The sequence below is a fragment of the Ciona intestinalis genome, chromosome 12 (genome assembly GCF_000224145.3).
Source record: "Ciona intestinalis chromosome 12, KH, whole genome shotgun sequence".
NCBI lineage: Eukaryota > Metazoa > Chordata > Ascidiacea > Phlebobranchia > Cionidae > Ciona > Ciona intestinalis.
In genome coordinates, this window is record NC_020177.2 from 5,061,260 (window position 1) to 5,132,606 (window position 71,347).

Sequence of the window (71,347 nt, forward strand, 5' to 3'; positions counted from 1 at the left end):
GTCACTAATGGGTTGTCCAAATTATCAGCCATACATAAAAAAAAAATGAAAAAATCCAAAAAAAAAAAAAAATAATCACCCACAAAGTAATCAAATGGCAACTCGTAAGCTGGCACGAGGTGTTAAACCCGTGTTATAACGACTGTCGTTTTCCGGCCACGCGAGGATAAAGTAAGTTACATTCATTCATTCATTCATTTATTCATTCATTCAGATCTAATACTTACTTCATACACTTAACTGTTTGTTATTATTACTCATATAAGCTACATTACGTATTCGTCTATTTATAGCACAGTTGCTATACTAATGCTATTACATGGGACACATTTAGATTCCACCTTTGATACCCCTGGCACTACTTTATTAGTCATTCAAACCAAACCCTTATACACATAAACAACACTACATGTGTTCGGTGTTTTTGATCAGTATTAGATTTGTTACCATCCGTGTCACATTGTGTTGTCTTATAGCGGGGTATTGTACAAATATAAACTTCAACGGAACAAGTATTAGCTTACCCATTTTAAAAGTAGTAAATAAGACAAACATTACGTTTATAAAAACAATTATAACTACAACACGATAAATATCGAGACTGTTGTTTTCACCATGGGTTGACATAATTACCACAGAGAGGTTTGCCGAAGGTACGAAACAAGTATTGCAACAGCGACATTGCTTCTGGATGAACTCAGTTTCTGTTTCATATGGGACTTTGACCACAACAACGACACGAACTGTTTGTTTGTGTGATTAATGCCTTAAAACTACTTAAGGTGGGTCCGTACGCTGCGGCGAACCGCGTAGTTATCGTACCTTGTTTGTTCTGGTTAGTTTATTCTTTATGTTGGAATTGATTATGATGAGCTTAGCGAAATAACTGTCAACGGGTTGGCGAGAAAGTTAAACATCGACGTCCCGTTATCAGCCACCACTGTTTGTCCATTTACCGTGCTAACGAGCAAGATACATTGCATCAACACGCACTAAAAACAGGCCAAGATTTCAAGCAAGCACCACATAGTCGAATCTCTGACATCTTTTGAAAAATTGTCTGTTGCAATTCATTGTCGGTGTATTTTACGTGGGTAAGCTCCACGGCGAGGCGTGATTTAAGCTAGGATTGGCATATTACTGCAAATTCATACTGCGTTCACTTTCAATAAAAATAATCTTTTCCATAATTCTATTCTAAGTTGTCATGTTAACAACGGTAGTCAAATTTCATGACATTGGTATATTTTTACGCGGAAGAGATCCTATACAGCCAGGTACGCCATTTTAAACTGGGATTTCGGCCGGAGTTGGCCCATTGACATACTATAGGTTAAATTAAAAATAGCAACGACTTGTACTTGTCACAACAAAATGATGTCGTCGTTTTCAGTTTTTTTTAATTAGGTTACGTTAGCTATCATATATCTTCACCACAATGATCGTCACGTTCGCTTTTGCGTGCAAAGGCAAGTAACTCAATCATGATAAGTTATTCAGGGACCCGGCACGAGTAACTGAGAGTCACTACCCAGATGACGTCTTTGTTGAACACTTTAACTTGCATTTTTCAAGCTTTGTCCGCCCCCAGTTCGAAGCTGAATCTATTGTGGTAACACACGAATCGTAAAATGACCGCACCAGCTTTTGTGTTGGTGGTTTTGCCAGGCAAGCATTATTTTCGCTTTGATTGTTTACAACCGCAGCTCCCGACGAACACAAACCAATCATCAGGTCTAAGGTTCCCTTACCCTTCCCCCTCGTGCCAGATTGTAACCAAACCCGGGGCGAATTACGGAAGTGCAGCCCGGGTGTTGAAAGTCTCGGAATTTTTAAGTTTAAAGTTTGATCTCGAAAATCTGTGCTTGCGCGTCATGTAAACCCTAACTCGGGAAGTTGGGGGGAAAGATGAGACGGCTCAAAAGATTCGGAACCTTTTGTTGAAGCAAGAATCTTTACGAGGTCACGGTTGCTGGTTGCAGTTGATTTTTATGAATGGGCGGGTGCACTATAATACATATATAGTTGTTGTGATGTTAGGAATAAAATACATCTCATCTCAATATGATTGGTGTTTGACCATAAAACTGAATCTGAGAATGCAACTTATTTATTCTCGGGTGGCGGGGAAATAACAGTCCCTACAATACGGGTGTTCTATTTAATACTTTTCGTGCTTGCTTACCAGTCACCATATCTATGTAACTTTGTAGCGTCAGACATATGAGAAACTTTATACACATTTTTTCATTGTTTAGATTCTGCACATTTTAAGCCATAGCGGTATTTTTAAATTAAAAACTTTAAAATACCAAATACACATTCTAACACGGTGAGGTCATACGTCGAGTCACGCCAGCTGTAGGGGCCTGGTATTTCCCCGGAGTTGGCCCAAGATATCTCACACTGTGTCTTTAATTCATGATACCGTTGCATATATCATTTCACCAATGTATTCAGCATTTATAAGAAATGAACTTCAGTATAAAGAACGAAAATATTCAAATTTCCATGTTATTGTGTGCGTACATGTTTGCTGCTTTTTAAAGGGACGAAAATTCCCGAATCCTTCTGTTAAAGGTGGTCATATTTGGATCCTTGCCTATTTATTTCCCTTGCGAAAGTTTTTCACTTTATCTTGTAAATTGTTTTGTTTCTTGTGAGCAATTGAAACATTGTTGATGAGCAAACCAGCCACATATAATGTAACGACATCTGATGCTGTGCGTCGGATGTGGCGACATGGGAACGAAACAACTTTCCACGGCGTTTCAGGCCTTCACGCCCCGTCAAACTTTAAGTGCCGACCCGAGAAATATGAGGCAACTTTCGACTCGCAGTAATTCGATATTCAACCACATATTTCAAGCTTTGCAGGCAGCGGATGCTCCTTTAGCCGCTTGTGAAACTTGGTACCTTTACTTTGCTCTTCGCACTATGCAAACATTTTGAACCCAGAAAGGATTACTGTCAACGCCGTTAAAAGGGGTTATGCAGCCAATGTTATTGCTTATATCTGAGCAAATGGTTTGTTTTGTTTATGGGTTAAAAACGCGGTTGCTAAGCTGTTAGTCGGGCGTGGAGCGATATCTTTTTACTTGTGGTTTATAAAAACAAATAGGACAGTGCAATATTGTTAATATACTACTGTGGGTAATATGTTAGCACCTAAAACACACGTTAACAGCGCTCTTTTAGAGTCGTATAAGGATGCTTTTATATAATCTGTAATTTTTTTCCTGTTGAACATATATAGTGTAAGAAGTGGGATTTGAACCCACGTCCCCATTCGGCTTTATATATTTTCCCCTTGCAAAAAGCCTGCAGACGTATACTTATCACGGTTTGCAGCCAAAACCTGCATTACAGAGACGACCCTTAGTTGTTGATTTGCGTGTGTTGCATGCCCATTGTTGGTCACTCAGGAAATGCAATCACGCTCAATCTGACAACCACGGTTCTTGTATTGTACACAGCACAGCGGGGGGCGGCACGCGATTAAAATCTCCCATTCCAATTGCATTAATCGTCCCAGCACCCTCAGTTTAAATGCAGCCACCATATTGTAGAAGCGTGGCGACATTTCCGGAATTTCACCAATTTATTCCCGGAATAAAAATCTCGTCGAATCGAGAGTGGCAAGGCAAAAGGAAAAGATTTGTGTTTGGTTACAACCCTCCTGCTTGAGGCCGCTCACGCCTCATTGAATTCCGCTTCCCTTGTTTACTCGTTAAAACTCGGGCTATTTCTCGCCATCTTCTCACGGTCGTGACGCAGTTTTCAGCAGTGCTGTTGCCGAAACACAACATAGGTTTGATGAGACTTCACCGAATTGAATGGGGGCTGACCGGCTCATCTGATTCGGTTGAGATTGCGTGTGAAGGTGAACAACATAAACGAACATTACAGTTTCATTTAAATTCAAGTTTTCTTAATTTTTAAAGCCATTTTAACTACAATTCCGCTAACCAAAATCAATTTTAATCGGAAGTTGGCGAGAATCTGTCATCGCGTGTGAAGGGTCGTGATGTGTCGTCTTCGGGATCACTGGCGCGTAATCCGCGTGCGTCAGATGCGTCACCTGATAGTAACCACTTGTAGCTTCGATGGTTGCCGGTTTGTGAAACCGATTTCGGGGTAATAGATGCACAAAGTTCAATACAAATCAACCTTGTATTCTCAAGATCGAAAAATTGCATTACGTAGCTGGAAATAGGAACTGCTTATGTTGTAACTCAATATAAGTTACACTGCACCGTTAGAGCAGTTTGGGATAGATGGGCTGCGACAAAACCATAGTTCTATTCTATATGGGTGAGTTTCTACAGTGAAGCACGCCATGGGGACCTGGGATGTAGGCCAGGATAGGCCCATTACCCCAAAACAAAACCACGGTTAAATGTTAGTGTCATATAAGATAACACCACTAGCTCTGGGGTTGTTTGAGTTCTCTCTGTGTTAATGTATGTTAGCTGCGTGATGCTGTTTAGCTCCAATTGTTGGAATCTGTGATTTCTAGAATCTTCCGCGTCGTTTGCGTTTCATTATGACATCCCCTTTCCTATCTATGACGTATGACGTCAGTTCATCGCCCAAACAAAGGGATTGGTATCAGATTCAACGTCTCCATTGCAACGGATGCCATTTCAGCATTATGTCAGTTAGTTGTAACAAAAGAATTCGCATTCTTCGCGTGTCTTGCGGTAAGGAAACGTCGTTCAATCGCCGGAATCCAGTGACACGTTACTCTTATTGTTTCGAATGTGCAGCAGTCGAATAATACGATCTCGCCGTTTCTTTGCAGGAAAATACGATCATTTTCTACGTTTGATGGACAAGATAATACAACGAGAAATGAGTCAGACTCTGCTTTCCGCGAACTAACGTCGCCATGTTGGCAAATCTTATTCGGAGCATTTAAGCTGCAACATGTTCTGGGAATCTTAACAATACAGAGAATAAATGAACTCTTATACGGCTGATAGTTCTGTCAACGCTTATGGGTCTACAGCGAGTTAAAATTTGATCCTGGGTTAATTGGCCAGCTATACTGTTGTTGCTGATGAGTGTTTTGGACCAAAATAAGTTACGTACGTGGTAATTTATAACCGGGCACAAGGCGTTTGGAACAGAAAACCGTGTTATTACGACTGCCGTTGTCCCGCCACGCAGGATAACTATGTTGCATACGTGGTAACTTGTAAGCGAACACATATAAGTATAATATAAAATCTAACACCAAAGTTATAACGACTGCCGTTGTCCTTCATGCCAGAATAAACAAGTTACATTAAATATGTTCATCTTTGAGCTTCAATTTGCGTGAATAATAGCATGTGCATATGCTGCAAGACACCACACGGTTAGAACGCAACACCGTTCAAGTCATATTTACTTAAAAGATATTCGGGGTTTCACTGCGAGACACGAAATCAGTTGCATTTATTATTGTTAGAATAAAATCTTAATCAAGTTTCGTGTATTGTCTGCTTAGGTCAAGCACTTCTATGGCCTTGGACGAGACCAAGACACGATAACCTGTGCAAACAGTTTAGAAAACAAATGACGGTTAATCTTATCTTTCGTTAGATTAACTTTATTTAGCATTACCCCGTGCTAACAGTAGTCACAAACATTTGTTTACTGCGTGAGTTCGGCGGTTAGAAGGCCATGCGTCCCTGAAAGTCACCTGGCATCGAATACCTCAATATTTACTTGGAAGCTGGTGGATATTTTTAGCGATTTTGTTATTTGAGTAATTTGAAACTGTTTTTCTAGACCAGTTGAATAGAGTCCACGGGATACTCCTACCTAGATTTACCTTCGGTATGGCAACAATTGCTATGACGCTATGCCCAAATATGGGGTTCTGAAAGTTTGTTTATATTGTCTGTCGGTTTCGAATCGGTGAGACCTGGATTTAGATTAATATTTAGATACCACGCCAACCTTCGCTTTAAATAGATGGAGGAAGGCGGCACCCTTTCCCTTTGCAAACGCATATGGTGTATTTACATATAGGCTTTTTGCTACCTGACTTGGTTATATTGTGCAATATACTGTATACATTATAATGGGGGCAGGATGATCCATGTTTCATTCTATTGTCCTATTTGGTAATAAAAGTAAATATAATATTTACAGATTTTTATAACCGTATCCTCACAACCTAAAAGATCGTTATTATTTCTTAAAAACACGATTAAGAGGTATTGAATATTATGAACGGTGTTCGTCTTACCACATAGTGAATGTGTACAATCATTCACGCCAACGCTTTTGCTACTGAAATGTGGAGGCAAAAGGTCAAGCCATGTTTAGTAGACACATACCACCATTGCTGGAAAATGCGTAACTTATACATTTGGCATAAAAGTTACTTTAATTCAGTCTTCATTCCCGGCTTGCGTGAAATCTTACGAATACAATTTGTCTTATTATTTGAACACAACTTTTTATGTTTGTTTTAATGCCTTTGATTACAAATTTCATCCATTAGTTTTCAAACAAAGCCAGGTCTAACAGGTTGAATATAAATACCGGTGATATGTTTCCTGTATATTCTCTCCGTGTGTCTAGGTTTGTATAAGTACGCACATAGAACTTAAATGTAACATTGGAGATTACGGTGATAATGCAAACAAAGCGGAGATAAGACGTTTCCTCATTGCAGGAACCAAGCGAGCGATACAATTACCCAACAACAACTTACAATGTTGAGATAAGCGGCAAACGTCGCGTTATTTGCACTAGCAGTCGTCCCAACACTTGCGTTCAATTATTCCGCAAAGTTTTCTTAAGAATCTCACAAGAAAATCCCGGATAAGAAACTATTAAACACAAGTGGTGCTTGCTTGAAATCTTGGCCTGTTTTTAGTGCGTGTTGATGCATTGTATCTTGCTCGTTAGCACGGTAAATGGACAAACAGTGGTGGCTGATAACGGGACGTCGATGTTTAACTTTCTCGCCAATCCGTTGACAGTTATTTCGCTAAGCTCATCATAATCAATTCCAACAAAAAGAATAAACTAAGCCCTGGTTTCAGGACCGCAAACAGCGATAACCTCGCACCGTGGCACGCATGATTCGATTGGGTATTAATCATTCACTCATGGAATAACACTTTCATATGCGGAGCATTTATCTCTTCATTAATATGTCCTATGGTGACTAGCTTGCCACAATATGACCTTTGGTTAGCCAATATCAGGAAATGGCAAACAGATCAGTAGCACGAGATATTTGAGTGCCATTGGCTAACATACACAATGAACGTTACACTATATCTGAGTTTATACGAAAAATATAATGGCAAAAAGACTAATTTGTATGATATGAGAAATATATTTGGCGTAACTTGGAACGTCAGTCTATTTTTCTAAAATAACTTTCATGTATTTCTTTATATAAGAATCATCCTGCTGTATGGGCACCAGAACAGGGTTTTCGAAATTTATTACAGTTACTTTATGAGCGTTATGTTACTCAACCGTTGTGAGATTAAGCATATAAGGAAACTAATGTTGCGCAGAATGACAACTGGTAATTGAATTATATTTTCGTCTTTTACATAAGCAAGTGCCCACGCTAAGATACAGAAATAAATAATTTCTTGTAGGCTGATGTTGTTTTGGTGTAGTTTCTGTTTAGCGTCGATGTGGAATATTTAGAACTCCGGAGGCGAAGGGAAGACGTCGCTGTCTCTCGCTAAAAGAGAGAGAGAGAGAAAACAGAAAAAGGAGAAGGCTGTGCGTAATCTACAGTGAGCGGAAACAGTAGGGTAGGCGATAAGTGGCAACACGAAAAAAGAGGCAGTCGTCGATTCGAGATAATTATGCGGCAGGTATATATTTGCAGGACACCCGTTGTCTCGTCATCATCACTGCCTATGCGAGCAACAGGGAGCCTCGATCGTCAACACTTTTACAAACTTAATTATTTTCATCAGCAGAAATATAAACCGAGGCGAAAGTTTGAATCGCATCAGTTTTGCAGCAGGCAAATTCGAAGCATTAGTAAAGAATCGCATGTTAGTTGAAATGTAGTTTCATTTTATTATACAGTTAATGCAAGTAGTTTTGATGCAGAAACGAAAGTTGTAACATACTGGTTAAACCTTCAGCAAGCATATTACTTTCCACCGAAGTTGCAGAGTAAATATTTGATGTTTTCTTTGCAGCCCATTAGCTTTACCTGCTCGATTTATTATTAGCTAAAGTTGCGAAACACTCTATAAGTGCTTTGCTGTAATTAATAAACTCAACAGTTCAAAGCTTCTGTTACCAATATACGATCTCGAGTTATTTAACCTTCGAAACAACATCGAGGTAATTACGATCTTCTGCCGGTAAAAAAATGAGGAATCACCGCGAAAGTTACGAATCCGAGGCCGATGAGAACGGCAACAATATGGCGTCTGATTTCTATGAGAGAAGTGGCGTGAACGAGCCGGGAAAATTCCCAAAGGTTTGGCGGGATCAACCAAAGCCAAGAGTAAAAAAACGAATCAGTGACTTCTCGGTTAAATATCTGCTTGATCAGAATGTTACTTCACCAACCGACAGCGGTTACGGCAGCGGGAGTCCAAGTCCAGACCAGAATATGATCTCAAACTCGATGACGTCACCGGTGCTTCATAAAACCGCTAGTGGTGCTAGAGAGTCGGATAGCAAGGATGTTGGGTTTTGTGAAGAATCTGCTGCAGTGCCTGATGTGCATAAATATTACCAGAATGTTCTATTTGCAATGAACTCGCATTTCTTACACCAACATCGGGCCGCACCTGAGGTACCTGCGGGGTTTGCAAGCTCTGGTTTCCCGCCGCATTATCTTTACACGCCCGAACCGAAAGCTCACTCGCCGCAGCGACCGACCAGAATACCTTCTACCGATGAGAGACGACAAGAACAAAAGAGAAACCACCCACATCACGAGCATTCGCATAGAATGAACTTTGCTTCTTTAAAATCTCCATCCAACACAAGCTTACCGTCGAAGACACACAGCACCCAACCCCCTGTAATACCATACAACATTCCCAACCCCATACCAGGTATGCCGGCACCAACATTTCGACCCGACTACTACATGATGCAGATGGGGAAGTTATTATGGGAGAACGCGGTGCGGAAAGCGGCGATCGCTCCTTCTACCAACCAAAGTAACTTCAATTCAACTTACGCGGAAAGATTACAGAAATATATGTGCGCGGTTGCAAGTGGAAGGCCAGATCTAATCAACCCGGCCATGTTTCCAATGCAAAGTTCTCCCTGTCAAAGAACAGAAGAACCCAAAACCCATCGTTATACAGAAAATCTAAGCCCTCATTTAAATGGTAAATATTAACAACCAAACTTATATTAAAGCCGCTAAATTTCTATTTCCAACCGTATTTGTTAATAGACATCCCTCCCTCTCGACGTTCCGTGTCTCCACAGCGACACCATGCGGATACATTAACCGGGAAAGCTTTTGTTGAAATCAAAAATGAATCTTTGTCGCCTTCGAGTATTCCAAGCGTTTCACCGCATTCAACATACAGGTATACAACCTATATCATAACTTTTTCCTACGCTTAGGATATGAACAAAGGTCCACTATCGTTGATGATGCAACGCTTTACCATTAACTAAGCCTAGTCTAATAATCAACATAATATATATTGTAGTTATAAAGATAAACCGTACGTTGAAAAAAAACACTTATAACTCATCTGTTCCCGTTTCAACATTAAGCGAAATTAGAAAACAAAGTCACGTAATAAGTAAAGGGCAGACTTCAAAGTATTTTTAACGGGTTTGTATCGTATATAGATAAAAAGTAAAGTATCCTACCGCCTGCACACGTACATCTGTTGTATGTAAATGTATTAACTACCTTTTACCGTTAACGTCACAGATATTCATCAATTTAACTTATATATTTTTCTTCAATAGCGAACACCACCAGTCAACTAATGTATTGCGCTGCAAACGAGGTCCGAATTCTGGCTACAAGTCCCTGCCTTATCCCCTCCGCAAAGAAAACGGAAAGATTGTGTACGAATGCAACGTTTGCTATAAGAGGTTCGGACAGCTGTCCAATTTAAAAGTAAGTTTTACCAACAAAGTTACATATGTGGTAACTTGTAAGCGGCACAAGGTGTATGAAACAGAACAGCAGTGTAATAACGACTGTCGTTGCCCCGCCATGCAAGGATAAATAAGTGACATTTAATCATTTTGCTTTTATTATTTATCCAAACCTTGTTATCGTATTTTAATTATGGATTAATACTTTAGGTTCATCTACGAGTTCACACCGGCGAGCGTCCGTTCAAATGCGCTACTTGTTCAAAAGGCTTCACACAGTTGGCTCATCTACAGAAACACAACCTTGTACACACTGGTGAAAAACCACACGAATGTAATGTCTGTAACAAACGCTTCAGCTCGACGAGTAATCTCAAAACTCACATGAGACTCCACAACAGGTAGGAAAGCGTTCATGACATGCTGCATGTATTGATATAATTAAGCGACACTTTATAAACGATAACATTACATCCACAGTAACGAATACACATGTGCTGGGTTAAACTCAATGCTCGGTAATGTCCCATCGTCACTTCAGTCTGCACTACACTTTCATACGGGCCAATCACCGTCGCTGAGGAGATGGTATTAGCCAATCAAACTTGGTTAATTAAAAATTCAATTTTGGGAAGAATTGGACATGAGAATAAAACAACTACACCCATTGGCCTTGTTCCGTTTGTTTCAAATATGTTTTATGCGCATCTTCAAAGCATATGTTCAAATAGGTAAGCGCTCATTCTATATGTGTCATATATTTTCACCCGGCGTAAGCGGGCCCGAGGTGTATAAAATTGTGTTATAACGACTGTCGTTGCCCCGCCATGCGAGGATAAATAAGTTACATACATGGTAACTTGTAAGCGGGCATGAGGTGTATATGAAACAGAACACCCGTGTTATACCCCACCACTCAAAAAATACGCTGCTTTACATTCTCTGTATTATAGTATTTTTTATCTTACCAGTAACGCAGGCTTTTATTCAACGTTTTAAATATAGTTTTATTGTTTCAGGTATATAATGAATTGGTCACAACCGCCTGATGTGAATTAGTGGAGAAATTGGTCCGAAAAGTTTTTGTTGCTTTTTTTTGAATAATAAAAATAAAACTTCTAAACAAACTTGTATGTGTCGTTTCTTCCTTGGTATCACCTACCAAACAATGGCAGCAGTGGGTTTCGAACCCGCAACCCATGATAATCACGATAATGACTCGTTTTATATGAGTTACCTATTTCATATTATATAGTAGGGTGGGGGAAGATGGGAGACCTTTTCAATCTATTTTCTTTTCCAATTTGGTAGTAAACAAACATTTAACGATTTTTTATAAACTTTACCCTCACGGCTCCCATAGACCGTTGATAATTGTTTAAAACACGATCAGGATATTTGGATATTATGTGCTAAAGGTGTCCCATCTTCCCCCACCCTACTATACGTGTCGAACTTTAATAAATCAAACAAATACTAGCACTTTCGAGTCTCGAACTCGAAACCTATAGACCTTTTCGCGTCATTTAGGTTGTTTTTTTTTTCAATTTATGACGCAATGCTGACGTCGAATTCGTTGTATTTTGGAAAACGAAACCAAATCATGCTTTTGAATACACAATAAATATATTTCAAACATTGCTTACATACTAATAAATTACAGCGATTGTAAACATTTACACCTGATACACAGTAGGTCCTAAGACAAGCTATCTGTACTTCTATTTCAATTTGTTTCTTGGTTTTTGTTTCATTTTAGCTGGTATTATTATACTTATATAGACTATAGTTCCGTATTAGGAGTGCGTTTAAATATATGTGTGGGTTCGTCTGTACGCTCTTTGGAAATAAACATTTTTCGTATTTATTAAATACGTCTTCGGGGGAAAAGTCTTAATGAGAATCGAAGATTGTATTGCAATAGTTAAGGCGTTGTGGTGCCCTGTACTTGTTTAGTGTGGAGGTATACGGTCTTCCATTTGTGTCTACGCTACATGGAAGTTGCCGACTTGTTTATGCGTATTAATCTTTATGAAATAGGTTAAAGTTATTGTTTAAATATTGTATTGTAAAATGTAGAGGTTTGTAACTAACGAAAAATATTGCTGTGTTTTTTTCCAGCGTCAAAGCAAGAGCAATACAGCTTCGACCATTTATATGTCAGTGTTTTTTAAAGGTTTGCGGGGACTCTTGTGTTCGGTTGTGTGTGTTTTCTGAGTAGATTTCATTGAAAATAATGTTGTTGGTAAACATAATCGACTGTATATACAGTTATCTATATATGGCACTGTATCCATTGAAGGGAAGTGAATTATCCACGGTTGTTGGGCGTAGGAAGTCCGGTACGGGGTAAGATTTTTAAACATTTTCTGGTTTATGAAAACGCAGGTGCTGGTTTGATAATTTAGGTTGAAATTCTCGCAGATGCTTCCGACATTCACTCTACCAAATCAAACGATAGATTAAGAACCGCTTCACTTGCGTGCGCATGGGGCAAGGCGCTTTATTTGGCTTATAATTCAAAATACCGCAACTGTATAGTTATAAAGCATATTTGTAAACGTTTCGTTGTGTTCTGAATGTGTGCAATTTACTAGTGTTTCGTATTGCAGTTTGGGGTAATAGATAACTATATCTATTTTTCGTCTCAATTGATGTTAAAAAAGATATATTTACATAATGCAATAGCACAAGAGTTAAATATATTTGTAAACGTTTCATATAATAGGTTAGGATAAGATGGTACATGTTTTTATTCTCTATTATCGCCCTATTTGTTGGTAAATATAGAATGTTTACAGAATTGTATAGCCGTATCCCACGACTTTTTATTGTTTAAAACACGATTAGGAAATATTGAAGATTATGCGGCAATAATTTCCATCTTATCCAGAAGTACTATATTTCATTATCGTTATTGTTACAAGGTCGCTGCTTTACCGCAAATCAAATCTAAACCAAATATTAACACACCCCGCACAGCAGTAATGAACCAATATTGCGTTTAATTACGACGGGTGTGATTAATGTTGTCAACAGTTACATCACACTCTGCCACTTAAACTGCGCTTTCGCCAATATACGTATAGTTGGTGCGGTTGAAGTTTTTGTGTGTATTGTATAGTTACTATAGTAGGTTGGGGTAATATGAGGCGTGCTTTCATTCACATTTAGCGACCTTTTTAGTAGTAGTAGTAGTAGACAAGGAAATATATTATTCAACGAGCATTATATAACCGTACCCCACGCTTAAAACAGCGTTGTTAAACACTAGATTAACAAATATATAATATTGCGTACAATAAGTTTCCATTTTACGCCATATATAGTTCTACGTATCTCTTTCCGCCATCTTATTTCAATTAAACGGAAAAAGTCGTAGTTTATTTTTAACACATACATTGGAATCGTACATGTTTAAATCACATCGTTTGTTTAACGACAAACCTTAGCAATCGGGCTAGTGAAGTTAACATAATTAGTTTAGCCGTAAATAGCGGGCGCTTGCCGTAAGAACACAGGTGTCCCTACGCACGCTAGCATCGTAACTCTCCCATAAAAATCGACCACTGAATAACTTTCCTTCAATTTCCGAACCCCGTGTTCGAAATCTGTGCGTAGGCGCTTACTTTGTTTGGGTCTGGGCTTCACGGTCTTAGAAAATCCCAGCAAAACACGACGCATTTGGTTCGCCGAGTTTCCACATAGGCGTAGAAAATCCAGTGAAACCGTGACGGTGAAAAACAGAGTCATGCGGCGGTGTGTTATGTATTGGCATGCCTGCTTTATTCGCAGGTGCTAGGTGGAATCGTTAATTTTTAAACCGCACGGAATTTCGCGGGGCATAAATGATTTAATTTTAAAGTTTAAAAATAATTAAACGCAGAAAGTTTGAAAATAATTAAACTCAGGGGATACCCTTGGCACAAAATAACTACCCGCACTCAATATTTCATATTTTTGTCAACGTGTTTTAACAAATAACAAACGCGAGTCGTGGGGGTACAGTTATATATTTCTGTAAATATTCTTTGTTTACTATACCAAATGGGACGATAAAAGAAAATAAAAACATGCAAAAACTGTCGTGAACAAACGTTACTTTCATCCTAATATTTTTTTTCGAAACAACAAGTCCATATCGTGATAAATACTGAAGAATAACTTATTATTTAAAAATTGATTTATTTTCCAGCTGTTACAGCCGATATAAGTTTTTGGTGACAACCAGCTGTCAAGCAAGTTGTACTGAATGTTATTACTCCGGTTACCTACAAATGGCCTAAGTAATACGTGGCATCAAATGATTTAGAAATCTTGTTTTTAGTAAAGTATTTTATCATGCTGTTATGTGTCTATTTACTCTATACAAACCAGCAGAGCCAAAGTCTTCCCACTTTAACGGGACGACATTTTCAAAAGTAGAGACTGGAAGCAGCCGTACCCATTTTTACCAATTATATCTCTTTGTTACGGTTTGGTTAGGGAGGTAATTTTTCATGGATTAATTGTTAAAGTGTTGAATGTGCGTCTTATTGAAATACTTTGTCATCAAGGCGTAACAAAGCGCTTTAATTAGTTATAAGAGGGTTGTCTTGTTATACCATTCTGTATTTTTAAGTACAACCGGTACATAAATATATTGATCAAATTAATTCACACCTGACAAAGGCAACTATCGTATTCATATGCGCCAACCGTTCAAATATCTTTATACGACTTTTATTGTGTGAAATTACGTCACAGATTATTTGAGCGGTTAACATACGTCATTGCCATGTGCGGTGAAGCGTGTCGAAGCTGAAAGTTGTTTTTATTCGCACGTCCCGCATAAAATGTTACCACGCCCGATTCTTAATACGTGCCCATTTATACCGAGGTGTTAACATATATGGCTGTCAAATACGTAAAGCGAGGAGTTACACCTGGTGGTAAATATGTTATGGGTGCAACAGCTATGCGCTTTTTAACCGACGATCTTCCTAACACACTATATCCATATAGCCTGTTTAAACACTAGTTTTGCTGTTGATTAGTGACCACTGAGTTGGAGCAACTGTCGAGGCGGCTTGCTCAAGGATACATATTTAACTGCTTTTTTTGCATGTCGAAACAGGCAGCAGTTAAAGCTAATTGATGCGCACTGGAGTTATAATTGTTTATTGGCGAATCGAGAGTGGCAAGGCAAGAGGAAGAGATTTGTGTTTGGTTACAACCCTCCTGCTTGAGGCCGCTCACGCCTCATTGAATTCCGCTTCCCTTGTTTGCCCATCAACATATGATCGGCTTAGGTTTAAGAGATGTTCTCACGGTGGTGTATGATATTCATTCTATCTTGATTGGTTGATGTGTTGTGACCGAAGTATGATATTCACTCATGATATTTGCAACTAGCTTGGCGGAACCACACATCTTAAACTTCTCTTACTTTGCCAGACAAGAATGCGCGGCGCCTCTGCCATCGGGTTCGAGGCTCGACGTTGCTACCATTTGTGGGCGCGGTGTCCACTGCCAAAATCTGAACGCGAAATTCTCCTAGCATAGTGGTAACTATAATAAGCTGTCTAAATTGTCGACCATACGCTAAAAAAAGTAAAACAAATACTTAATAAGTTACATACGTGGTGGTAAGTCGTAAGCGAGCACGATGTGCATTAAACAAAACCGCTGTGTTATAACATAAAGCACGCGAAGAAAAAAGAGCCGCATTCATTTTTTAGAATTATTTTGTTCTCCCCTCTCTTCAGAACTTATTTTAATTTACCGTTACTGGTAAATTTTGAGCAAACAAAAAGTAAAAACATAGATATTTTGTGTTTTTACTCGAGTGTTTATGTGTTTATTCCATTCAACCGCCTTACAATATGACTATCTTCGTATTCGCCAAAAGTACCGTTGTTTAACTTAACACGTACGTATGTATGAACTCGTTAAAAATTTTGCCAGTTTAAGCATTAATTAGTTGATCGGGTGTTAATTTTGATAATTATGGTGCATTTATGTCATTTGTAATAATCAAACTTCTTTCAAGTACGCAGAAACTCTTATATAAACGTCAAGCGAGGTTATAAATCGCATTTCCGTCAAACCCACGCTTGGGTTAAATCGTAACATCCACAAAACCCGGCGTGTTGTTCAAAAACTTCAAAAATCTAAACGGCGTGAAATTCGCAGGGCGAGATGACGACATATTGTGATACGGTTTCACCATTCATTGCCTACAGAAGCAACAACGGCCTTAGTTTATTTTGTGTCATAAGCTTGAAAGCATTTGCACGTGTGTGCCTTCACTACAGCGGATATTTGCCATCTTATTTCACCTTGTCTTTATTAACGCTCCCACACATGGAAAGTAATTCGGCGGGCGGAAATTTTGCGGTGAAGATCGTTTCCGTTTTGGAACGTTTCGCTTGTCAACGTTGCAGACATACAAAGTGATTTCACCTCATATTGTGTGACGTGTCTAGCTGTATGTTATGCTGGATTTCGCAGGCGCAATTTTGCGAGGTTTTTACCTGCTTCATTTGCTATAGTTTTGTTTGTTATTTCTATTTAAACATTCTGCAATCTTTATACAAATAGGCTGTTGCTGTCATGCACGTTAGAATGAACGTTTTGACACTTTAACAGAAACGCTTTTATTTGACACATTTGGCACTTCTTTTTACGATTTGGTAACGGTGGTCATTTTTTCGATTTCAGTTTAAAATTGCTGCTCTGTAGCGCTAACTACCGGCTGGAGTAATCTGCTCTTTTATAAAATATGTGTATCCCTTATCTATCTTGTTAAATTGTTAACATTAAATTGAATAGACTGTTCAAATATCTTGACTAAATCGTAATATACAGCAAAAACCAAATTTATCCATGTGTGGTAATAAACAAACTCTGATCTAATATCCGGACGATTTTTTGTTTAAGTAACTTAGTGAATTAATATATATATATATATATATATATATAGGTGCAGTCCTGCCTTGCCGTAATACTGCACCCATATAGATTAGAATATAACAACTTTAATGGGTCAATGGGCCAACTCTGGCTTAAGCCTCAGCTTCCATAACCTGCCTGGCATTAGAACTGTACCTATACTCAATGACAACTCTAGCGACTGAATTTATTAGCGAATCTTCTACTTATTAAAATTTGTTCACATTATCAGCTTTTTACACCGGTTTGTATATTAGCTATTTATATTACAGACTTCATGACGTAGTTGATGACGTCATTATGATGTTGGGCATGACGTAGCGACGACTGCACCGTCACAGCAAGTCCTCGTTGGCGGAACATAAGGAGTGACACCACAACACATTCGCCTTCCACCTGTGTGTATTGAGGTCGGTAAGTGTTTAGTAAGTATATATGACACAGCAAGTCCTCGTATAAAGCGCGTAGGTTTCACTCTGGGTATTAATCACCGATAGACTGTTACGTAAAGTTTGTATATATACCTGTATGTATAGACTCTATATACTAGAGTGTCGGTCAGCTGGTAGCTTATTATTTGTATTTATAAAGCGTATATATTTTTGCACTACAATTTACAGAGAAAAGTAATTAGTAATATGCATATACGTCTGTCACCTGCGTAAAAATAGCGTTTATTTGGTAAATGTTTTAGTGCCTAAAGTAGGTTACGTATATGTTTCTTATGCTTTCTGTGGAGTTATAAAAAACCGACTGTTGCTTAAACTTGGTTGGTCGGTATAATTCAGTAAACAAGACACTTTGTACAGTTTGATGTTACCAAAACCTTCTTTATAAACGGTTGAACCAAATAACACCTAATATGCATTTTAAAGCTACTGGTTTGTCCAGGAGACGAGCTATACCGATAATTTATTACGGTAAAATTTTCCGAAACCTAACGCGCTTCCGTCCACGTTTAAGTTTATATCTGATTGAAATGCTGCGATCTTTGTAAATACAACGTTTCAGCGGATCGGATTTGAAATACAGGCGTGACGTTTATGGAGTCGGATCAAATCCAAATGCAATCCGATGTAAACAGGACAACTGATGCGTTGTTCGGTACAAATATGCATAGTAAGACAACTTTTACAGTGGTCGACTCCACTATAAAACGTTTTATAAACTACTGACTGCATGTTGCGTAAAGTTGTTTTCGCCAAACACGAGGAACTTTATAAATAGTTATAAGTGACATCTTGTGCTTAATGTTACTTAAACAAACGTTAATCCAAAAAATCCCGAAAAAATTGCTAAAAATTCCGAAACTGATCCAAAAACCTCCGGAACTTACCGATCCTGAGAAGGTAGGATCCACAACATGAGTGGGTTCGTGATCTGTATGGTCGTCCAGCACAGCAGGCATCTGGTATGACTTTCTCTCTGCCCGAAGCTCGGCCAGAACCATCTGATGCGCATGAGTTAAACAAGTAGTTGGGACTATATACAATCTAAACTACAGATAATCTTTTGTTGTTTATTACTCAACATTTCAGCTAGGTAATGGTTGTTTCACATTATAAACATGAGGTAAAATCGTTCTATGCGGTCATTTAATGTGAATATAAAAAACTACTTTTATTTCCAAATTAATAATAGAATGAGACGGTTTTATGCGTGATCTTATACACCATGCTTGTTTCTTACCTCGTCTTAAGCAAGCAAGAGGGACGGCTTCCTCAGTATCCCTTGGTCCAGTAGCTGGGTTCTGGCTTGATAAGATCGTACTTTCAGGCCCTTCTAAGTTATTTGTCACACATCGTGCGTGGATTGAGTAGGCGGGGTTCCATGGAGCACCGGGAAGGAATATGGTCTGTGGAATATATGGAGTGTGCATGAAAGATGGTTAAATGTAACTTATTTATCCTCGCGGTGGCGCCAATTATAGCTATTTTAACACGGGTATTCCGTTTTATACACCTCGTGCCCGTTTACGAGTTACCACATGTGTAACTTTGTAGACGTTTTTTTGGTATAACTGACAATTTGGACAACCCATTAGTGACCACCGGGTTGAAGAAATCGTAGTTAAGTGTCTTATTGACAAAACACGCTCACAACGGTCGAATCAAGTTGTTTTGAACCAAAAACAACCTTTAAAGTTCCAAAACGATAAAATTCCTGCCACCTCATCAGAAAGTAGAAAATCCAGTTGTGGCAATCTGTTATTCGTAACAGCTCATAGATAACAACGCGGCAGTATACACCATGTCTTCTACCCCCCACGAAAACCAACTCTAAATAAACGATCACATTTTCTTCAAACTAACTGCCTATACTTAGTACACACTTCTTTGAACTGTTGTATGTCAAGTTAATGCATTTTCTAGGTTGTTGTTTATTTGTAGAAGTTTCTGATCGAGTAGAGGGCTGTCGCTATTTTATCAGATTGTGCTTTTTGTAACAAATGCGATTTTGATTGATATTGACCAAACATACTGTTGGATAACTCATATTGATTGATGTTGTTATTTTATTTTATATGGGTGGCGTCCTAAAGCGAGCCGCACCAAGGGACTTGGGGTTAGATTTGATTAAGTTGAACCTTCATGTTAATAAATATCAAGTTGATTAAAAACCCGAGGTTATACAATGGTTGAATATACTCGGGAATCCGGGTCCATCTAAGAACAAGTGTAGCCGTTGGCAATGTTTTCTAAATCGTGTCTTAATCTTTCAGATTATCAGATTATACTAATGCTGTCAATATATCTTTTTGACTCATGTATGTAACACGCACGTATACGATTAAGCTAATGCCGCCAATAATCAATGTAATGAGAATGAATGAATGAATGAATACTAAGGATGTAACGGCCACGCTTTTAATCGAACAAGTTTTGTGATACTGTTTTATCCATAAGCGTGTTACAACGACTATACCGTTTTATAGTTATGAAATTTGTTTTTTTTTCTATTTTGTAACTACTCCGATTTCGTTACCGCGATCTAGGAGACAAACTAAAACCAATCTTTCATCCCTGCTTACGTCTGTAGCTTTCCCGTATGGACTTATACGATAACGCTAGTGCTGTATGAATGTAATGAATAAATAAATATAAGTAAATAATGAATCAATATGAACGGGTCAATATATGAATGAATATATACACCATCATATATACTTACGTTTGTAACTATTTAGTGTTATATAAGACATCATTATCTAATGAAAGGATAAATATATCTCATATACTTACGTCTGTAACCCTCCCATACACTGGAGTCACTAAGGATCCGTTCAATCCAGGGCTGAAGAAAACTTTAACTCTTGGGCATCTACCAGTTGGTGGTGCAGCGAACGTTAAATATAATCCCCCATCACCGTTTGTTAGAGTGCTGATGACCGGGGTTGGTGGAACTGTAATTATAAGTCGCATTAATACAAAACTGTTATGATATGAACAACTTCCAAGCCCATGCGCCATTTTCTGTAACTTTCTCCTTGCGTTATTGCAACAAAATGGTGGCAGGTTATGCTTATTAAATGTAAACCTTTAAACGGACCAACTCTGGCTTAAAATTTGGTCGCGTTTTTGTTTTCGGTAAAATGTAGACTTATAAACATTGTCATGCTGATGGGTTTCGCAGTTATATTTGGTCGCCTTCTGCAAAGTAACTTTTTTATTCACCCTGATGTTAAAACGTACATTATAGAACGTCAAAACGGTAAGCAAATAAATTCTAGAGGAACTGTTTGATAAAATCACGCATACTATTTACTTACTTGTAGCCTGTACTGTTTGAGATTGTAGAACGCCCGGTACCCCGTTTAAGATTGTAGTTATGTTGAACTTGTAAGTCACTCCTGATTCTAAGCGTTGGATCCGTACGTTAACTAGCGAGTCCGGGGATTGAACCCCCACTGTTTCGGTCAAACGTTCGCCGCTTGTTGACTGTTGAAAAGAAACAATTAACTTTTACTAAAACGCAAATTAGTATAAATGGCTCTTCTGGTAAAAACATATATTTTATTATAGCAACGTTTTCATTCCATTTTATCGCCCCATTTGGTTGGAAAAAAGAATATTTACAGAGTTATATACCCATAGTCACGTGACTGTTAAAAAGGGTCAAAAACACGATCAGGAATGAATGAATGAATGAAGGAAGGAAATTATGTGCTATATAACAGTATCCATCTTATAATACCATTCAAACCAGTTAGGAAATTTAGCCGCAAAAATACAAATACCTTCCCCTATATCAGTTTAAGTTTTCAGTTTGCTTTTGGTTTACTTCCAATAGGACGATGTTAAATATAGACACCATCTTACCCCACACTACTACTTATTATTCAATCTTGTAATACGTTGTTAGTTAACTTACTAGCACGTCCGAGTATTCGATCCTGTATTGAATTTCTTGGCCTTCAGCAAACTTATGCGGTTGGTCCCATCTGAGTTCCACAGAGTTGGAGGTAAAGTTGATAACTTGGAGCGCGAGAGGGGCCGCCGGAGCTATTAGGAGTATATAAAGTAAATTTTATATATATTTCGTTGCTTCCCGACATGATATAGGTCTAAAATACATCATCTTGTGGGAATATGTGATTTTAATTAAAAACCAACGCTTCGTCTGCAATACGGTTAGACATGAGTAGAGTATGCCGTTAAGTGTATATGAACACATACGCTCGCACTCCTAGCAACGTCGACCTTCGGACGCCGTGTTGAAGATTTCTTTCAAACTAACACAATTTATATTTGTCCAAACCAAAGCGTATTTGATTGTTATAAAATGGCTGCATACCAGTCCGTGTTTTAGCCTATATGGCATCTTTTTATGTGGATACGATTCTTACCTGTTGTGAAGGTAACTGTGTACGGTATAATACTTGGAACACCACCGGACATGGTGTATACATCTGCCGTGTATGTAGTACCAGGTCGAAGGTCGGTGATTGTGTAAACGTCAAACTTTCTATAGATAGGGTCTGGGCTTGGCGAGCCGACTGTTCCATGGTTTGGTGTCAGCTCGAAAGACCTACAGGCAAAAGTCTTAACATATATCGGATAATAAATTGTCTGGTTTTGCTTTGATTTGTTTAAGTATCACTTGCTAAATTATATATCCGTTATAGTTAAATACCTTAGGCACGGCACAGTTATAGCTCAAATGATATGCAGGCTATAAAAATATCTTCATTTTTAAGCTTTTAGGAAAGTCGCAATGGCCTTTCGTTTGCAAGGAAATTGTTTTTGAGGTTTTTATAATGGATTTGACATTTTAAGACGTCGACATTTCGCGCACGCTTACGAGTTACAACAAAACTAACTTACAGCTCTGGGTCGTAGACTCCAACTAATGGGGGCAACGTATGCAAGCTAGCGTGCGTTGTACCAACGTCCTTTACTTCAACACTGAACGGCTCCTTTGGTGCTGTAATAGAAATTATATCAGTAATTTTCAATTAAAAATTAAAAATATTTAGATTTTGTTAAAATGAAATATTGGTTGCGTTGAAGTCATTAAATACATCAGTTTGTTAAGCGCTCTTATATTTCCGTGGTTCTATTCTATTCTTATCAACAGTTATAGAAATGTGGTTTCTGGAGTTATGTCTCCAAAGATTCACTATTGGGTATGCCTAATATTTAAGCTGCTGCAAACAAAAGTAAATCCTCATTACTAGACTTACGTATGCGAGTAGTTCTTGTTATAGGTTGACTGTAAATGGCGTCGTATGGTGGGCCTGTCTTCGTTCGTACAGATACCGTGTATTCCTCACCTGGTAAAAGTTAATTCATTTAAAATGAACTGTTTTGTAGAATAAATGCCACCACCTTATTCACTAGGAAACGTAGCTATATGAAATACAACTGCAGCTAACGTCATTTAATCCTACGAAATACGTAACCGACAAAAATCAAGTTCACAGCATTGTATTTTGTTGGGTATAAATTTGGCCTGAAATGACAAAATCAGTCTCTGATTTAATTATCCCAGTTATCTTGTAAAGTTTTTATCCCAGTATCTTTTAAAGGCCTATATATCTTGCATTGTGAATTTAACATAGCATGCGAAGGCTTTGCATTTTATAAGTTGAATTTACTAAATTATATGTCCGCTACAGGTTAATACCTTAGGCAGAACATACGGTTATTCATTATCACATAAACCCTAGTGTTGCAAGTACTTTACCCACCCTAAGTATATGTATACAGTTCACATCAGGAATATGCTGTATAGTTTAGGCATCGCGATTCCTTAAACAAACACCCCGAAGGCAGGCCATGACAACATGATTATTACAGGGAATCTTACCAGGAGTTAGTCCTGTAAATATTCTGCTTGTATCGTCAGCTTCACCGGTTAGACTTGATTGCGGGAATAACATGACTCCGTCGTTTGGTCGGATTTGTACATCGTAACCGGATAGAGCTGTATTTGGTGTCATATATAGAAATTAGTATAATCTTAACCGATACATTCTACATAATACATATTCCTCTTTGTTGGTTTAATTACTTTAATCTTTGATATCATGTTTTCTATCTTTTCCTCGGGTAGTGGTATTTTATGAAACAGAGTATTCGCGTCCACAAAGTTACATATGCGGTAACTCGTAAAGCGAGCACAAGGTGTATGCAACAAAACACCCGTGTTATAACGACTGTCGTTGCCCCGCAAAGCAAGCATAAGTAATTTGTATTACGATCTCTAATTAGTCTAATAACACACTGTCTAAGAAATCATACAATCCGCCATTTTTGTTCCCACCTGAGTCTCCAGCAGCTGGTTCCCAATCGACTTGCATCCCAACCACGGCAACCGAATAAGTTCCTTCAAAGTCGGCGAGTTGGATCGCTATGTTGATTTCACTGATTGGTTGAATTGTAAGATCACTTGGTTGCTCAGGGACTGAAACAAAAGTTGATGTAATATAAATTCTGATAGAGGGGTTTAAATTGTAAAGTCTTATAGCGTTGTAAGCATGAGATCTGAGATGTAAGTCTAATTCTCCTCTATTGGCGTATGATTGTTAGAATGCATGGTTGTAGAACCTCGTATGCTGGTTAAAAAACTTACCAAAAACCGGTAGAAAAGGGTCGTTTGTAAGCCAACCCATCCTACATGTATAGTGATTATTGATTGTGCTCGTTTTGAACCTATGTGTTGATCAGAATTCCAACGAAAGACAAGATTTCGAAATATATAGTATTATGTATGTGTTGATTGTACGTAAAGCAGTTTAGTTTTATTGGAAGCAAATGGTTTGTTCAAAATACGGATTGAAATATTCTTATATGCGTGAAGACCTTTCTCTTTTACGGTAAATTTCAATTTAAGTTGTTTATAAATATTTATATTGACGTTAACGTTTGGCAGCGCGTGTCCGTAGTTCTAGATGTCCGCATCCTCATTGTCACGCTTTTAAACGTACATCAAAGTAGTACAGATATTACTGTGGGGAAAGATGGGATACCGTTCGCACATAACATCTTATATTTCGTAATGGTGTTTTTAACAACTAACGACCCTCTTTTAGAGTCGTAAGGATACGGTTATCTAATTCTTTAAATATTCTTTGTTTGCTACCAAATGAAAATGGTAAAAAGGTTTTTCAAGCATTTTTACATTCTGCTATACAAACTTAAATGTATTACATGAAACTAAAATTTATGATTTATTAAAACTCATTTGTTCGGTAGAAATATGTAGCAAACGTTTTTGTGCCGCTGTCCTGTCATATGTTTGGATAAATTCCTTCATACAACCAGAGCAATGACGCATTGCGAAATTCCCAGACATATAGTAATTACCTCGTCCATAACTTCTACGCATAATCTACATTACCCAGAAAACTCAAGAAAATCAATCTCTTGCGTCATAGAGAGCCTTAATGTAAATCAACGTATAAACAATCTTATGCTACTGTTGCTACCGGCATACTGTAATACCTGGAATTATTTTTCTAGTAAAAAATATTTTATTGCATCACGTTTCGTGTGCCACCTGTCAGAACGTCGCCGGGTTACGTTAACAGAAAGCCTTTTACATATTTTTGCCCAAGTAAGATGTAGTTCTGTATAACCAATTGCTAACGCACTCATTTATTTTAGTTAGACACATTCAAATTTGCCATCCGTTAAAATACTTTGATTTCTTAAACAAAAAAATCTTTTGGAGTAAAAGCTATTGATATACCGCACTTATTTAATTGATATAATTTTTACCCAAGAAAAATGTTACCCGTTTCTAAACTTACCGCTCCAAACATGAAACCTTAGGGGCGCTGATCGCCTTCCATCGTCTGTGACACCAACTAGCTCCACTGAGTATCGAACCCCAGGTCTTAGTTCGCTAAATGTACGGCTGGTTTGGCTTGGTGTCTCAGGATTGTTGATTACAGCTAACGGTGTGATCTGGATACAAAAACGTGACGTATTTGTAAATGACGTAATGTGGGAAATTGTGGAACGGAGTATTGCATTACACAGTTTGAAAAAGGCGACTATGCATAAATACGCATGTTCTATACAAAGTAAATACGAAAGCGCTATAAAATACGCAGCAAACAAAAATTGAGTCCAACTAATGATATACCAAAGGTACTTATTTTGCCAATATCTAACATTATTGGTTCGTTATGTAATTAGCTATCTCGTCCAACAATACGATTGCTTTAGGGCAGATACACGGAGCATACCACTGGTGTAATACAGTGTAGGTACAGACCATACTTATTACACAGCAGTGTACGGTTATGATTGATGCAATTTGGGTAATTGCTTCAATTTTGCAAACTGGTTGGACAACGTAGAGTTTATGTTTTACCACGGGATACTCGTGACAATGACATAGTGGCTCGCATAGCGCAACATTATATTTAATCTTACGCCTCAGGGTTTGAAAGGTCGCCCTAATATGCGCATTCCTGTTTCGTAGTTAAACTGTAAGTGGACTTGCTCTCTTGTTACCGAACCTAATATGCCACGTCACGGATAATTTCGTCACAATTACGTTTAATTACGTTTGTGACGTAGGTATTCTCAAGTTATTAAGTGTTGTAAGATTATAGCTTGAAAATGTTGGCAAACTAAATGCTATACATTGTTAAATGTGACATGTATGAACCGGGCAAACTCATTATGTTATAAATCCCCATTTAATTGCTAGTCTCTTTAACACGTTATAAATAAAACATGACAAAGAACGATTTGCGCATGTAAACGGCGCCAGACGCAAAACAACTGTTATTCGAACGGTTTTTGGAAACTAAAGGTGTCCCGTCTTCCCCCGCCCTACTATATCTTAGACAATTCTATATCGGAGTAATGGGCCAACTATGGCATAAATCCTATGTCCTTGACAAGGACCTCGACTACACAGAACGTTAAAACATAGACAGGATGACAAAAAAGGTTATCCTTCCCATATTAAAAATAAAAATCTTTCCCAACCCCACTGTATTTAGGATAATTAATAATCCATAAACAAGTGATGTTCTCGAACCTTTACGTCGAATCTCGCATAAGATACTGAGGCAGGCTGGCTCCAATCTACTCTGACCATCGTGTTTGTTCGTAAAGGAACTTGTAGGTTGACGGGGGTTGGTAGTTGTGCGCTGGCTGTGGGGTGGTTGGGGTGTTATTTAGGTTGGAATATATAGTAACGTTTATATGGTATATTCTGTAACGTTATTTAGGTAGGAAATAAACCAAAGTTTTGTTGGTTAGGATATATATGTTATATTCTGTAACGTTATGAAATATTTACTGAAATAAGTAGGAAAAGGCCTGACATAAAACGCTGTCGTTAAAAAGGTTGTGATAAATTGCCACGCTTTCATGTTTTACTTTTCCTTAAGCAGTTTTTACCCTTTGTGTTTATGTTTTGTGTATTTTAGCATTTGGTTCGACTATCATAACTTCAGTTTGGTCTCTTCGTGTAGTTTTAAAACTACTTGTATAAAAGTATGTTGGGCAGAGAATCGAATGTCATTTTTTACTATAGATGGATATATAGGCATATATGAATGCAATGGTAAACGTATTCTGTATAGAGTCATAATGTTCGAGCTTTGTAACGATAGATATGACTTGACTTACCCATTCCAACCACAAGCGCAACCACTGTGAAAATCGCTGTCGGTCTCATTTTGGTTTCTTTCACCCTATTTGGAACTTATTTTAAATATCACACACTAATATTTCAAGTGACGGTTACTAAACTCCCTTGTCCAGGGATCTCTGCAGAAATGTCAGCATTAGTTTATCAAGCAAAGGCATAACACAAAGTCTGGTGCTACGAAAAACGTAACAGAAATTATGAACAACAGCAAATTGTATGAATTATATAGATACGTTTTATCTAAATAACATAAGGATCTGGTGCTGCGAGAATGTTAGAGACAAAAATCAAGTATATTTAGTCAAATAGAGTCTTCACACAAGAATCGTCCTGGCATATGAACACTATAGATCAGGGTTAGCTTCACTTAATTTATTACAGTTAGCCTAACACAAGGTTAAATCGATGCGCGCTTTAATACAGGACATCACAAAATTCACCTACTCTCGCATATTAATTACAGTTTCATAATCATAGTTATAACATTGCTATACTGAACAAATCTAGCGCTTTCCACATTAAACACATAAAGCTTATTGCATAATAAATTTAGCACTTCTGTTGTAAACGCTTATTTAATGTTACCAAAGTTTCGTCTGCTATACGGTGAAACTTGCTAAACAAAAAGTTGATATAATAAAAATTACGTTTTTATGAATTTTTCATTAAACACCAAACACGAAAAAATTGTATTTTTAACTTATAATTTGTCGCAGTTTACTTTACACTAAGAATATTAAATATAAGAACCTTCATACTTTAACAAAAAACTTTTAGCTGGAACCTCCTACCTGTAGGAAACCTCTTTTTAAAATAACGCTTACGGTTCCGTCACCGCTTAAATTCTGCCTACTCGCTGTCTGTCACGTTGTCCAGAGGTTTTGTACAAATAGCCTCGGGGTTCCGTATACTAGAGATACCTCTGCAATTACATTTAACTACCCATTGAAAATTAGACACCAAAGTGATTCTCCTTTATACATTTGATAGCCAGCCGCAGGGCGTTGGTTCCTTCCTTTGATTTATAATTTATAGATTCTTATGAGGCTTACCTCAAATTTGTATCTAAACTTCATGGTATGTTGGATTAAAACGTTCTCGACGCAAAAGCAATGATCTGTTAACCTCTAAACGACATCAACGTCGTTGGTTCTTGCTATGTTTTCTATCAACGCTATGTTACAGTTTGCTTGGTTTAATGTTAACTGTATACACGTAGTGTGCGGGAGCTGCAGATATGCCGAGACCTTTCGCCTTTTAAGCTTCAGTGGCAAAATGTTAGTAAATACTTTCTCAATCGAGTTGGATAATGATCAAATGTTCAAAGCTTTACTTCTAAGTCTTGCCATATATGGCAGACAAAAGTTTTGTATAGTAGCGTGGAAGAAGATGGAACACATTATCATTATACCTTCTCATCCCATTTAGTAGTAAGAACATTCAGGGAACAATAAAGCCGTATGCTTACGCCACCCATTGACCGTTGTTAGTTGTTCAAAACGCGATTAGGATATTTCGGATAAAGGGCCAATAAATTCCAACCTTAGGCGATCCGCAAAAAAAGGAATATTTACACAATTTATGCAGAACCATATCTTCGCAATTTAAAAACACCATGCTTTAATTGTTAAAAACACGATTACGAAATATGAAATATTAGGCGCTAACGATATCTACCTTAAAGGGGCATACCAACGAAAAATGAAAATTTGTATATGGATAGATAAGCTCAAATGTAACCTAAACGTACCATCAAAGTTTGCCAAAACGATACGGCTTTTAAAAAAATCGCGTGAAAAAAATCCGCTGGAGTAAAAAAAATAGGCTGTTTCGACAATGCATGGGATTTCCCATTAGAAAAAAATTCACTCAACTTTGATCGTGTCTAGTTTCTAAAATACTAAAGAAAATTCAAATTTTATTTCTGATTTGGCATAATGAATGCTTCTTCTTCAAGATAATATAAAAAAATGTAAAACATAGACTTTATTATGTTTTAATTTTCGATTGAACGTAGGTACACACCAGATTATGCTGACTCAGCATATTTTCGAACCGAATGTTAAACACGAAAAACTGACTTTTGTATAACAAAATGGTACAGTAGGTACTAGTGAGACATAATGAACATATTAATATAAAAAAGTGCTAAAAATTAACTAAAAAGAAAAAAGTGCCGCGTCGGCACATTATGTAGCTATGTTCAATCGAAAATTAAAACATAATAAAGTCTATGTTTTACATTTTTTTGTATAGCTTTGAAGAAGAAGCATTCATTATACCAAATCAGAAATAAAATTTGAATTTTCTTTAGTATTTTAGAAACTAGACACGATCAAAGTTAAGTGAATTTTTTTCTTATGGGAAATCCCATACATTGCGTAACGGCCAATTTTTTTTTACTCCAGCGGTCGAATTTGCGGTTTTCAAACTCATTTTTTTCAAAAGCTGTTATGCATTTTAAAACTTTGATGGTAGCTTTAGATCACATTTGAGCATATCTAACAATACACAAATTTTGATTTTTCGTTGGTATGCCCCTTTAACGCATAGTACCACAATACATATTGTATAAAATATAAATTCATTAACATACATGAATAAATATGCTTTGAAATGCAGTTTTAAAACAATTGCATAAAGGTTCCGTTCGTATCAATACATCCTATTACATTAGGAACCAGCAATTATCTGCGGTAACGTGCTCACAAAAGTAAGAATTAAAATTTCTATGAGATTAGCATAACCACTACCACGCACTTATTCAACCATATGGTATTTGAACACTTGTAATTTCATGCAGAGCTTGCAATTAATAAAAGCCGCGAAATATGTGATCGTAAGCTACTTTAGTTAAGCTTACCGTACAGACAGGCGCCGTGATGGACGTCACACATGGTGTTAGGTTATAGATTTACAGCGCTTTAAAACCACAAGGTTTGTTGCGCATTGTAACTTCTTTTAACAATAAATGGATCGTTTGAGAGGCTTAGGTTCTATAAAACAAACGCGTAAATTCTAAACGGCAGATTATACGAGGCCTACTTGACGTTACAGACATGACGCATACTAAAATACACTCTTTCTATCTAAATGGCGCACTTATACCCGGCTACAATGAGACATATAAACGATAATGCCATAAGTTTAATGGTAATGTCGCTTGGACGTTATACCATTATCATAGCTTAGTGTTCATAACTATTCAACTACTGTAACATGTATATTCTAAACTACTTTACGACTGTTTTGAATTAGAACTTTTTGCATACTGTTTACTTAAAATATATAGTGGGGTAAAACGAATACCGTTAGCACAAAATATTTCATATTTATATATTCTAATCGTGTTTTAAACAATTAACAAAGCTCTTTAAGAGTCGTGAAGACACAGTTGTATATTTCTGTCTTCTTTGTTTACCACCAAAATGAGACGATAAACAAGAATAAAACAATGTCATCTTGCCCGACCTAGTATATGCAAAACATCTGGGATTATCCAACATAAAACACATCAGTATGTTGCAAAGCTGGTGTAATTATCCATCCAATCATGCTGCATGCGATTTACAAGGCATTTCACTAAAGGTCCGAATTGAGAGAAGCTTTATACACTAGAACATAATTTACGGAATTTTTGCGAGAAATTTGCATGTTTTGGAATAATGCATCAAGAATGTAATGTAGCAGTAAAAGATTAAGAGTTGGCTGGTTAACAGTCCACGTCACTACGAACGACAACATCAGGAGAACAGCATTTTTGGGATCCAGTAACGTATGGTGTTTGGCCACAGCACAATCTTCGGTCGTCGACTGTTAAAAAGTAATGGTTAATTGGGCACGTAACCATAAAGGTCCCCTTTCTTCAAATAGTTGTTCTTTATTTGTGATAAAATACGGTTTATTTTTATACACCAGACACACATATCAAGTATTAATACACCTCATGCTTACTGTCGAGTTATAACATGGGTTTACTATCCTCTGGGGCGTATTAGATATATCTCTAGTAGACCGTAGGTTATCCTATAATGTCACCATTAAAATTACCGTATCATACCACTCTTGCCCTCCACTCAATACCCAAGTAAAATGGAAACATATAAAACATCAAACCTTTCCCAAGAAGGAACCTTCCACAGCAAGTATGGCTGATGGTGTGGTAAGGTCGATTGCCGCAACAAGCGTCTGGTGCGATGAATTCCGCTGGTCTTGGCCTTCCAGTACCGAGACCTGTGATACATAATACAGTTATATTAATACACACATGGCATTGCTGCTGGATTCTTAAGAGAACATCTAAGATAAGTTTTAAATGCTACTGATGACCCACATTATCCTTTGGGTGACTTTGCCCCAAATCTAGAGTCCGTGGCGTGTCACACTTCCAACTTGTACAACATGTTTGGAACTAGACTATATGTATGAATGCTGATGAGTACGTTATAAGTCTTAAATCCCATAACTTGTCACGCTACAAGACCTTATTCATATAGAATAGAATGTACATATACAATGTTGAGGCATTTGGCCAACTTTGGCATAAATCCCAGGTCCCATAACGTATCACACTGCAAGATCTCACCCGCATATAACCCACCTAATGCTAAACATTCCAATCGCACCATGGCGGTTGATCCGCCTTGTTCATCTCTTGAATTTGCGCCTTCACCCGGAGGAGGAGGGGGTGGAGGTGCATCTCTTGCATTTGCGCCTTCACCCGGAGGAGGAGGGGGTGGAGGTGCATCTCTTGCATTTGCGCCTTCACCCGGAGGAGGAGGGGCTGGGGGTTCATCTCTAGCTGTCTCTTCAAGGCCCTCTGCTGTATCTTCATACACCACAGTGCTAGCTGGGAATGTTAGTTCAGGACCTTCTATGGCCGCTGCCACACATCTTGTGTGGATTGAATAACCTGAACTTCTTGGTACGCCTTCCAAGAATGCAGTCTACAAAACAAGACGTTATCTTTTGTATCTTTAAATAAGTCTGCACGTTTTTGTTTTACGTTTAAATGTATATGCGGTTTCCGATTTTTATTATAACACGCACATTACCAATGACGTTATTCTGCTGCAAGCAGAAGTTGTAAAGTTGTTTCTTTTTTCGTACTATAGGGTAAGATAGCTACTGTTAGCACATAATATCCCATATTTCCTAATTATGTCTTCAACAGTTAACCAAACAGTCGTGAGTATACAGTTAAACCCAAAGAGATTGTTTTTAATCTCTTTGGTTATACCATTCTTTGTTTGCCACCAAACAGGCCAATAAAAAAGCTGAAATCTCGAACCATTTTATCCCAACCTACCATATATTCTACCTTTAAAATACAATACTAAGAAACATGAACTTACACTTGATATATTGACGTAAACTGGCTTCGGATTGTTGCCGTTCAGTCCTGGGCTGTACATTACTTTAACTACAGGACATTCCCCGTCTTCGGGTTCAATAAACGTTAAAGAAATTCCATCACCAATTTGAGCAATGGACGCCACAACAGGGGTGGGGGGGACTATGAGGATATTTAGTTTTTAAAGTGTTGAAATATAATGATTTATAGTAAAAATACAGTAAGAATAACTAGACAACATTGAGCGATCGGTAACGATAGTAGGTATAACACGGGTGTTTCATACACCTCGTGCCTGCTTACAAGTTGCCACGTAACTTTAAGGACATTTTGTAGCGTGCGAAAATGTCAAAATAGTATAAGACCAGAAGATTTAAGTTGATTTTGAGTTTTTAACCAAATGCAGGGTTATAAATAGAAATATTTTGTTGTAATATATAAGTTGTAATCATTCAAACTAACGTTACCTGTTGCTTGTATAACCTGTGCAGGGTTGCTCTCTATTCCGTTTACTATTGTTGTAACGTTGAACTTATAGACCTTCCCAGATTCTAACTCTTGAATACGAGCGTTGATGAATGAAGATGAATGTTCTGCGTTTATCGTTTGTGACAAGTATTCGTCTGTGTGCTGAAATATATATATTTAGAAACGTATTAGATGTGTAGGTATGCGAGTGTCGCAACTATAAATCAGTAATAAAATTAACACCTATATAAACTAAGCCGAGTTGTTATAAATCCCATGAATGTAACCCTGATCTGGTGCTCATATATAGCAGGGCGATTTCGTGTAACCAATATAAAATTGCTACGAAACACTAACAGATAAAATTAAGTCCAATAAATTGTATGATGTAAGCCGTACGAGGTATATATTTCGCCTATGTAACAAAGCAAGGTGGGATCTGGTGTTACGAAACCAAGATACATCTTGTTAGACTAGACTTTTGTTACGTTTATATAGCACCGGAGTACCGGGTCAGGTTCGCAGAATTTATAACAATTAACTTTCCTTATGCTAGGACCAATTGTAAAACATACATAATCAAATCCAACGAATTGTTTAAAGGGATAATTATATCACCCCTATATCAAAGCAAGTTAGTTCATTATTTATCTTACATCGGCATATTCGATGAGATATTGTATTTCTTGATTCCCTGTTAGTTGTTGACGTGGTTGCTTCCATTGTAATGTTACGGAGTTCGAATCGAAAGTTGTAACGTGTAGCTCAGTTGGTGGTAAGGATTCTGTGAAAGTTTTTAAAGTAATGTTACGCCGTAGATAATTTGTTGATATTTTCCGATGTTATATACACTGTGGTGGCTGTATAATTGATTGATGTTTTGCGATTTTTGAGCTTTGGTGGTTTTTTTAGACTATAGTTTTTTAAGGGAAGAGTTTGTTCTTTTATACAAAACGTCAAATTTCTTGCACATAATGTGGACCACATATTGGAACCATTGCATTCATGGTTTTGGAAAAATTAAAACGTTTTAGAAATCTAATATTGTATGTAGTTGTAAACAGGAAAACGTGCGTGTATGTACTTAAAATTGGTATAGTTCATCCTATTTGGGAAAGATCATGGGAGCATTTATAGTAAAGCAAAATTGCATTAATGTCCTAAACCATTTAGGAGACTATTTAGTAGGTCTCTGGTTTTATTCCAATTAACCTAGGTAAGCTGTAACACATCTAAGTAATAGTTAATATAACATAGTTCACAGTTAATGCAACATAGTTCGCGATATACAAAACACAACATACTCCGACCATGCGCTGCTTAGAATGAAAGGTCAGACGAGACGAAAGAAAGACGGCTGACGTATAGGTAGAAGGCGCAGCGATATAGAAATAATATAATATAATTATACCACAATTAACATGACAATTGCTGTACAATGTATACATACTCACTAGTTGTAAGTGTAACAATGTAGGGCTCAATGCTAGAAACGCCATGTGATATTGTGTTCACGTCTACTCTGTATGTGGTAGAAGGTTGAAGTCCTGATATATGATAAACGTCAAACTTTGGCAGTAAAGGATCTGGAGTTGGCGCGCTGATGGTTACGTCGTTAGGTGTCGTGTGTATGGAACTGCACATGGTTTAATTTAAATAAATATGTTTAACTTGGTTTATAAGTATGGCTACAAATGTTGTTTTGCTGTTGAGTTTAATATTCGGTATTTCAGTCATTTGGTCTTTGCTATCGTTTTCGAAGAGATGAATAAAAACTCATGTTTTTTCGGTCCTAACACAACATGGTGTGGGACTTCGTTATGCGTGATAAATTGAATACGCAGCAAGTAAAATTCGAGTCTTTTTATTTTTCCACGTATTTTGTGGCGTTTTGTGTAGTTTTAACAATGTGTTTCATAAATCTCATCTTACATTGTTTCATTCGCTCCTGCCGGCCTCATTACATGTAGGGAGAAATCGGTCGCTTCCACGTCTTTTGCTTCGACGCTGAAGGGTCGGTTCGGTGCTGAATAAAAAGTAGTTGTTCAATCAATTATAAACTTTAACCTGTATGAAAATCGTGAATTTTAAATTATTTTTTACTGAAACAGTATTTAAAATTGAATAATATTTTTAAAAAAGAACAGTAATTAAAATTGAAGGTGTCACACATGGCTTAATGAGTTACTCTACATCTCATGTCTCTTGGCATGCCATGTTGTACAGGGATTCACTCATGCAATATAGAATACACGTATAGCTCATATGAAGAAACGCTGAACAACTTACGTATTTTTGCTGTAGCTGTAACGAGTTCACTGAATATTTCTTCTCTCTCTGAACCGGTTTTCGCGCGGACGGTCACGGTGTATTGTTTACCTGCACAAACAAAGCACTTTAATCAACTTTCAACCAACTTAAGTGTTCGCCCACGTTCCATCCACTAGATAGTAACACCCGACATCATTTGTGCCGGGGGCCTTAATTAAAACGTTTGCCCTTAAAATAAATACGTTACAACATGTATGATAAAGCCATAAAGGATATATGACGTCACATGATGACGTCACGCGTTACGTCCGGCGTCAGTAAAAAAGGACACCCACAAAGTTACATATGATAACTTGTAAGCGGCCACAAAGTGTGGGAAACAGAACACTCGTGTTATAACGACCGCCACCACACGAGAATGAATAAGTTTTATCCCTCCTTTAATACTCACCGGGTGTTAAACCAGTGTATACAGCGCTAGTGGATCCACTTTCCCCAATTATGTTAGACTGTGGGAAAACTAAAACTCCTTCTTGAGGGTTGATCTGAATATCGTAGCCGGTAATATCTAAAACACAAAACATGGGGGTTAGAAACGCGTTACAATTACCGAGGTAAAATCGCCCCAAGTGTATGGCGCGTAAACTATGTTATAGAGGGCAATTGAATAGGTCTTTGTCAAGCATCTTGACTTATAGTAGGGTGGGGGAAGATGACACACCTTTTTGTTCTATTTGTTTTGTCTCGTTTAATAGTAAATAAAGAATATTCAAAGAATTATAAAACTGTAACCTCACGACGCCCATAAACCGTTGTTGGTTGTTTAAAACACGATCAGGATGTTTGAGTATTATGTGTCCCGTCTTCCCCCACCCCTCTTTACCACAAAGATAAGTAATCCACCCACTACTCTAAGTATATGACCCACCCAACATCGTTATCTTCGTGTGCATACTTATCACCAGTTTTATACTTCCGTGGCTTTTTTATCCGAGACCGAATATCTATTTTAACCATCAAAATTTGGCTTCTGCTCTTTTACAAATAATGCAGCCTATGGAAAAAAATACGTGTTAAAATTCAAGCACAAACCTGTAAATCCATCTGGTTGCTCCCAATCTACGTGAATTCCCACCGTAGCTACTGAATACGTCTCCTCAAACTCTCCAAGTTGAATCTCGATCTTGATCTCAGTGATCGGTCGTAGCTTCAACTGGACGGGCGCTAGTGGCGCTAGAGATTTAAAGCACAGTGTTAAGGATTTGGGCTCTGGCAGTGTGGCTGAGTGGTCAGGCGTATGTGTCTTGGGCAAATGCTTAACGGACAGTACAGTGCGTTCGGTGCTTTAGCGGCTCTGTATAGTTATACGATTGTAACCTGCTTGGCCAAAACACTTAACGGACATTGCTTAAACCCAGTGCTAGTCACCAATGGGTTCTGGCACTCTAGGTGTCGGGCTTATTGAACCAACTCCTTATGCGTGCCACGCTGCAGCACCACTCAGTATTATAGGCTGTATTATTCACGGCCAAGTTACATTTATAATTAAACTTCTTCGATTATCAATAAACATCATGGCCCTTATATATTCTATACTCTATATCCATATCACAATATGCTTACCAGTCCACGCTTTAAACGTCATCGGAGGTGATAAAGCTCCGTTTTCAGATTGTCCCCGAACCTCAACCGAGTACTCGACTCCGGGTAACAACCCGGTTATTACTCGGTTCGTTACCATCGGCGATTGCGGTTGGTGGATTATACCGTTGGGAGAAATCTAGAAATAGATCACTTAAATAAGCCATTGCTGCTAAACACATAATAGTATAGTATAGGTGTATTGAGGTAAGATGCAAAAAAGCGCGTTACTTATTGTTAAAAATACGATTAGGAAAGGGGAAGTTATGTGCTAACAGTATCCATATCCCACCCTCTATAATTTCTGGCAAATTTATTTTTCTTAACATTATGTTTCGTATCAATGTTTTGATAGCTTTTACGAGGTTAACGGATTACTTCTTTAATGTCTGTTTTGAGTTTATAAATCGGATTATTATATATTTCTCAGCGACATAATACCAAGGTGACGACAGTGGTTGAACCGGTACGGCAACGTAAACCCGGTGTCTGCATAAGCCGCCAAAACTCACAGCAGCAAAACATTAAACAACTTTTTTTTAATTAAAAGCCTAAAAAATAAAGAACTTTCTTTAATTAAAAGCCCCCAAAATAAAGAACTTTTTTTAAATAATGTAAAATATATTGTATTAAAAGGGTAACTCTTACCGTAACCGTGTATCTTGCGTAAGCTACAAGCGGTGGTTTGGTCCATTCGACCTTCAATGTGTCAGTTGTTCGTATGGTAACTCTTGGGCGAATCGGCCGAGGTAACTGTTTCCCAGCAACTGACAAAAGCATGAGATTTCGTTATGGCTTATACGAACCGTATGTTATAAGTAGCATAAAGTAGTTAGCTTGCAAAGTTACATACGTGCTAACTTGTAAGCGAGTACGTATATGAAACAGAACACCCGTGTTAACAACTGTTGTTGCCCCACCATGCGAGGATAAATAAGCTACATATGTGGTAACTTGTATAAGCAAGCATGAGGTGCTCCGTATGTAACAGAACACCCGTGTTATAACGACTGTCATTGCTGCGCCACGCGAGGATAAATAAGTTACATACGTGGTAACTTTTAAGCGGGCACGAGGTGTATGAAACAGAACACCCGTGTTATAACGACTGTCATTGCTGCGCCACGCGAGGATAAGTAAGTAACACTTATTTATTCATTAATCGGTTTCATCGCCAACTTAAAATGCTTCCAATCATATCAATATATACAATCAAAAACCCAATACTATATTCATATGCACTAACCTAATGCGACCAGCAACCCAAGGAAAGTTATCCTCAGCGTAAACATGGCAACTGGCTCAAATAAACACCAGATTAATTAATACAGTTCACCGACTCGACCGGCTAATTATTCCAATCTGTAACATAAAACACCAAGAGATATTTTAACCACTCGCTCACAAAAACCAAGGATTTAAGCTATAGGGTTGGCTCATTAGCTTAATACGTTGTATCACCAGTTCTTTACCTTAAACAAGTTTATCATTTTTTACCCTAATATATAATAAAATAGCTCCTTTTTAATAAAAACATAAACCAAACTATATACGGCAGCGTTTCATTTGCAATAAGGCGAGACATTCATTAAGGTATACCGTAATTACAGCAAATTATTTTATCCTGATTTAAAATCCACAAATTCATCTTTAATCGCCCACACCTCCGAGGCAACTAAATGCAGCAAAACCTCTTTTCAAATGTTGAACCAGCAATACACACAGTAACGCTTTGTTGTCCAATACCCTTAGGCTTAAAACTAATCTACGCAAAATCTCAGACATTTTGATAAAAATCTGTGGTTTGCCGAATAAATAGCCAACGGCGTATGCTTGCCGCATGTTAGGCCGCAGAATGAGGGTTCCCACCAAACGTTATATGTCATGTGAGAACGACATTGCTGGTAATACATTATCGTTTTGGTATTACCAGTTGGGTTAAATCACCACGTATAACTTAAATCCGTTTATAATTAAAAACCGTCTTGCCTACTGTAAGACTTACCGTAATAAACAGCGCGCATACAATAAAGCATAAACATGCCACGTATTTATGTTGGGTCGTGCAATGGTTTAGAATGGCATATCCACAAAATACTTCACGTGAGATTTTCACGTTAACACTTTTCATGTTGCGAATCATATACTTGTTTGGCTTCAACCAACCCAACAAAATAGGAATTATTTGCCACTAACAATGTTATAATGCAAAATAACATTTCCCATCGCAAAAAAACACGTCTACACATGCAAGGATCTGGCGCCACGAAAATGTAACAGACAAAAATAAATCCGTATTATGTTTCACCAAACAAGAGTCGTTTAACTATATAAGCATCAGACCAGGGTTAGATTCGCGGAATTTATTACGACAAGCTACAACTTTTTATAAAGGTAGAAGCTCGTCCCAGTCTTAGTGTTTTCAGGATCCTTTGTCTCGTAATTAACTTCAAAGATCGCCCCTTTCACCGTCCTTGCATTCTCCCATTGCAACGAACCCTCCATCGACTTGGCAATCTCTGCAAGTTTCTTCTCATACCCAGCCGATCTAGACGTGGTTGCCACCGAGAAAATAATCAAACCACCGCATTTTGTAACTCGCATGAATTCCTACAAAAAGATTTACATATAGTATACGACGTGGGCCAACTCTGTGTATGAATCAGAACACCCGTGTGATAACGACTGTCGTTGCTCCGCCATGCAAGAGCATCAAGTTACACACGTAGTAACTCGTAAGCGAGTGCCGGGTGTATAAATTAGAACACTCGTGTTAACCGCTGTCGTTGCCCCGCCATGCGAGGGCAACAAAGTTACATTGATTTATAATATTCCTGGCAGCAACATTATATACACTCCAAGTAACATACGTGGTTATAACTTCTGAGCGAGGCTGAGGTGTATGAAACAGAACATCTGTGTTATAACAACTTTATTTGCGCCACCATGCGGGGACATCCAAGTTTTATTTATTTATTTAATCGTTTTCCACACTTAGCAAAACCTGTGCGGGATAACCGGCCTATTCGAGCGTAAATCCTTGGTCCCATATCTTGCGACGCTGTAGGACCTCACATATATATTACAAGCAATATTTACCTTAATAGCTTCAGGCTGAACATGGGGTACAGATAATGAACCAAGACATATCACTACGTCATAACTGCTGTCGTCATATGGTAGTGGTTTGTCTGGGAGAATAAATTCTTCAACCAGATTTCTGTGGAATAAATATACGGTATAGGTTGGGATAGCTGGATGTAATATATGTTTACAATCTATGTAAATTATATTTAGTCCGGCATCGACCAGAAGTTACGGCTTCTGCCCTTGTCGCTGTTACCGGTTGTAGATGTGTGTCCTTGCCGCAAGACAATTTACGCATTCGCTACAACCCAATGGTACCTTTTGTGTTGCCAAAACTGCCAGCCGTGCAGAAATCATCTATACAGAGTTATATATATGTGGTAGATCCTAAGCGGGCATTAGGTTTCGTTTCGTTTACCTGTAATTTCCCTTTTCTTTGGCCTTTTCGAGCATCTTCGCTGAGCCGTCTATTCCATCGATCTTTCCTTGAAAGTTTAAGGCTCGCAGATTGTCGGCAACAAGCCCGGTGCCTGCGTGTTTAAACAACACTGGCTATATGTTGTATCGAATTAAACTTGCATGTAGTATAGGGTGGGGAAAGACTTATTTTCATTTAATTTTATCGTCCTATTTGGTAGTAAACAAAGAACATTTAAAGAATTATAAAACGGTATCCTCACGACTCCCATAGATCGTTTTTAATTGTTTAAAACTTAATTAGGGTATTTAGATATTGTGTGCTGAAGGTGTCCCATCTTACCCCACCCTACTATATATTCGAAGTTGCAAATACTGTAAACTTAAAACCTCCGTACCGGCGGCGACAGGCGATAAAACACAATAAAATATGGATGTTTTGTTTCGTACACCTCGTCACCGCTGTATAAGATTGAACTATTTTAGAATAAAACACCCTTTACCTGCGGCAACATCAAGAACTTGCAGATTCTCATCCTCAAAGTTGGACATCACTTGCTTTAACATATCCGTCGCTACCTTTGGTTCAGTATAACCTAATTTCATACAATCTTCTTCATAGTGATTCGCGTACTCGTTATAATGATCTGAAGTATTTTTCATTCCTATTGAGGAAAACATACGATTCCACGCGACTTGTTTAGCAGACATCTTGAATGTATTATCTAAGCCTAAAAGGAGGTTAATAATAAGTAACCGGTAACTTATACATTTGTAAGCTTTTCTGGACAGTGAAAAGTTAGTTGCAGAGGAAATAATAATATATAGTAGGGTGGGACGGGACACCTTTAACACATAATATTCAAATATCCTGATTCTGTTTTAAACAATTAACAATTCTCAATGGAAATTAGGAGGATAAGATTTTAAAATTTTTGAATATTCTTTGTTTACTACCAAATAAGACGAGAAAAATAAATGTAAAGGTGTTCCATCTTCCCCACCCTACTATACATTGTTTCTTTCATTGCAATGACTGGGAGAAGTATAAGATAGTTTAAGAGGTTGGAACAAAACGAAATCTAAAATTAAGATAACAAATATTCAACCGTTGCTGCCATGCATTATATAAAGCTGTTCAAGTTCATTTCTAACCTTCTATTCAGGTCTTCCTTATCATGGCCTTATATATCATTAACGCTTGTTAAATACATAGCGATAAAGCTAATAAAAAATATGTCTCCAAAGCAAATGCGTGTATACCAACCACACTATACACCAAACAATGTGATTCTGTAAACTTTGAATTGTTGGTACAGGATATGGGAGATGGCTGGCGTTCCTTCTATCCTTTAGATTGTTTCATTTTATTTAATAATTTCCTGATAATGCTTATATGGCGTTGGCCAAAGATTTGAGAACCGATGTGATTTTAAATTCTCAAGAATGATTTTTATGTTAAATATGTTTTGGCCAATATAATAATAATAATAATGAGCGTGTTTTAACGACTATCGCTTTTCGTTGCTGCGTGTTTTAATCTTATGTGTAATGTGTTTACCTTGCTATTATACAGTAGGGTGGGGGAAGGTGAGACACGTTTTCATTCTGTTTTCTCGTCTCATTTGGCAATAAACAAATAACATTCAATGAATTAGAAAACTGTATCTTCACGACTCCCACGGACCATTGTTAACTGTTTAAAACACAATCAGGATATTATGTTCTAAAGGTGTCCCGTCTTCCCCTACCCTACTATATTAAAAATTGAGTGATGTAATCACATACAACACATACTGATAATCTAATTTATTTCAATAAGTTGGCAAGGCGGTCATACAATGATAAGGTTACCGAGTCTTCGTGTATCTTGTTAATTATTAAACGACAAGAGTAAACACATCGTTACAACAAGGCCTGCTGGACCCTTAAAGCTTCTCGCATATTCTAGTCTGTAGTCTGCTTGACTTAACGGCCAATGATCTCTAATGGTCCTTCAGTTCTGTGGTTGTAAAACAAGTGGTAACTTTCTACTTTATCATCTCATAGCATTTATGAAATAGATCCGCAATGTGAAGAGCTCAGTTCTAATCTGTTTTAATTCGAGTTGCTAGGCGGTAGAGCTATGTTATGGACAATATTACAGCTTCAAGTGCGTATAGTGTAGTGGTTGTATCTGACCATAAGGGAGATTTGTGTGACAATAGCTAAGTGATGGTATAGTATCAAAGGACATTATTATTACCTTGTGGTAATTTGGAAGCCGCATATATAGGCCGCTATACATTTGAACCAGGCAGAGAACGCTTGTGTAACGTTGCTTTGAATTATTTATAACACTTATATATACCATACTATATATTGAGATATGAACGATTACGTTGTATTTCAGACTGAGACCCCGTTCTAGTAAGAAGGGGTTCTCACTAATCATTAGCTTGACGATAATCGGTGTTAACCGAGCCAGGCGCTGCTCAAACGCGTTTTATATCTTTACTGCGGTTTGTGGCAGGTATATATATTTGCTGAGCAATATAGTAGCCATACGCGTGGACGAGCAACGCTGTTAGCAGAAGGAGGTGTCTGTGTTTCAGAGTAGGTGATGTAATGTAATACATCTATATAAGTTTCAGTACAAGCACTTTCTTTTAGATGGAGAAAAGCTTGTAGAGTATAGGCAATGGTCCGGCAGCTGTCTTGCCTATTCATATCAAACCACCGTGAGATTCTAGCATTGAATTCTTATCAAGCCGTTATACCACAAGCTTATGAATAGTGATTTGGAAACAACCAAAACAATAAATATTTAGTTAAGTCGTTACTTTCGGTTGGTGGATATGAAAGGGTTTTACCATACTTGCGATTTAGGTGTTAGTTTGGGCCTCAGTTAGTTGATCTCAAAAGGACCTGTCTTTCTTTGAACGTTGAATTAAACCATTGAGAATAGGCTCGGTTGGTTTTAAGTGCTCGTAGTATTAGCTCTTAACCTAACGTGTAAATAGAACTCTCCTTCGGGCAGGGCATTGTGTGCTTGCTTTTTCTATTGTCTCTTACCCTTCCCAACCTGGTAGTAAAATTTAATTTGAATAAATTTATTTCAGGAGCTGTGTACCTTGATTTAGTAGAGGGTTTTGTAATTTAATATTGAAAGACAGAAAGGTCGCAAAAATGGAGGAACAAACATACCAGAACGTAAGTGAACGATTTACGATGTTTGGTATTGACATAAATTATAAGCTTGACTTAAAAGATCAAACTTTTAAGATTATCCCTATATGACATGGGCGTTTGGTGTAAAAAAGGCCAACTCGGGCCTATACCTCAGCAGGTCACCTGGTGTGCCTTCTCATAAAATTCCACCTATATAGAATAGAACAGGATATTATGAATGAGAAGCTCATGCTTAATCCTGATTTAAGAGGTATAATTGTTGTGTATGAAAGTTCATCCCTTAATAAAGCGAGCAATTAAAATGTGTAGCTTTGTACTGTGTCAGTCGCTAAGTGGCGCAAGCAAGTAGATTATATGTTGTTTATGTTAGATAGGCAGTGGTGTAATTAAGCCGTATACGTAAATAAGTCTCTGCATATATGTATTAGCGTTCCGTATATTATAATATTGCGTTACTTCTGCTACCAGGCATAATGTAAATAATCTTTACCGGTTCATCTAGTATAAAAAATCGTATAGTATTTTCGACGTTTCGTATGCTGTCTGGCAAGACTTCATCACGGAATTTTCTACGTTTTTTTTTCATACCAAACGAGCTGGTGGAATATGATTTACATTATAGCAGGGTGGGGGGCACGGGACACCTTTATCACATAATACCTAAATATTTAGAATAATTAACAGCGATCTATGGGAGCCGTGAGGTTACAGTTTTATAATTATTTGAATGTTCTTTCTTTACTTTCAAACGGGACGAGAAAATAATTTTAAAAAGGTGTCCCATCTTCCCTACTTTATATCCAAAGCTTGAACTTTTGAATCTACATAATTAAATCTACTATAGGTTTGCATACGCGTAATAATGAATGATTAATGCGTTATTAGATCCATCTTATATGCACGGGTACATGTACGGCTTCTGTTCTATAGAATGTGGTACAGTAAGCCGTAGGTAATGAGCCCGTCTGACCCCAATTGACATTTACCACTCTCAATTGTAGAATTCATTGCGCTGAATGTAACTTGCTTTACCCTCGCGTGGCGGGAAAAAGATAGTCGTTATAACGGATCTTCTGTTTCAAACACCTCGCGCCACCTTACAAGTTAGCATGTATCTTTATGGGTGATTGTTTCATGTATGGGTGACAGTTTGAACAACCCATTAGCGACCACTGCTGCAACAGGCGTTGTTTGTTTACGTCATAAACACCTTATATTATTTAATTGATGACTAATCACCAGAGTAAATAGATAACTCACACCTAGGCGGAAGTGACGTGTTCTTTCCTGCAGTACTCCTATATAGTGGGACTAGACAGAGAAGTTTTAGGCTGAGTGAATCCAGACGCATATTGAAAGTAGAAAAGCGCACTAAACGCTGGAATGCCGTCGTTGGCTGTAATAACAAGCAGAAATAGTTACTTTGCAAGAAAAACGGCATTTCCCTTTATAAGCGATTGGCTTATTTTTGGAATGGTTTTAGTTTCGTAACATACCAAGCACGGTATAGGGACCTGACGTCATCGTATGACGTCATCGACTTAAATCGGTCGACGTATATATGGCAGTAAGCTTGTAGGTGTACTGCAGTATGAAAAAGCAGCTTTGGTTATAGCATATAAGTCATTAGTAACGGTTGAGCCCGCTATAGAGACGGATGTATGGTATACACTGCGATTGGTATAGGGTTAGGGTTATAAATTTTTAACAAATTTGGCTTCGTAAGTTATAATTACACTGTCTTCTTGAAGTTAACCAGAACATTTTGCAAAATACGTTTCGTTCTATATGGGTAAGGTCCTACGGCGAGGCACGCCAAGGGACCTGAGACTTAGACCAGAGTTAGTCTATTAGCTAGAAAAACACTAATAGAAATTCGTTGTAACCCTTATAGCACAATATGTGCAGCTTAGTTTAAGTTTAAATTGTTTTGCAGCATTCATGTTAAATATAGTCACGTATAATTACCGCATTCACAGCTCATTAAACTAAACAACAAAAGATCATTTGAGTTTAAATCCGCTCATAAAGTTAGCATTAACTACCAGACATGAAATGAATGACCAAATATAGTGTGTCTATGGTTTAAGTAGACTAATGCTGGGATTTTCCTTTTTCGGTGTGATTACTTGTTCGTTTGTTTATATATGTATTAACACTGGTTAAATACGTATAGGACTAGCTAAGTGTGAAATAGTGTGTGTGTTTCTGTGCTTCAATAACTGAACAATAATAAACCGCGCCTGTTACGCGTTAGTGCTTTTGAATTGAATCAATAAAACTAGGTCAGATCCGACTATATTGTCTATTGAATGAATTCCAGTCGAGTTTAGTGCAGCCTAGTAAAGTGTTTTGTATATTTAGTTGCGTTTTGGAAAACCAGAAGTATTTATTATAACATTAAGTGAGAAATAGGTTTAGAAACATTTTGCAAACTGTATGACTTTTTCGTTATTATACCCTAACATACAATGTACTGCCTTTTATGAACTTTAGTTTTGGCATTACGCACTAGTGAAGAATCTTCCGGTACATAGCAGGATAGGCTGGTATAAAGTGTTAGTGGTTAGGGGGTTAGCAGTTAAAGGGGTTAGTGGTTAGCAAATAAAGTGGGGGGAAGACTCTTCATTAGCACCCTAGTTTTTCCCAATAAGTAAAGTAAGAGTGAAAACATTTTGCCAGCATTTTCATGTTTTACATCCATTTACTTTTACAGGTCAACGAGTTTGAGCCTAACCAAGAACCTGAGACAAATAATCGGGATTATTTACATCATTACCAAACTGAAGAAGAGGACCTGCCACCCCCGCCACCACCCGAGCATAAATACGATTTCGACGAGCAATCTACGACATCATCTGCAAGCAACGAACCTCAAGAACCAATATCATTGGGAAGCATGGCTGAAAGTATCGTGCAAGGTGTTGCAGATTTGAAAACTTCAGATGTAAGTTTGATTATAGCAAAGTTAACGCTGGGTGTCGGTAATTTAAAACCTGAATAATAAATCTGAATTAGAAATTTGACTGAAATGAAAAAATTATAAATATGCTGAATTAGATTGCAAAGGTTTAAGTTTACATTATAATGCCTTGGAAATATACACTCTCTGTCACTGTTATTTAAACTGGTGCCTTGTGAGTTGTGATATAACTTCACCTGTGTATGTATTTGGAAGTTATTTGGTACATTGTAATGAATGACTAGAAAATGTAAAAATACATGTGTTAAATTAGTCCAAAAAAATTAACAATATTAGACATTTAAATCACAAAGTTTTTTTACTAATATATATATCCCATATGAACCAATGTAGGATGAACCTGAACCATTTACTGTGAATGAGAGTGGGATTGAATTGGAGAAACCAATATTTCTATTTATAAAGGTTTAGATAGCATGTCACCATGCCTGGTTAGGTGCCAACATTAAGTTCCATTCATGAAGTTTAACAAAAAACATCAATTTATTTTCAACTAATTTTATTTGGGGTTTAAATTATGGTACTAATATAGTCATGGCGCCAAACTTTTTTAAATGCAGAGTAGGCAGGGACAGTTTTGTATCAAACAAATCTAACTTATTGATTATTTGTTATTTTTAATGATAAATGTGCTCCAGAAAATTCTAAGTTCAACATAACCACCCTGCCACCCTAGGTTTGGCGCCTATAATAATGAAATATGTTTTACATACTTTGGTGCAAAAAGCATGGTGGGACAAAAGCACACGAACTAGCAACAATACAGCCCAAATTAAACGTTTTTATTTTTGTACAATTTGAATTTCGGCTGTAGTGTTTTTAATTCATGTGTTATCTCATATTCTAAAACTAAGAACCAATTAACAATATTGTTTATGTTATTTCCATGAAGACATAACAACACTAACTAAGGTGAAAATACCATGGAGGTGAAACTTATGATTTGCTTTATTTTACTTGTTTTGTTCGTTTTCTTTTATTTATTTTATGCATGCTTTTTATTTAAGAAATCGACCAACTCTTCCCCTGTGGTCGTTAATGGCGATCAACCGTCAGAAACACCTTCGCAACCCCGCGACAACAAAATAGCTCTCTTTGTCAAGGTAAAGTAAGTGTATGATATGACCTGCACACCCATGTGACGTATGGTATGACGTACACATCCATGTGACGTATGGTATGACGTACACATTCGTGTGACGTCTGCACTAGATTCTACAACTTTCCCATTTAATACAGGCGAATGTATTGCTGCTGTCCATGGTTTAACTTTCCGCGTGCCTGTATTTCCTGAGCATGCTAATACCCAGCGCGTTACAAAGCTCGCAACAGGTCACGTCAGTATTGACGGACGTTAAACTGAGGCAGGATAATTCCCCAGCGGCTTTACCGTCAATACAACGTGTCTTAACCACCAGTTGTTCAATACAAGGCACTTGTAGTTGACCTTGTATGCAAGACTTCGCAGCTTAGGATAAAGTAATAGGTACTCGCGTTAGTTTATAAGCTCTTAAACGTCTACTTGTACAAAACAAACGAAGGTAATAACTTACAAACGTCACGAAGTAAACAGCGTATGCTCGGTGAAAGATTTTGATTAATGATGTCACAGTTCTACTTTTATACTCTAGCTTTGTGCGCGAGATTTCCCAGAACTTCGTTGTAGGTAATTGTAAACAGTTACAGTTTAGTTTGCTCGCAAAGCTTCTGTAATGTTGTATCTGCATGTCAATGTTAAAAGCAACTCAAACCGTGCTAAGTCTCCCAGAGTAGCTAACTGTAGTTATTGCTGTGCAAATATAGGCATGAGTTTACATCTCAACTAACAAACTGGTGCGATCTACCCGCAGGAAGCAATTACCGTTAAATCACATCGACCGTCAAATCAAACCTAGCTCCGAAGTCCGGCAGTTATATAGTCAGTCCGTTGCCTATAAACTGCCAGCTATGAGTTAACTGAAGCAAGGTGTAATTTTAGTTGGCATTTTTTTTTCTTTACACGCCTGAAGCGATATTGCGGTATTCGTGTCACAGTTCGTCGCGCCTTCCGACCGAGTATGCGGAGTTTACTTTTCCTCTGTGAGAGTTATATTAAAAACTCATGCTGAGCTCTAAGCCTTGCGACAATACAGAGATAAAGATAAATTGGCAAGGCAAGCGTAGGATAAGTGGCTTGTTCAGAACTTTTTGTTTACTTTGATACCAAGTGAGCCGCACTAAGTTATGCACAGAACCACCAAAGAACTAGTTTGAGTTTCGACAGTTAAAAAGCTACCATTAGGCTATGTCACGAATTGAGCTGCACGAAGTTGGAAGTGTTATCAGTGTCGTCCAGACAGTCTAACTCAGTCATGTAACATCAAAGTTGTATTTACCGTCAGAGAATGTAGCTAAGCAGCAAAGACAACATTTAGATCTCTAGGGACCTTGGAATGAAATACCTGGGGCTGCTGTTAGAAACACAGAAGAGTAAAACAGCCGTACAGAAGAGAGAGCGTTCATATAGCGTGAGTCACGTATTACAGTTCATATCACTGCAGTTTAATTGCGATTTTTTTGTTAGGCTGGTTAGAATAGTTGAAAATAAAGGTGGTCAATTATAAAATGTCCACTGAAATAAATGAAGCCATGACATCAAGTTGCCAGGATGCAAACGAAGATCTTACGGATCGTAAACACGTCATCAACCTGTTTGTAAAGGTTTGTAACACTTTCTAAAGTTAGAAAGTTTGTGTATAGCACCTGCAGACAGTCTAAATACCAGGATTGAATGATAGGGAATTGTTATTGGCACAGGACCCCGCCCTAATAGAATAGAGCAAATATAAAGTTCGAATGTGTTGAAATTCATGTAAGATTAAACAGTGTCCGTGTATATAGTGCTTTATAGCAAATAACCTTCCCTCTTGTTCTGCGAAAACATTGTTATATATAGCTGACATACCCCCCCTTTACGTAACTAATACAACGTCCTAAGGATTACTTATGCAGTCTAAAATATATGTCTGAAACCGTTTAACTTTGTAACTGCGTTTTTTGCCATTTTTTACTGAATACCCAGGAAACGAAAATTAAGTCCAATTAATGATGTTAAAGAGATACATCCCATATTTCGTCAATAACGTGTACTATATGCCTCGTATTCAAACAGTTGTTTTGCTAGTTAGATTAAATTTAACGACCACGAACTATGGCACAATCTGACAATAAAAGCAAGCTTAGACAAGAACGTTGTCGCTACGTTTGTGTGTGTAAACAAACTTGAAAGAAATCGTTTAGTTTAAAGACGGCGTGCTGTGGTAATCCGGTTATAAAAATTCAAATGCAAAGATTTTTACAGTGGCATAAAATAGCACTGCACGTCGTATATGTTGTTATACGTTTTCCTCTGCGTTTATAAAATCGCACTAAAATATATGGCAAATAACTGTATAGTAGGTTGGGGTAATATGGGACATGTTTTCATTTTGTTTTATCGGCTTATTTGGTAGTAAACCTTAATATATTTACACGAATAAATAACCTCATCGTGACGATTTTATCATAGCGTTGATAACTGTTAAAAACAAGGCCAGGAAATATAGGGTTTAGATGCCATCAGTATCCCATCTTACCCCACAGTGTATAATATATATATATAGTGTTATACCGTTTCGGTTGAATACGTCTTAGCTCTTCGTTGCAAAACAACATTTGTATAACAACTGCACACGTTTTGTCTGCGGGTTCTTCTCTCAATAAGTGATCACCGAAGCGTAGCGTGGTTAAACATGGCTTATACTCGAGAGCCATTGTGTCTTTCCCGCGTCTTTCCTTTTCGAATATCTTCACGATTTTAACCCAACTTGACTAAGAATGTTGAAAGGACGGTAAATACACCGATTGCCTTTCAGGTATTATCGTTCCGTGATTAATTTACCAGGAACCTTTATAACAATTCAAACGACGTAATACGATTTCATTGTTTGATTTTCTTGGAAGTTTTGCTTTTCATTATTAACCATTCTTCTTAAGACGGCGGCTTTGTGGAAACAAAACCTAAATATTTTAATTGGAAACCATTAAACGAACGATTTATCCGCGTACCCAATACCCAACATTATCTACAACGTTGCGGCAGACATGCTTTACACAGATTTCGATCGCTTACAAGGGATTAAACATTAACTTACATACCATCACCCGCCATCAGTGTAATTCATCCGTGTTTAACCGCCTCTATTAGGGCGTAGGCATAACCTGTTAATATGATTTCGTCACGTTTGTTTACCAAGTGCGTACGTCTAATAAATCGTCAAAATTTCAGCTTCAAACGTTTGGCATAATGTGTTTATATTGGATTTTCTCCCTGGATCCAGGATTTCTCAATAACAACTGGGTTTTTCAGTTATATGGGCCATATAAATCATATTTTCTACATTGGGTTTTATTTATTAGAAGTTAAAAACACGTTTCTAGTTATATAGTAGGGTGGGGGAAGATGGGACACCTTTTCGTTTAGTTTTCTCTTTTCATTTGGTAGTAAACAAAGAACATTCAATGAATTATAAAACCGAATCTTCACGACTTCCACAGACCATTGTTAATTGTTTAAAATACCATCAGGATATTTGGATATTATGTCTTAAAGGTGTCCCATCTTCTCCCACTCTACTATATGATGTTAAATAATATTTCCTACTTTCTCATTACATTTTTACATCTTTCAAACCAATGTGTTTCCAATGCACTGATGCAACCTCTGTGCCCGAAACGCATCGTCAGCAATAATAGTTTCTAACGAGGTCAACCACAGTCAGTGTTCATTGATGCGCAAAGTCATGTGCATTCGTGTTTAACTTCAAAACAAGAAGTTTTACCGTTTTGCAATTGATCCAACATTCAGTTAAATTTTAAAACCCAATTTGTAGATAATTATTTTTCTTGAAACTTTGAAGTTTTTAATATGGTGGTTTTTTAAAACCCTTGGTTTTAGACCCGTTTTTGGTAAGTCGTTAGTCTGGAGTGGGTAACAACGTATTACACTCCCCCAATTAACCATTTATTTCTCGAATCGTGAGAATTTTCGTTTTGTACAGTCGAATACTAAGCTTGCTTTAGGAAAGTTTGCTTTAGGAATAAAAGCGCGCAGTCGATAGGATCATACAGCGTTCAGGTTGTTTGTTTTACGTCTTTACGTTGGCGTTGAAATCCATGAAACTGTGCGCTAAACATAGCCATCAAGTTATAAAGCCTGGAACCTTTTTCTCTCGTCTCTCCACTTATTTACAATGTGAGGATGGAATGTCTGTTCCATACAACATCACACCTTAGATAGCGCTTTATAAAGTAAGATTCCTCATCCGTCACGCCCTGCTTTGCCCTTTAAGTAAATTCTACTTCGACGACATAATTGTCTTCAACGCCTAAGTTCCATATTCGGCAACGAAGTTTCAGACGCCGAAGAAAATGTAATTCATAAAACCTTATTGAGAAAACCTTTGTTTTGCCATATATGGCCATGTGTTATGACGTGGGCATGAGAAAGTTACTTCGTGGGATATTTTAACGACAATTTTAGGTGTATATCATTGAAATTCGCAAACCCTTGCAGTTGGACGTTAAAAAATAAGATTATCTCAATTGTGGATACGTTCTATGATATATAGTAGTGTGGGGAAAGATGGAACACTTTCAGCACTATATATCCAAATAACTTAATCGTGTTTTAAACAATTAACAACGGTTTATGGAAGTCGTGAGGAAACGGTTTTATAGTTCTTCGAATGTCGAATGCATAGAGAAAAAAGAATGAAAAGTGACCCATTTTTACTCACCCTACTTAAATATAACCAACCCATGACGTTATCGTTCAGTATTTCCGCCAACGTCAAATTGTGAGATTCACCAGACCTGTAACTCCCGGTGTTTTTGCCTGCATTCCTGCGGCATTATATAAAGCCAATATAATTCCCCTGGTTATAGGAAGCAGGCATCTAAAACATCAATTATTGAAACCCCGGGTCTCATGGGTGCTGTGATTGTTATTGGAAAGCCGCCCGATCGGAAAATAATTGCTCGTTTCGCCCATTAGTTCGTTCCGTGTTATTATTCAACCGGTGTCCTGAACGCGGTATAGTGAAAACCGTCGCATGCATATTAATACGAATTTGATTTCCATTTAGTCCGGTACCATTTCATATTGGTTAGCGGGCCTCTATCTAGTACAAGTCACATGGGCGGTAACTTGTACGGAGTCGTAACCTGGCATGTTGTGAAAATGCCAGAAGATCTTTCTGACTTGTATTATGCCTTTTAGCAACACTTTATAATCTTATTTTGCATGTAATACAGACTTACTAAGGCTTTGATTCGCCATTAGTTACTTCGGCTTAATCTTTTTATTTACCACACTTTGTTAAATAAGTTCCTCGTGTAAGTTTATTTAAGTTTAATCCACTCCGTGAAATGTGTTAATTCATCCAGTGATTACTCAATACATTACTGAGTTGTCAATGCTTAAGTTCAGTTTGTATAAGATTTTAAAGTTTATTAAATTCCCAGGCGGGCTCAGACTCTGAATGTATCGGCTGCTGCCCTTTCTCCCAACGTCTCTTCATGATCCTATGGTTGAAAGGTGTTGTGTTCAATGTCACAACGGTGGATAAGACAAAGTAAGTATGAAGACATCGAGACCTGTATGGGTCTTATATAGGACCTATATCTATATGTGTTGTATATATGGTCAAAGTCATTACGTAACCTTAACCAAGAAGCCCTACAACAGGGTTCACAATCGTTGTTTTAAAATCTATTCACAAATCTCCATTGAGTGCCAAATTAGCCTTCGAACAAGTACATATATATATGAATTCTCAACGTGTCCAAATGTCTGAAAATTTTATCCAAGTCTACTTTCAAACCAGGATCTCACATTCTAATAATCAATAACTTATCGATCTCCATAGGAAAGTGCCGCAAATAAACGACGCGCTTGGTTCAGTGAATCCACCCGTTCTCATATTCAATGGTGAAATGCTCACTGACAACCAGAAGTGTGAGGATTACATCGAAGCTGAGTTGTACCCTCCACGTTACCCAAGGTTGGCATGCAAACATTCAAACAGCAACACCGTCGGGAATGATATATTTGCAAAGTTTTCCGCCTTTGCCAAGTTTCGTGGAAATCCTAACGACCCAAAAAGAGAAGGTTTGTTTTAATTGTGGGAATTTAAAATATATTCCATTCTATGTGGGTGAGGCCATGGGATCTGGGGGTTTAGGCCAGAGTTGGCTCTTCACCCTAACATTGTATCTGCACTTTATAGATCAATTTCCCTCCATATTTTTTGTGTATGAGTGAGAACACAGCATGGCAGGGGACATGGGTTTGGGCCGGAATCTGTCCATTAACCTAACACCCAGGATGCTACATCTCAGTTAGTGCCCACTTGGTTGAAGCAATACCCTCAACTGTCTTTCCATGGACACATACATCTATCAGTATTAAGCATCAAAACTGGTATCCTCCATTTGTGATGCGAGTCTGCTGTTTCCTATTACACACATGTATTAAGATAACATATACGACCCTCACACAGGCATGAGAAAGAAATTAGACCAAGCTTTGTCGAAACTAAACGATTACTTGCTTGAGCCCCTTGATGACGAGATTGACGAAGGAGCTGACGACAATGAACCACAACGATCCTCACGCAAGTTTATTGATGGCAATACCATGACCATAGCCGATTGCAATATGCTTCCAAAACTTAACATGATACAGGTAAACATTGTATGAGAAGGTTATTGTTAAATAAGAGCCTGATGATGCCAATTTGGCCGAATGTATATTTTAATTAAACGATTAGACATTGTGTTTTAACTTGGGTACTGGTTTAGCAGCCCGAAATAAAACGGTGCAAATATAGTAGTATTCACCCACCAAGTTACATGTGTGGTAACTCGCAAGCAGACAGGAGGTGTATGAAACAGAACACCCGTGTTATTACGACTATTGTTTCCCCGCCATGCGAAGATAAAAAAATTCACTATTATCCATACCCACCCGCCGGGCCACTATAGACAAGTTTTATTCAAATTCTTGATTCATTTTCATTGCTCCAGGTTACCGGACGTGCCCTCCTTAATTATGAAATCCCGCATAGCTTCGATGCGATTTACCGATACTTGGAAACTTCTTTTGGGATGCCAGAGTTCAGAGAAACTTGCCCGCACGACGATGAAATTGTTTATTTTTATGGCGGTCGCAAACCAAAAGCAAGAAGCTCGAAACACTAAGATTTGGACCCTCCGCTAATTATTCTTTGTATTTTAATCCTAAACTTGACTGTACAGTAATTTCGCCAATTACGAGAAAATACTCCCATTTAAATTGCTGTCATTTCGTTGAAGTTATAACAAAACTCTGTAAACTAAGATCAGTTGTAAGTGTTACAGCTTTACAGGTGTGTACATAATGCTCTTAAGTTTCAATGCATATATTATATCCATGTTATTTTCGTGTAGAACATGTATATACTTCCACTTTGCTACGATATACGAATGTAAACAGTTTTGAAGACGATTGGTAAAATTTGGCAATTTTACCCGCTGCTTAAATATGCTGACATCAGCAGTTTTCAGTTACACTAAATTCGAAATTAAAAATTGCTCATTTGTATAAACAAGGATTCATTTCTGTTATTTTTGTATATAACAATTTTGGTTATTAGTTTATCAACAAAGCTAAAGTTTTAAATGTAAAACTTTCAATTTTTCAATTCCCTCTATTTTTATTTGAAATACTTGAGCTGTATTGACTGAAACCGAGTTGTTTTTGATCTGTCTTGATTTTATTTCACACCCCCTGTTTAATTTATCGCATGGTAATAAATTGCAACAGGTACGTTTAATTGATTTGAATCTAAATGATTATAATCTGGTGGTCACTGATGAGGTGTCTGCGTTGTGGTTCGTTCTTTACAATCCGTAGTTACTTTCTATTGGGTGCTTTTAGATGGATTTGTAAGACCAGAGCTATCGTACCTGTAAGTTAACTGGTGTTTAAATAATGCTGGTACCTAAAATGCGGTAGTTATATTCATTCAAGTGGTGTATTATCAGAAATAAGCAAAAAATCGCAGTACGCCATAAACTAAGCTCACAGTCCAATCAATAAAATTAAATTAATCAAATTCCCTATATATTTTACTTCGTAAAATTTCTTTAAATACAATTAAACAGCTTTTTCAGCCAAAATGCGTGTATTTGTTTCAAAATCGACCCCGCTTAAATAAAAATAAATTATCCAAGAATAGATGTTGTTACGTTTGTTGTTTATATTATTACGATTCAATTCGTTTCAAGTTTAAAAGTTTTTGTGGAATTTATTTAAATTTTTTAGCTTATATGCGTTTAAAAGTAAAGTAGCTGTATTATAAAAGCTAAATAGCGTAAAACGTGTATTTAATCGTAGCTACGAGTCCGAGGCAGGTTGAACGTTTAACTTTAATGTGATTTTCGAGCGCATGTTAACATTTTAGCTTTGAAAAAACTGTAGAACATTAGTTTATATACCCATTTGTGAATTTACTAAATTTAGTTTGCCAGATATTTGAAACAGATTAGATAATATACCAAATGAATCTAAGAAAATGTTTTACGTTGGAATATATTTATTTTTAAGTACGCGTGGTAAAAACTTTGTGTTTAGATAAGTAAACGAACTTATTGGTTTGTTTGTTGTTGAGTTTGTAGCCTATGTGTGTTTTGCTTAATATGTCATACGGGTAAAGTTATGCTGTAAGCTATTACCGTTTTTAATCTACGTTATGTGAAAAACTTGGCGCTATGGCGCAGTTGGTTAGCGCCTGCTTCTGACCCGGGGATTATGGGTTCGTGGCTTGATGCTGCTACTATTATAGGCGCGTTTGTTTTTTGTGCAAGACACTTAACGACATTAGTAATATTCCTTCATTTTACTAAACGCAAAAAAACGAAACAGGTTATTGCCTATTTTTATTTTAATTGGCAAATTTACTACCGGCAGCTAGCGCTACAGAGCAAGCAGTAAAATCTTCCCCTTATTGATTTGGAGTGTGGTCATCATTTTAATTAGTTTGATTGACAGTTTTTAATCCACCGCGGACACCATTAGCACATATTTCTGAGTTGCGTAAATCGGTTGAAACAATTCTTACCTAATAATCAAATAAGGCATGTTTAATACACCCCTTAATTATTATTGCTGATAATTTTCATATTTACCGCGTATTTACATATTAGGTGTTGTATTACGATACATAGGGAAGTCGGTTTAACTCATTGGTGGTTAATTTGTAGCCAATTAGTTTACGATGTTATCTATAAATTATTATTAATCGCTTATTTATTTCTGCCGACTCCTAAAAATAAGCCACTTGTTTTCGAGAATCGAGCGAATTAAAACTCTTTTTTATGGAATCTCAAATTTAGTCCATTTTCCCCATGTCTTTAAAATCCTATTACTCCAATAATTCGGCGCGAATTTTTTTTTGTGCAAAACATGGCCAGGTATTATACACCGCAGTCGGCAGCCCGTGTACGCACACCTTATAATTCATTCGCTTCACAATTCCGTAATAGTCGATGGCGTGTTCGCTTCGCTAACTTCGCTTTCAAACCAGAACTACGTGTTTTTTGTTATGGCCAAACTGTCAGACCCACTAAGAGAGCGGGCAGAGCCAGTAAAACTAAGCAACCAACGTCCTAGTCTGGCTGTTCGCTTTTACTCCCGGCTGTTTTAACAGTAGAAATGCTTGGTTTTACTCCCCGATATTGTGCTGTATTTACGTTAATTTACCCCTTTAAATAAATATCCCGCCCCGTTTTTCCCACACCAGCGAAAACGCCTTAAAATTTACAACCAAATGATCAACTCTAGGGCGAAATGGTGACTCCACCAACGTGAGATATATAGCTTTGTTGATGAGTGTGGTGCCGTGAGTTGCCTTGGTCGCGGAACAGCCGCTTAGAACAGCCGCGGCGTCGAAGGCAGGATGCCTGTAATAAAGCCAGCGTTTCCCTCTACTGAAAAGGTCGACCGACCCGGGAGGCGATCGTCTTTGTTTATTTTGTGCTGTTTTCCTTGCCTATCCAATGAGGCTTTATGCGCTCCGGGCTCTTTGTAATAAATCAAGCAACGCAAGTCGCTATCATCTCCCTCATCCATGCTAACCAGTAGATCATTGAATTCACACGAACACGTAGTAATTAATTCTTTAAATAAATTCATCATCCAAATGTGAAATGTCAATTAAACTGAACCATTCTATTGTATCTCACAATGGTTGGGACCCATGTTATCCCCATCGGTGCATAATTACCTCCAACCAAATGTCGAAGTCACTGTGCACTAATGTGAATGTTTCGCTGTATGTCACCGTCAGTTGGTAGCGTCCCCTTACACACAAGCTTTATGGTTAGAACGAACTATGTCGACGACAGCCAAGCCGTGTAAGGATTATCTTTCGCTAGCTCCAACGTAATTACAAAAACACACGGACAATGAGCAGGGAGTGAAATAGAACAGCCAGTGCTTATTACACACTTCTCCGCCTCAGACGCTGCGCACCCGAAAATCCGCTTTTTGCGCGTGTTACTCCGCCGTATCTTTTCAACACGGAACTCTTTACGCTACAAACCGCTTCTAATCGTCACAAAATAACCCAAACCTTTTCAAAAATGGAATATCATACATCTAAGTCAGATGTAGACCTTTAAAATTTAGGTAATAACGTACGCGTATGGGTATAAAATGTTCCCCTATCGACGCGGGTGTATATATGTAATAAATCGTAGGTTGACGAAGATCTAATGTTCGGTGCAGTTGTGCATTGTGCAGCTTTCCTTCCAGCTCTTCCTATACACTGTACTTACAGCACGTGCCTACGACTCTAGTATTCTGAAACAATTAGCGAAGACGGTGGTTATCAAAATAAGGGGAGAAAGCCAATGTCGGTCATTCAGTCGCACGCTCGTACTATTAATCGGATCTCGCAGCGCTTTTCGTGGTAGGACAGTATGGCGGCTTACTCGGCCTAGCAGTATACAGCATAGAGCATGAGTTGTAGAGTAATTTTAGCTTGCCGTTGTAATTCAATATGTTATGTTTTTAAAGCAGCCACGAGAAGTTAACGTAATAGTGTAAGTTCACGACAAATGTGGTAAAGTAGACCAGTAATGAGTTGAAGCATTAGAAATGGTCACAAACACTGGAGCGACAACCGGCCAAAGTAACGTGAAGGAAAATGGAGACAGCGGCAAAGATGGGCAAGCAAAAGATGAATATTCAAATCTGAAACGAAATTCAAATGACGTCACAAAACCTAGTGACAAACCCGATGATGATAATCAACAACAAAGTGAAACCGATCGGCCAAAGTTTAGCCAAACACCAGGAACTAACGGAATGCCAAGCTCAGCATACCAAGGCAGGCCATACACAAGCAATGGAGTACCCCCTACACATATGGGTAATGGTCCCCAAGGCCCCTCTACTGCTGCCCCAGGTTACCCACCATATGGATCATACAACCACACAGGATACCCAGGTAAACCAGGCATGCGACCAATGCATAATACCCCTGGGTACCCCAACCACATGCAAAGGTACCCCACGCAGAATACAGGGGGTACGCCAACCCTTAACCAGCTTCTAACCACCCCATCAAAGTACCCCGCTCAATACCCAGGTTATCACCCATCTACCCAACAGTCAGATTATCCGCACCAACCCCAGGCTTGGCAGGGTCGACCAACACATGTGAGTATCCACTATATATTTTAATATTGTATGTTATGAATCATAGTCATGTGTATGGTATTCAGCATATTTTAATTACTTTCGATATTTGCTGTTTTATGGGTGAGATCCTTGTCGAAATAATTGGGATTTAGACTAGAGTTGGCTCATTACCCCAACATTGTAGTATATGCATGTTCTATTCTATATGGATGAGGTCCTACAGTGTGGCACACCATGTGACCTGGGGTTTAGACCAGAGTTGACTCATTACCCCAACATTGTATGTGTGCATTTATAGGTCATGGGGCCTGGGGGTTAAGGCCACAGTTGGCCCATTGCCTCATGAATTATATGCAGAACACTTTGGAAACATAGTGACATGATATGTTTACGACATACAAAAAAATGAGAGACCATAAAAGTAGGCAACACATCAGTGATTGCCATATGATAGAATAAAGGTTTTTCACCAGGAAATTACATTGGAGTTGTAACATTTAATTGATGATTACCATAAAGAAAATATTTCTAGAGAAAGAATATGTATACCTGAAACTGTGACAAAAGGATCGTATTGCCTAATTTTAGAATTATATATGTTAGAGTTATATAATGTTTATTATCTTATCTTTTATATTGTAACTTTATCTTTCTGCAATATATATAGCTGGTTATTTTCACACCATTTTACCAACAGCCAGTTTATTAAAACAACCACAAAACAAATTTTTCTTAATGATAACTTTAATTAATTTATATGATAACAAAAATATCTTTCGCATCGAATTTAACTAGAATAAATTCCGCGAATCTGACCCTGATCTGGTGCTCATAAAGTTGAACAATTCTTGTGTAAAGAGAAATACAGTAAGGATCTGGTGCTACAAAATACGTAACAGGCAAAAATCAAGTCCAACCAACCAAATTAATTTACATAACATGAATATATTTGTTTACAAGATTGGAGGGTACTCGTTTTACATAGATGACAATCAACATTAACATATATAAATCTTACCTGATCAAAATAGTTAACATTCATGTACTTGGTCTGTAGTCTGTAACATTTAATCCACCAAATCAAACCCATACTATGTTATAATTACCATCTATATAAGTATTCTACACTGGAACAAATATAGACTACTGAGTACAGTACGTCTTATCACACATTTTGTGACTTTACATTGTAAGTTACAAGAACATTAGTTACTTTGCAGTATAGAATAAGCTTATGCAACAAATGGTAGAATAGCAGTAACCTTCTATTCTATATTGGTGAGGCGGGCAAGACATGCCATGGGACCCAGGGATTTGAACCTATTACCCCAACAGTAACACCTAGCAGTAATAATGTTGTTGTTTCACTAGAAATAAAATGTTCTTGTTCATAGGTTCAAAGTGATTGATACCAGCTTTTATTGATTGTGTGCTCAATTGTTTTACTTCTCTGCTCTTTTTGGTTCTTCTCTTGCAAGAATGTTACCCGTTTTAAGCTATTTATTCTGTAAAATTGTCATAGTGGTGTTTAGATAATAGCACCCTGGGTGTTGGGTGCCTCACTAAAGACCTTACCCTTATAGGACCTCTATTATTAAGTGTCGATAAACTTCCCCAGTGGGGTGTAAATAATTTATCATTTTCTGTTATTTCTATATATTTTATAAACCTAGTTTCACCACAGATGTGTTGTCTTGCAACAGGCTTCTATTTTATTCCAAATCTGTGAGATCCTACAATGTGGCACGCTTTGTGGCCCAAGTCTTATGCCACATTTGGCTTGTTTCCCCAACACCTATAATCTATGTACAACTAAGTTACCCCTGTGAAAAATTGATATGTATTTTGTAACTTGTTCATATTTAGGTTTATCTTTTACCAAAGCAAGTATCTTTGATATATGGTAGCGGTGGATTGTAGGGTATAGCTAGTAGCGTGTAATAATGAATATTTATATTGTACAACTTTTCCAGGCTCTGTATTTTAGATATATATATATATGATGGTATTTGTATTTTTTAAACAGTAAATTTTAAATTCTTGAATATATTGTTACTTTGTAAAAAATGTATGTTTTTATGTTTTAAATTTGATACAATTTAGTTATTTGGGTTTTTAATGGCATAAGATGAAAAGTAGTAACACCTTTATTGTCAACATAAATCTTACATGACCCTGTGTTATTTTGCCAAGTATTTTGAAAATTGGTGCCACATATAGATCACCAATAGGACGCTATCAGCTGATTGCTTGTGTGTGCGCGCTCGTGGTCGCATGTGTGTTTTGTGTGTGCGGCGCATTAGTTATAACGGTGGGAGTTGGGTTGGGCTGAGGTCAAAGAAAACAAATCTCTCCCACGCCATTCCCCGTGTATGAAAGTCGATCGCTGCCGCCGACAGATACATTTGTGACGTCACAGTACATGTTGTTACGCGACACGCGCTATTGCTTGTACTACTAACGCCTCAAATTGCTCACTTCACGCGAATTTCCACCATTTTCAAACCTTATTACACCAATAAAAGGCGATTTAAAACAATTTATGGATCCGACCCCCATTATCTGCGAGTCGCGGTTTTATTATGACGTCACATTCGCTCCTCTGAAGTTAATTTCAAGACGATTTATTTTATTTCGCAAACAAAAAAAAAAAGTATTTTGCTTAAGCGGTTTTTGTGCTGACGTCATTATGGCGTAGTTTTTTGATGATGTCACCAACTCGTTGATAAGTGGATACGATCACGATTGGTCGAAATAACCGCAGGCATCCATGAGGTACGCGTATGTTTCACCACACCCAGAACAATCGAGATTGTCTATAACCGCGCGGTGGTTTCCAAAATTACCTCACATGTTAACCATTGTGGACGTATGTGTCCCTGGGCAAGACACGACAGCAATTGCTGAAAAACCCAGTGGTTTCTAACGGGTTGTCCAAGTTGTCAACCATACAGAAAAATAGTCACCCACAAAGTTACATACGTGGAACTCGTAAGCAGGTACGAGGTGTTAAACCCGTGTTATAACGACTATTGCCCCAACTACGCGAGGATAAATACGTTACAATCATCCACACCCGTTTCAAGTTTATGACATCATAATCGAACAGTATGACGTAACACAATCACCGATTCAATGTCATTATGACGCCATTAAGAGCATCCTATACCCGCTACCAATACTCCAATGTAACAAGATAACATTCATCAACTACCCACACATTCTAAAGAAACAACACACAATGTAAATAAAGCTGACGATAACTCGGAAAGCCCCGCTTCTAGAGCTTTTCTCGTGTTAATATATGATTAACGTTATACTTATCTCTTTGAAAACGATAGTGAAAAACGTATAATTAAAACAACGAGAAGAGAAAGGAATTAGCAGCAAACCGTCAGTCGTTAAAACACGATAAGGGTAAAATGTATGTAAAAGACCGAGTCAAAAAGCGTGGCTGTAGAACCTAATTTTACGTCACAATACCTATTCACAGCGCATAGTGGGCTCTTATATTTACCGTGGTGGACAAAAAAACATCAAAAATCTTAATTTTGTTTTAAAAATTTCCCGTTTTAAATAAAGTATGACGCTGTTCGTTACCATGGATACGAAAACTATTAGTTGGTTGTAAAATAGAAGGCTGTTGTTTATGTTGGTTGAGAGTTGAATATGATTAACGTACCACCAGCCGTATCATTTCCTTTGCTCTCTCACTCCATGCTCCTCCCTCTCTCTTTTATTCTCTTTCCGCGGTGGCGACGCGCCATGCGATAACGGGCTCTCGTTTTAACAAAGAGAGGCGTGTTTAGTTTCTTTGTTATACAGCACGGACCAAATTTAGCTGACTTGTCTGTTTGGTTTGCTAGCATGTGACTGGGGTAGCGGAGCTGGCTTTTCCACTCTTGCAGTTGACTTGCTTTATTATAAACACTACTAGAAATTAATATGTGGATCCGGCTCTGATCTAGCACTTACATTGTTGAACGATTGTCCTTGCATCATAACAGAATACACCAAGTACTACTACACAGTAAACAGCTTCTTGTAGAGCTTACTGTTTTCTTATACGTTCTTGTTAATATTTTATTATTTAAACATTTCTAACTATCATTGTATCTCTCTTCATCACTGGCGTATTCATTCAACATAAGCGGTCAGAACGCAAGTACTTATTTTATTACGTAATAAAATAATTCATTCCTATTGTGACGTAATATTGATCAAGCCACGCGTCATATTACACCACGTGATCCAAGCACGTGTTGAGTGACCTCTAGTAACCCTTACCATTGTCCCCGCACGCTGTCACAATAATCTTTATTACGTCACAACCTAAAAGCACCAGCGTCGAAACACACGTGTAACATATTTGACCTATGACGTAATAATGGTGACTGTTGACATAACACATGGGTGACATGTTGTATCTTCTACTACAGCCCAACCACTTTTTGACAATTCTGTTTTACTGCATAAGATCTTATTAATTATTATATTTTGTTTTATGAATGAAATATTGAAAGTTGGGTTGACAAAGCTTTGCTATTAATTTATGTTTATTATTAAGGGTACTGCAAAAAGGTTTAAAACAATTGTGCTTATAAGAACTAAACCCGCTGTAGGCCTTTGTCCTACCCATGTAGAATTCTATATTTGATTGCCCTCTTGTTAGCATGAATACTTACATTGTTATACACCATGTATTTCAAAGCATTTAAATCTACATAACATTATATATCTACACTTAAGTCTAACATGGAAATAATCAAACATAAATGACTTGTTGTTTGTCCGCTAAGTGTATCGACCATGCTTCTTTCTTTCAATTAAATGTTCTTACCCTATTTTTACCGGTTGTCGTTTTATTCCAGTACCCTCGCCCCATGGACCCTTCCACGAAGACCCCTGACATGGCAGGTTACCCACAACCCCACCAATATATCCATGACCAACAACCGGGGTATGGGGGCCAGCCCAGGTACCCTCACATAGCCCCACCTGGGGCCCAGTCACCCCACCAACAGCAGGTACTTACTATTTATAATTGTTAAGTGCATTTTTACTTTTCCTAATTTATTTTGTTTTTACTTTTGTTTTAGTTTTTTAACTTTTTTTTGCAATGCAAGTTTTTATAAAACAGAAATCAATTAGCTTTGTCGTTTTCTAGCTCACTAAAAATATAATGTGTTGTTTTGCTGTGTAATGTTTTAAAGTTTATTAATATTAAATATGTAGTGTTTTTTGCTGTGGTAGATTTTACTTAATAGGCTATTAGCTTATTAGTAATCACGTAGTTGTCATTTAAACACTAGAGCATTTTTACCCTGAATAACTTTGTTAGCCCCCACCGATGCACCCCGCTACACCATCGGGATATCACCCCAACACAACCCAGTTTGCCCCGGGTACTTCCCCAAGCCGACATCCAAGTTACCCCAACCACGTCCCACATTCAAATTATTTCCCACAAAGACAGAGCTACATGGTATAACTGTCGTCATAATCGTGGCCACCATCCACCTAACATTCTTTGCTTACAAATCATCAAACTAATCAAGTTTCCCATCCATAAACTTTCTCTTTGCCCAAAACCTTATTTCTGCTTAAAATGTTCCTTTTATGCAATAGTTCCATTTTACGCCGGCACTGTGGCGCAGCTTAAGTTACATTTGTTAAAAGTCACACAAAAAACAATCACCCACAAAGTTACATACATGGTAACTCGCAAGTGAGCACGAGGTGTATGGAACAGAACACACGTGTTATAAGAAGTTACATTAATATACATGATTACTAAGTTATCTCATTATCTTCTCATACACACCAAACTAACTATCTTCATTGCAAAGCTTTGAATGCAAATATTGCTTGATGTTGTTAATTGCATGCTTACAACTAACACAGCACATGTGTTAACATACTTTATTTATCACAACATTGCCGTGTACCACAATATACATAATAATAATACACCAACGACCCATCAATTCCTATATCAGTATATGTATGTATGCAGGTTTCAATACAAACACTGCATGCCACATAGTATGGCCCACAGTATTATACATATTATACATACTGTGACATAAGTATATATATTATAACTTTCGACATTGCTGAAAATGGTTTAAGTTTTTAAACCAAAACAGTTGAAAATGAAGACAACTCTGTCATTTATATGAATATGGGCCGTTACATTTGTATTAAAACTCACCAGAAAACACCTGTTTGACGATCCCATGTATACATTCTTGTTCTTTGCTCAAACAAATGTTTCAGACACCCTTATTTTCCACATAGACACACCATTAACATGCCCCCTATATGCATGAATGGATGTTGCTTCATAACTAATAACATGGATGTCATGTTTGGTATAAAAGTTATTCACACAATGTATTACATAGGGGCAGAATACTCCATACCACACACCTAACCCATCTAATACGGAGGATAAAACTTTATTGGTAAGTTCATTTTATATGGTATATGTATTTAAATTGGTTGAATACACCATGTGTGTCTGGTGTATAAGAAGACACCCATGTTATAACACGACAGTGAGCATGAGGTGTATGAATACACCATGTGTGTCTGGTGTATAAGAAGACACCCATGTTATAACTCGACAGTGAGCACGAGGCGTATGAACACACCATATATGGGGTGTATAAATACACCATGTGTGTCTGGTGTATGAGATGACACCCATGTTATAACTTGACAGTGAGCATGAGGTGTATGAATACACCATGTGTGTCTGGTGTGTAAAAAGACACCCATATTATTACTATACAACGACCATAAGAAACACATCCCCTAACTAACCCCAACTCCAGGACACCCAGCAAGTCCCCGCCCCCACCCGCACCCCTGATTCAATATCCAGCACCCATTCACGCATCACCGAACAGCATATGATGTCACCGAATCGCAACACACCCCAACCCACGCATCATCCTCATGGTGAGATTATGTTGTTGTCAAGTTAGAATTTATGAAAATAAGACTGAATAAACAGATTCCAATGTATAGTTTATATATTATAATAGATATATATTGTACCTAAAATGGCATCATCAGTCGCTTTCGTTGTCCTGCCATGCACCTGTAGTGTTTGCATTATGTTGTTTTGCGAGCGGTAAACTATAGGATAAAAAATATATATATAATCATTAAGACATACTTACATACAAGTAATGTGGATGTTGTGGAAATGGACCAAATCTTTCTAAATCCCAGGCCATCAACAAGGGCCTCACCAATATAGAATTAAATGGAAAGTCGGCCCTAACAGTTTACTTATTTATTTATAATATTTCCATGTATTTAGACCCAGCATCAGGGGGGACAGTCCCTTCACCCCAAGTTCACCCACCCCACCCCTCAGTTGCGCAACTTCGGGGCCCATCAGCCCCAGGATCCCCTGCTTCAGTGGGGAACCCCCGTTCTAACCCCATGTCACCCCCAATGAAACCTGGCACCCCCCAACAAAACCGTCCAAGTTCCGAACATCCGGACCAAAATATACCGAGCCATTCACCAATGCCAGGTAAACAATATCTATTCTTTAATGCAGCTTGGTTGGTATAGGGCTGTGACCTGCCTTTAATAGAAACATGATGTTAAAACAACGGGTTAAAAACTCTCCGCCAATGAAGCAACATCGATTTTATAATTTGAACCCTGCTTATAAAAATATCTGTGTTTCTACTCAGTAGGTACATTAGTATTAACAAATATCAACAATACATTCATTATTATCCATTATAGGTTACGGTCACTACCGACCCCAAACATCCCAGTCATCATATGGACCCCCTAACCCAGTACCCCCAAATTACCCCCAACATATGGTATCACCCCAACAATACCCAGGAGGGCAACAATACCCAACCACACCCCAGCACCCTCATGCTCCACAAATGCGCCCGGCAGGTACGCTACTGCTATAATATTGAATGTTTTTTAATTTTTTTTATATGTTTTTGCTTTTTGAATCATATACTTATATTTAAGTACTTGCTTGTAACATATAGTAGGGTGGGGAAAGACGAGACTCCTTTAGCAAAAAAATATCCGAATATTCTGATCATGTTTCAAGCAATTTACAACGGTTCGTAGGAGTCGTGAGGATACGGTTTTATAATCTTTAAACGTTCTTTGTTTATTACCAAATGTGACGAGAAAATATAATAAACAGGTGTCCCATCTTCCCCCCCACCCCCCACTACTATATCAAATCTGTATTTCTTATGTAATGAGTGGAACCTGTAATAGTTACAATGCAAATGCCAAATTAATGAATCATAGCATCAATTTTCTTTTTTTCATACAAACCGTAAGCTTGTGCTGAATAATTTATTCTCTAGGTCCCCCAAGTGGTGGGAAACCTGGTCAAATGATGTCACCACATGGTTATACGCAAGCTCAGCAATCACCCGTATACCAAGGTACTAATATAACAAGCATGTTGTTTGTGTGTGTTGTGTGCACTTACAATATTTCTGCATGAAATCACAAAGTGCCCCCCAAAAAATGTAACTCGCTTTATTTTAGTTATCAGCATAAATTTAGAAATTTCTTTTTTAAGTTAAATTCAAAGTTAATCTTGGGCTTATGCAAATAATTGTTTGTGTTGTTGTTTTTTGGCAAACTTTTTTTTTTTTGTTTTATTTGCACGAGTGTTGTGTGTATGGTGTTGGTGGAAGGGGAAGTTATATTTAATTCAACCGTCCATTTCTCAACCAGTGCCAAGTGTTTCACTAAATCTGTTTAAAAGAACATTTTGCACTTTCAAACAACGTCTTCTTGTTCAAAACAAATCCTGGCCATGTTTTGCTCAGGGCCTCTGTGCTGTGATTGAAAAATGTTAGTCAAAAATTATAAAAGTTCTCTAAAAAATAGTTACCCACAAAGTAACATACATGGTAACTCCACTAACTTGTAAGATGGCACGAGGTGTACAAAACAGAACACCCATGTTATAACAACGTTTTCCATTCATTCATTCAAGCCCAAAAAAGCCGCAAAAAGCCACCCGACGTGTGTATATGTATGATACCTCACCCATAGTTTTACCCATCCACCAACACATGTTCATTAAGTTGCTGTGTAATTAACTAATTGCATGAACACAGGTGTACCTTACTATGAAGGCTCACACCAACATACAGTACAAGGTATATCTGCATGATGCGTGTATTGCTATTCATGTATTAATTATATTTGTGTGTTTTTTTATTTAAAATACAAATCAGAAAACTTCATTTCTGACAAACATATTAACTTCATGTAAATGACTACATTTGGCATATTGCGTGCAACGTGGTGATTTATCCAAATGCATTATTGTAAGTTGAAAGAAATTTAAATAAAAAAACCTGTCCTACAATGTTAACTGTATGTCTTTTAAAGTTTTTAAAACATTTTTTTTCAAACAAAACCCTACTTTGATACATTGCAAACGCATAATATCAACATAGATATCATATTAGCAGGGTACAACACAAGTTCTCCGGCACCTTCAGAGCGACGACCGTCACGACAAGGTAGTCACCCCTCCGCTCAACAAACTGACCAGGGAGGGCGACAGGGAGCAGCAGCAGCCGCGGCAGCAGCGATGGTAGCAGCCGCACATTCAGCGCAACCTATGTAAGTTTTCTAGGGTTGTTACTTTACTTACATCTTACTACAAAGTACCATAATGTGGCTTTATATATAGTAGGGTGGGGAAAGACCGGACACTTTTAGCACGGAATATCCAAATATCCTGATCGTGTTATAAACAGTTAACAATGGTATATGGGAGTCGTGTGAATTAAAGTTTTTTAGTGAGAGTTTTTTATAATTCTTAGACTGTTCTTTGTTTACTGCTAAACCAGACAGGAAAATAGAATGGAAAGGTGTCCCATCTTACCACACCCCACTATATATATAGAAAAGCTTTTCTGCTGTTGTATTGTGTGCGTTGCAGTGTTAGCCGCTTGCATCAAAAGATTGGTAACTGGATACTGGCTCAATGCTCAGTGCTTATAACTATGCTGATTAGCAATGGCCATATATTTCCAAAACGGTTTCATCACAATATTAAAATCTGATCAATTAAACAGTAACTTAACATTCCAGGAGCCAGCCTGCCCCGCGTAACCCCACCCCTACCTACTACCCCCCTGGTCCCCCTACTTCTCAACCACAACAAGCCCCACGCCCCCATTACAACTTACAGCAAGGGGGTGAAATGTACCAACAAAACATGGGTTTCCCGCGCATGCCTCACCCAGGGGTGCAAGGATCAAGTCCCGCCCAAGGTATGATGGGACCTCCTGGCCCACCACAAGCTACCCAACGAATGCCAGCTTCTTCAACCCCCTACGGTTATCCCCTCCAGCCCTCTCACCCACAATACCCCGGATATTACCCCCCTAATAGTGGGGAATCCCACCCCGCACCCCATGGGTATAACCCACCACAAAGCAACTACGAAACCCCACCCCCACCACCAGTAGAGGAAACACCAAAACCTAAGGTGAGAACATTTTTATCTCCCATAATATTCCAGGCCTGTGACTTAGTGGTTAGTTGCTAGTATAGAGTTACCAAAGGACACTAGATTTGCTCTCTGCTGCCAGGGTGGGCCTTTGCGTCCCTGGACAAGATAGAAGATACTAAATGGCTATTGCTTTAACTTGGTGGTCATTAATAGGTTATAAAACCCTGTGTTGGGCAACTCTGGGCTTAATCGCAAGTCCCTTAAAATGTCTCCAGGACCTCACCCTTGTAGGATAAACATTTATTAACCGAGTAGTAGATACTGACCAAATATGTTCATAGCAAACTCTCCTCAAAAATCATGCTTTTAAAGTTGCTTCAGTGTGACACACATTGCTACTTTAAAGTTGGGGTAACATGGAACCCTGGATACCCCTAATGTCACGCCTGATATTTTGCATTACCTGTCAATCAAACTCCACAGTCATCAGCGCGATCAGCTTCCCAGAAGCTAGCTGCGTTGTTCGAGCCCTCAGATGAACCAGGAAGACGGGACTTTATTGATAGTGTCCTCCGTTACTGGGAAGACAAAGATCTTCCACTGAAGAATGCTCCTCTTATGGGGAGGAAGACGTTGGATCTCTTCCATCTTTATCATAAAGTAAAGGATCGGGGAGGAATGCAAGAGGTAATGGGGTTGTGGATTGGTTATATCATATGTAATGTAGTTAACATGATAGATATAATTTACAAGAGAATAAATTAAAAACAAAACAACAGTTATTATAACACATTTCAGACAAAATCGAATTAAAACTTCGTTCAAAGCAAGTTTTTATCTGTACCGTGTTTTAATGACTGTCGTTTTGTTGCTAATGCATTCTTTTCGTTGTTTTGATTGATGATTGACTGGATATCCGTTAGTGTATGCGAAGCGATAAATAAAATTAATCGGTTCTTGGTAGGAAATTTGTTAAACTAAAGTAACTCTTTTTGATGCACAGTTTAATAACTAATGTCGTAACTTTAATTACCCAGGTAACGAGTGGTAAGAAGTGGGCTGAGATAAGCACGGAGATGGGGTTGGGCACTTCCTCCACATCAGGGTTCACACTTAAGAAGCAATATTGTAAATACTTATACGGCTACGAATGCAGAGTTGAGCGGGGTCAGGAAGAACCTCATGAAGCTATGGCAAGGTACATTTTGTGTTGGGTGGTGGAATACTAAAGTGTCGGTCAAATACAACTTAACTTATCTTACAGCCCCCTAGTAAAAAGTGGTGCAACCAATTCGATGGTTTTTAAATTTACTTTCCCAAAATTATGGTTTTTGAATTTACTTTCTTAAAAGTACTGATTTGTTTTGTTTTTATTTAATACCTGAATAGCTTGCGTAACTATTTGTAATCACGTTTCACATTCATCATTACACACAGAATACTAGAGGCGAACCGGAAGCGCAAAGTTCAGGTCGACCAACAATACGCAAAAGAAGAAGCTGCTAAAAGCACCCTGGCCCCCAAGTTAATCCGCCTGCTGCCCCAGGCCCCCCTGCCCCCCAACACCACCCTCCC

General features: G+C 37.8%; 6 protein-coding genes across 10 annotated transcripts; 3 read left to right on the forward strand and 3 right to left on the reverse strand.

Annotated features, from left to right (window-relative positions):
* Positions 1-8,184: 8,184 nt before the first annotated feature.
* LOC100178922 (PR domain zinc finger protein 1-like) lies at positions 8,185-11,198 on the forward strand. 2 transcript variants are annotated; one of them, XM_002122558.4, is made up of 6 exons: positions 8,185-9,335; positions 9,404-9,542; positions 9,937-10,090; positions 10,282-10,472; positions 10,552-10,802; positions 11,091-11,198. In XM_002122558.4, exons 1-5 carry the CDS (start codon positions 8,357-8,359, stop codon positions 10,664-10,666), a joined length of 1,578 nt encoding a protein of 525 aa, XP_002122594.1. In that variant the 5' UTR covers positions 8,185-8,356; the 3' UTR covers positions 10,667-10,802; positions 11,091-11,198.
* Positions 11,199-17,179: 5,981 nt separating this feature from the next.
* On the reverse strand, positions 17,180-27,248 carry LOC100184383 (fibronectin). The gene is made up of 14 exons (XM_026837064.1): positions 27,102-27,248; positions 26,506-26,621; positions 25,259-25,415; positions 23,770-23,910; positions 23,314-23,430; positions 22,688-22,777; positions 22,329-22,428; positions 21,851-22,032; positions 21,376-21,506; positions 20,774-20,942; positions 20,247-20,407; positions 18,694-18,859; positions 18,341-18,454; positions 17,180-17,400 (listed from the first exon to the last, which is right to left on the reverse strand). The coding sequence occupies exons 1-14, from the start codon at positions 27,148-27,150 to the stop codon at positions 17,303-17,305; spliced, it is 1,791 nt and encodes a 596-aa protein (XP_026692865.1). The 5' UTR covers positions 27,151-27,248; the 3' UTR covers positions 17,180-17,302.
* Positions 27,249-30,641: 3,393 nt separating this feature from the next.
* LOC100182013 (fibronectin) lies at positions 30,642-38,220 on the reverse strand. 3 transcript variants are annotated; one of them, XM_002129276.3, is made up of 15 exons: positions 38,103-38,220; positions 37,505-37,623; positions 36,839-36,995; positions 36,308-36,448; positions 35,667-35,783; positions 35,234-35,323; positions 34,877-34,970; positions 34,399-34,580; positions 33,601-33,728; positions 32,944-33,106; positions 32,478-32,638; positions 31,886-32,069; positions 31,724-31,789; positions 31,240-31,356; positions 30,642-30,936 (listed from the first exon to the last, which is right to left on the reverse strand). In XM_002129276.3, exons 1-15 carry the CDS (start codon positions 38,146-38,148, stop codon positions 30,836-30,838), a joined length of 1,866 nt encoding a protein of 621 aa, XP_002129312.1. In that variant the 5' UTR covers positions 38,149-38,220; the 3' UTR covers positions 30,642-30,835. The 3 variants fall into 3 exon arrangements, with proteins under 3 accessions (XP_002129312.1, XP_018669934.1, XP_002129295.1); XM_018814389.2 differs by having other exon boundaries at positions 31,838-32,069; XM_002129259.4 differs by having other exon boundaries at positions 31,724-32,069.
* Positions 38,221-39,205: 985 nt separating this feature from the next.
* Positions 39,206-41,154, reverse strand: LOC100176602 (methyltransferase-like protein 27). Its single transcript, XM_002129297.3, has 4 exons — positions 40,864-41,154; positions 40,362-40,473; positions 39,956-40,076; positions 39,206-39,466 (listed from the first exon to the last, which is right to left on the reverse strand). The coding sequence occupies exons 1-4, from the start codon at positions 41,069-41,071 to the stop codon at positions 39,233-39,235; spliced, it is 675 nt and encodes a 224-aa protein (XP_002129333.1). The 5' UTR covers positions 41,072-41,154; the 3' UTR covers positions 39,206-39,232.
* A 2,277-nt stretch (positions 41,155-43,431) lies between these two features.
* LOC100179685 (chloride intracellular channel protein 5-like) lies at positions 43,432-55,408 on the forward strand. 2 transcript variants are annotated; one of them, XM_018814397.2, is made up of 7 exons: positions 43,432-43,552; positions 46,248-46,478; positions 46,848-46,919; positions 53,058-53,167; positions 53,462-53,703; positions 54,095-54,279; positions 54,621-55,408. In XM_018814397.2, exons 1-7 carry the CDS (start codon positions 43,529-43,531, stop codon positions 54,792-54,794), a joined length of 1,038 nt encoding a protein of 345 aa, XP_018669942.1. In that variant the 5' UTR covers positions 43,432-43,528; the 3' UTR covers positions 54,795-55,408. The 2 variants fall into 2 exon arrangements, with proteins under 2 accessions (XP_018669942.1, XP_002129137.1); XM_002129101.5 differs by lacking the exon at positions 46,848-46,919 and adding an exon at positions 47,522-47,617.
* Positions 55,409-58,734: 3,326 nt separating this feature from the next.
* Positions 58,735-71,278, forward strand: LOC104266354 (AT-rich interactive domain-containing protein 1A-like). The gene is made up of 13 exons (XM_018814247.1): positions 58,735-59,298; positions 64,152-64,307; positions 66,120-66,246; positions 66,614-66,832; positions 67,054-67,218; positions 67,653-67,733; positions 68,421-68,462; positions 68,766-68,934; positions 69,409-69,808; positions 70,256-70,459; positions 70,810-70,970; positions 71,037-71,070; positions 71,210-71,278. Exons 1-13 carry the CDS (start codon positions 58,735-58,737, stop codon positions 71,276-71,278), a joined length of 2,391 nt encoding a protein of 796 aa, XP_018669792.1.
* Positions 71,279-71,347: the final 69 nt, after the last annotated feature.

Excerpts from the sequence above, each read along its gene's own strand:
- LOC100178922 (XM_002122558.4), top strand. The coding sequence starts at position 8,357 with ATGAGGAATCACCGCGAAAGTTACGAATCCGAGGCCGATGAGAACGGC. Across the intron at positions 10,091-10,281 it reads GACAGCTGTCCAATTTAAAA|GTTCATCTACGAGTTCACAC; the intron begins GTAAGTTTTACC and ends TTAATACTTTAG. Across the intron at positions 10,473-10,551 it reads CACATGAGACTCCACAACAG|TAACGAATACACATGTGCTG; the intron begins GTAGGAAAGCGT and ends TTACATCCACAG.
- LOC100184383 (XM_026837064.1), bottom strand. The coding sequence starts at position 27,150 with ATGAGACCGACAGCGATTTTCACAGTGGTTGCGCTTGTGGTTGGAATG. Across the intron at positions 23,431-23,769 it reads ACCAGCTGCTGGAGACTCAG|CTCTATCCGGTTACGATGTA; the intron begins GTGGGAACAAAA and ends CACCAAATACAG. Across the intron at positions 18,455-18,693 it reads TCTTGCTTGCTTAAGACGAG|ATGGTTCTGGCCGAGCTTCG; the intron begins GTAAGAAACAAG and ends CATGCGCATCAG.
- LOC100182013 (XM_002129259.4), bottom strand. The coding sequence starts at position 38,148 with ATGTTTACGCTGAGGATAACTTTCCTTGGGTTGCTGGTCGCATTAG. Across the intron at positions 35,784-36,307 it reads GCAACCAGATGGATTTACAG|ATATTACCGGCTACGATATT; the intron begins GTTTGTGCTTGA and ends TTTGTGTTTTAG. Across the intron at positions 33,107-33,600 it reads ATCTCATCGAATATGCCGAT|CACACAGACGAATACTTGTC; the intron begins GTAAGATAAATA and ends TATATATTTCAG.
- LOC100176602 (XM_002129297.3), bottom strand. The coding sequence starts at position 41,071 with ATGTCTGCTAAACAAGTCGCGTGGAATCGTATGTTTTCCTCAATAGGA. Across the intron at positions 40,474-40,863 it reads AGTTCTTGATGTTGCCGCAG|GCACCGGGCTTGTTGCCGAC; the intron begins GTAAAGGGTGTT and ends TTAAACACGCAG. Across the intron at positions 39,467-39,955 it reads TTCAGCCTGAAGCTATTAAG|GAATTCATGCGAGTTACAAA; the intron begins GTAAATATTGCT and ends ATCTTTTTGTAG.
- LOC100179685 (XM_002129101.5), top strand. The coding sequence starts at position 43,529 with ATGGAGGAACAAACATACCAGAAC. Across the intron at positions 46,479-47,521 it reads CAGATTTGAAAACTTCAGAT|AAATCGACCAACTCTTCCCC; the intron begins GTAAGTTTGATT and ends TTTTTATTTAAG. Across the intron at positions 53,168-53,461 it reads ACAACGGTGGATAAGACAAA|GAAAGTGCCGCAAATAAACG; the intron begins GTAAGTATGAAG and ends CGATCTCCATAG.
- LOC104266354 (XM_018814247.1), top strand. The coding sequence starts at position 58,735 with ATGGTCACAAACACTGGAGCGACAACCGGCCAAAGTAACGTGAAGGAA. Across the intron at positions 67,219-67,652 it reads TCCACAAATGCGCCCGGCAG|GTCCCCCAAGTGGTGGGAAA; the intron begins GTACGCTACTGC and ends TTTATTCTCTAG. Across the intron at positions 67,734-68,420 it reads GCAATCACCCGTATACCAAG|GTGTACCTTACTATGAAGGC; the intron begins GTACTAATATAA and ends GCATGAACACAG.